The sequence below is a fragment of the Leptosomus discolor genome, chromosome 2 (genome assembly GCF_034619465.1).
Source record: "Leptosomus discolor isolate bLepDis1 chromosome 2, bLepDis1.hap2, whole genome shotgun sequence".
In the NCBI taxonomy this organism is placed as follows: domain Eukaryota; kingdom Metazoa; phylum Chordata; class Aves; order Leptosomiformes; family Leptosomidae; genus Leptosomus; species Leptosomus discolor.
The window spans coordinates 35,614,112-35,684,250 of record NC_141392.1 but is presented as its reverse complement, the minus strand read 5'-3'; the positions used below and the strand labels follow the sequence as shown (position 1 = coordinate 35,684,250).

Sequence of the window (70,139 nt, the reverse complement as noted above, 5' to 3'; positions counted from 1 at the left end):
AGGCATAAAAGAAAGTAAGACTGGTCAAACCAGAAGAGACCAAGAGTCAGTCTAACTTAGATGTCTGGCAATGGCTGGAAATAAAATGAAAAGAACAGCAAGTAGGAGGTGTACCTCTCAAGTGTGCCTTCCTGACTCCTGTTGCTTTGTGGCTTCAGGACCTCTGAGGCAGTGTTTACAACTGGGCTTTTAACAGTGATTATGTATCTTTTATTTCATTAGGTTTTGATAGTCTTCTGGTAATCATTTATACTCCTAGCAAATGAAAGCATCTTGGACAATGAGTTCTGAATCTGGCTTAAATGTAGTCTTACCGGCTTTCTTGTTCATTCTGAACTATTTTCCAGTCTGACTTCCTGATTTAGTATGTCTTGTTAAATTTTATGTAGCTTGTACCTTGATGTACCCGTGGGCTAGTAAACAGTTTGGTAAGCACTACTTTAGAGGAATACTGTTTTCATGTTGCTCCTTGTACTATGCACCTTTCATCCTTTCACTCTGACAGCTGTGGAAGAAAGAGTGATTGATCCATTTTCTCTCTCAGTAAAAACTGGAGATGGATCACAGAATAACCTTTGCTACAATGAAGAGAGGAACACTTACTATTCCTGGTCTTGTGTGTATGGGAAACATCTCAATTTTTGATTTCTTTTCAGTTTCTTTTTCCTTCTTAGGATTAAGTACACTTTCACTTTCTGTTTCCATTCATTTCCTTTTCCAGTTGGAGGAAAAAGAAATAATCAAAATTCATATTCTCTTCTGTCTGCAGAGATCTGAATACCAGCAATGCAGCTGGTTAGTTTTGTCAGCCTCTCTCCCAAGAACAGCCATGTGAGAGGGACAGAAATTAATTGTACACTTTAAAATGCCTATTATGTGATTGAAGAATATAAGAGTGCAGGTATAAAAGCTTGAAATATAATTTTTAAATAACTGACCTTATCATATAGCAATTTATTTTATACTCTTAAACTCACCTTATTAACAGAAAAAAAGAAAGTTTCTCTGTCTGCCTTTGCCAAGCAGAGGGCTCAGATTCTAATTGCTACACAGTCAGGTGTTTCAGGGAGAGTTAAAGGAGGAGCAAAACCTGCTGACTTGTTTAGACGCACTGTGAAATGCTATGCAAAATTCCGAAGTAGCAAATGGAAATTTCATATTCTTAACCAGCTTCTTGTTTGCTGATGAAACCCCGAACCCCTACGAGCTATAGGTGTGCATGTATTAGAAGTAGATTAGTTTTGACTTTTTTGGGGGTGTAGGTAAGATCTGATTTTTAGAGCTTGCACATTCTTCGTCTGAAAGTAGTCTGTATTTTTATGAGATCAGGAACTTGACAGGAAGAGGGCTAAAAATCTGTCTTTTTTTTTTTCTCTTTCCAGATATGAGAAATGAGTGTTGGACGCAGAAGATTAAAGCTGCTGGGAATTCTGATGATGGTAAACATTTTTATTTATGTGATTGTGGAAGTCTCAAAAAGTGGCAGCCAAGAGAAGAATGCAAAAGGCCGTGTTATTATACCGCACAGCAAATTCTGGAGAAAATACACTCCTCACAAAGCTTATTGGAACAAACAGCAACAGAAGCTTGAACTTCTGTACAATCCTATTCTGACCTTGCTTTCCAATATGACTGTGGAAGAGAACTTAGCTTCTAACTCAAGCATTCTCAGTTCCTGTGAACCAGACCCGTGGGTGTCTTCAGAGGTTAGTGACTTTGCAAACTTGCCAGACAGATTCAAAGACTTCCTACTTTATTTGAGATGTAGAAATTACTCGTTATTAATGGATCAGCCAAACAAGTGCAAACACAAACCTTTTCTGCTGCTGGCTATTAAGTCACTTACACCCCATTTTGATAGAAGGCAAGCAATTAGGGAATCCTGGGGCAAGGAAATAAAATCGGGGGATGTGACAGTCAAAAGGGTTTTCTTACTTGGACAGACCCCACCAGAGGATAATTTTCCTGACCTTTCAGACATGATAAAATTTGAGAGTGAAACCCACCAAGACATTCTCCTCTGGAACTACAGAGACACTTTCTTCAATTTAACTCTGAAAGAGGTGCTGTTTCTGAAGTGGGTGAGCAGCAGTTGTGCAGATGTCCAGTTTATTTTTAAGGGTGATGATGATGTTTTTGTGAATACCCATCAGATCCTGGATTACTTGAAGAGCTTATCAAAGGACAAAGCCAAAGACTTATTTATAGGTGATGTGATCAAAGATGCTGGACCTCATAGAGAAAAAAAATTAAAGTACTACATCCCAGAAAGTGTTTATGAAGGTTCATATCCTCCGTATGCAGGAGGCGGTGGGTTTCTGTACTCTGGTGATCTGGCATTAAGACTGAATAATGCGTCTGACCAGGTACTCCTTTACCCTATTGATGATGTTTATACTGGAATGTGCCTTCAGAAGCTTGGGCTTGCTCCGGAAAAACACAAAGGCTTCAAAACGTTTGATATTGAAGAGAAATACAGAAATAACATATGTTCCTACACAAACTTGATGTTAGTACATAGTAGAAAACCTCAAGAAATGATTAAGATTTGGACACGCTTGCAAGATCCACACTTAAATTGTTAAACTAGTGTGCCTAGCCATCTTAAGTCCGAGTAACTTTCCGAGTTTGGCTCTAACTTTCTTGGTGGACCATTGGAGCTCTGTTTAATAGTTTAATTCTCTCTGGAAACTTTTTTCCTGTACTTTTGAAAATGAGAATAATACTAAAATTGGAGGGGATGGCTTGAAGACTTGGTCCTGACTTTTCCACTGTCCTGGTGGTCATTATGTTTCAATATTTGTCTTAAATTAATTTTAAGAAGGACTTTAAGGATGTAAGTAGCTGATAGTGACTGGTTGGCTGTATTGGAAACGGGTTACCTACTACAGTGCATCTTTCATTAATTGTGATGGTGGAAGAACATTTTTCCTTGAGTAGTGTTTGTGTGTGGGTGTGTGGAAACCACTGTAAATTGAAAATTCACAAATTGGAGGAATGTAGTTTTACTTTAAGTGTGAAACACTCTTACGAGACTTTTAACTATTGAATTTTTTAATTTATAGTTTTCAGTCTTTTTGCACCCCAGAACAGTATTTTCTCTTTTACTTACGATCTTTTGTGCCTGTCTCTGAATAATTTACCCTTTTGTTAGATTATGCTTTTTTTTTTTCAAAAAAAAAAAGCATGATACTATTTGAAACACACCATAAAAGAGCTGAATATATAAGGAAAAGGAAGAAGAGATTTTGTTTGGGGCTGGGCTGTAGGTACAGTTAGGTCTGCCCCAAGCTTATGTGAGGTAAAGCTGACTCGTTGCTCATGTTACTTATGTGAAAAGCTACTCTGGTTAGTCCTTGTTTCTGTTCTGGCACTAAATGTGATCAGGTAGCTTGACTTGATGCAAATAACTGAAATTGCACGTTGCTTATGAGAGCATGGTTTGGATCTCTTACAAAGTGGTAGCAAGTCTAGAATTGTGCAGATCCTAAGAGTTTCAGATTTTGAAACAAACTTTGAAGTTGCATGATGTCTCATGTAGAATTAAACGTGTTCTCAAAACTCAGATCTTCTTCTATATTTCCACATCTTGCTTCTAAGAGTTATTCTAAATAGTGGTTGCTTCCTTTGTATATGTAGAAGTGCCTGTCTATTTATTGTTCAGATTGAAGACCAAAACATTTTCTTAAATATATTTTGTGTAACATTTTATTTGTATAGTGTTGTCACTCAGACATTTAAATAGAGCATGATATTTTAAATGTGAGATGTGTAACATGTTAAATAAAGCTAATTGTTATTTTTGAATTTGAAAAATAAAATGTGATTTAAATATTTCTTGTAATACTTCATTTGCGACAAAGTTGACTTGCAGAGCAGTTGCATTCTACTGCATGGCATTCACTAGCAATGCATTTCAGAAGTTCAGAAGCAAAAGGCTTTGTTTGGCTATGTTCTCTAATGCTTATGTGGCCAACTATCAAGAAAATGTTGTTGCAATTGTGCGTGGATTTGTTAGATGCTGTAATAGATGGACAAGTCTGGTAGAAGGAAGGGAACATGAAGTGCCCTAGGAAGACTAGTACGTACAGAAATAATTGCCTGCACAATAACACTGCTTGTGTAGTGGAAAGGAGTCAAGGTATGGATTGAATGACTGACACTTTAGTGTTGTTTGAAATATCTTGGCAGCTACAACTCTTTTGGCTTCTTCACCTGCTTGCTTGTTCCTTCGTTCACCTTGAAGACGAAATGTGGTGGGTTTTTTGTTTGGGGAGAGGTGAGATGGTGTGGTCTTCCACCTTTGCATTCTGTGGATATTCACGTTGACCCCAGAGATAGATGAAGACAGACTGTGCTCTGGTATTGTGCCAGGAGGTTTGGCCCCTGAGCCTTGTCATTCCTCATGAGAGATTACACCTTTCCGAAAGAGCTGCAGGTTTTGCTGTTCATATGTTGCTTCTTACTCTGTTCTTCCTAGCCATGCTAAGCAGCCTGTTTCTTTCTAAATGTTAGTGGGTTTTTTATCTTTAATTTGGACCAAGTGAAATAAAAGAACTTGTTACTGATGATAAGGAATGCCAGTAGAGATGTGATGAGGTGATGATGAGGAATGCAAGTAGAGGTGTGGTGTTAAGGATGTTCATGGACTAAAGAGAGAGGAAAAGGAGGGTACTGTGGGTAAACAAGAGTCTTGTGGGGGACAGAGGCAAGTGAGCACTAAACATGGTGATCAGTACCAGGGAAGGACCAAATAGAAACAAGAACAGGTTGCAGAAACAAAGGGACAGGAAGAGAGCCCAAGAATTAATTCCTATGAGTAAGATAGGGTGGAGTGCACATGTGATATTAACCTGTTAGTGAAATGGGTGCTATTGGTGGAGTGCCAGCTTTAATTATTTGCTTTATACTCGTCCTGTAACCATGAGATTAAAACAGGCCTCTTGTATAGGACACAACTGAGAATAAGGAAAAACAAGCCGAGTGGTACTTGCCAAGGAAAAATGCTGTGAGAAAGCATCTACTCACCTTCTGAAGTGACTAGAGAAGAGAAAGAGGGGAGAGAAAAAGAGTGTGCGGGTGGCCCCAGTGGGCTAAGTAGGCAGCAGGTACTAGAACAGCAATTGGGTGGACTAGTTTTGTTTACTGTGAGTGTGGAGAAGCACTGGTGACTGTACTGTCTGACTGGGTCGGCGGTCCACTCCCATGGAGAAAGAATTGTTTTGACAAAGAACTGGGAGTGTGTGGAGAAATAAGAAAAGGGGTGAGGAAACAGAATGCAACTGAAAGAAACAACACATGGTGGGAACGGGAATTTGGGACAGTTGGGAAAAAGAAGATCAAAAGTCTTTAAAAAGCGCGTACAGTATTATGTTGTAAGTGGGTTGATTTGGTTGTGTTTGGTTTGGGGTTTTTTTGGTGCTGGTTTCTGGTTTTTGGAGCATTGCTTGGGTACTAGGTATTTTAAATAAAAAGTGAAAGTAACATAATTAAATCAGGATTTTTTTTTAATATGAAGTAAATTTAGAGTTGAAGAAACAATGAGCAAAAGCTGGTCACCACTACAAAATAAATACTATATATATGAATGACTTGTTTGGAATTAGTGAAAAGTGATCTGAGAAATGTAGGGAGCTAAAGATGGATTCTTCTTTTTTCTTAAGTTTAAGGGCAAGGAAAGAATCTACTAAAATGAAAGCATGGGAAAACTTGACTACAATGAGAATAATGGGAATAATGGGATTTGAAAGAGGTGGTGTTTAGATGAGACAGTTGCATGTGGATGCAGTCTTTATTTCTTTTCCTTCCCTGAATACAGGAGGGAAAATGAAGTGCTGCTGTGGTTGAATGACATCACATCAGGGTAAGCCATTAGAATCCATTAGCTTCTTTGTATAAAGGCTCAGGCCTTTGCTTCTGAATCCAGTTGGGAGGAGGAAATACAGGGTTTTGGATAAGGAAGGTAAATGAGCTGTAATCAATGCACAAATTACAATGTTTATCTTCTAGAGGATGGAGTCCCTTTTTTTCTAAATAATTTTTTTCTGCCGGTTGGCTCCTTGGACTGAGTGCACTTACAGTTGGATCCCTTCACCCCTGCTCAACATTTTTATTTTGTTATGTAGGCTTGAGTGAAATGTGGCACTTGACAGGACTGGTGGTAAGAGAATCCCTGATAATCCTTTCTGCTTTTTGGTGCTGGAAGAACTGAAAGCCAAACTTCAAAACGAGTTTTGGCTGGAGAATACAAGAGAGGTGCAGACTCGAACTTAGTAAAACTTTTGCATTAGATATGCAATTCAACAGGGATCTGCATGCAAGTAATTCTTACTTTTGGGCTTTGATGTGATGAGCAATCCAGCTCTTACCTGGTGCTGCTGTTGTGCCGGATAGTTTACAGTAAGCAGTTTACTTCCTGAAATCTGCCCTCCTTTTGCTTCTGGCTTATTGCATCTCGTATGCGTAAGATTTCCACTGTAGCTGCGTCTGCCCGAGGGCACCAATCCAAATGAGTTTGTGTCTACACTGCACTATTTCTTTCTCACAGAGTAATCATGAAACCAACTTAGCAAGCAAATAGGGAGGGGAGAGCTGCTTAATGGATCCCTCTAACAGGCAATAATGCACGGAGGTGGTCTGAAAGGAAGAATGTCCCTTGGCGTGAGCACAAAACATCACTCTGAATTCTCTTCAGCCTCTTCCTCTAACTTCTTAAAGCTGTTGCATTCTTTCTTGCTAGATGAAGATGAGAACAGGAGTGGGAGTGAGAACTTAGTCAAGCAAATACAGTTCTGGAAGCCAAGTTCTGGCCAGCAAGACCCATGCTATGCAGAGGCATCTGCTAGAGGTTTTCCTAAGAAGGAAGACTGAATAAAGACAGGGTTGGAAAGAGGCAGTCTCGATTTTAACATCTCAGGAACATTTTGACATCTTGTTTTCCTGTAGCTCCGCATCATCTTGCAAACTGTATGCTGAGAGATGTAAGCAAATTTTCGTAATGTCAGGAGTGATGAAATACTGAGCAGGTCAGTTTTTCTTTTCTTCTGTTGTGCTCAGATCAGGCCTTTGGTTGCTAATCGCAGTTTATAGTATTTGTGTTGGCCCAGCCCGCTCAAAGTAGTGTTTAAACAAGCAGCTCTGGCTAGACTGCTGAGGGGTGGCTGAACTGCGCCTCATGGAGTTTGCATGCCAGCTTTTGCAAAAGATTTACAGTCTGTTTTCATTTGTCAGTGAAAACATTTGTACCCTGTCTGACATCTGACTGAACAAGGTGCGCTGGACATGAGCTCATCTTGGTGTGTCAGGGTCTGTTAACATTTACATAAGTACAGAACAAATGCCTGTCATTTCAATTTTTGCTCTGTTTTCCGTATTTGTGTATTGTTGCAGTTGTTTGTTTAGTTTTTTTTAATTGCCCTCCAGCTGAAGGACTTCAGACCACGAGTTACGTGTTCATAACCCAGCACCCTTCCCTGCTGCTGGGGCTGGAGCACTTGGCAGCATGCAGCATCTTTGCTCTCTGAAGAACTGCGGAAGGAGGCCTCAGAACTTGTCCATGTAACTTGTCCATTATAGCCTCAATTTTCTGTTCAGGTCAGCGGTAGCATGTCTGATACGTGGTATGATCGCAGAAGCCTGGCAAGTGTCGCTTAGTTCTGGCTGCAGTGTCTTGGGATGTCAGTTTTGTGGTGGCTCAAAGGGAATTCAGTCAGCCCTAAAAGACAATGAAGAGATGAGATCTCTGCTTTTGGGGTCTCTCCTGTTGCTGTTGGTTGAGTGCTGTAAAGTTACTAATCTGAGGTCAGGCCCTTCTCTCTCTCTCTTACCCTGCTGTCTTCTGAGAGGGGGGATTCATGAATACCTACTGAATTTCCTGTCAAAGATTTATCAAGATAGAAACGTGCACGATCTCAAACTTTATAGAGGGAAAATTCCAAATCAGTCCTCTAGGCTCATTGACTTCCCTCTGCTTGTCCGACTAGTGGCCTATGTCATTCCCTGTCTTTGCTGCTAAGCTCCCCATCTAAATGCATCCATCTTTCCTGCCTTGTGGTCATCATGTCTTTGTCCCCTCTGTCCTGTGTTGCTTCAGCTGTTGGTGGAGATTAAGTGCTTCCCTCTCCAGTAAACCTCAAGGTTTACTGGGAAACAGAAACATTTCTTTGGATTCACTGGGATGGATGGATTTTCCTTCCTTTAGCAGATGGATTTTCACTCACTCAGCCAGGATAATCTTAAGGTACTTGATGATTTTGTGGCTTCATATTCAGTGACGGACCCTTGGACTATGGAGGAAGGAGACAGTTTAGACAGTGTTCACTGGGAATTCACCTGGGAATTTCGCTTTTAAAAAAAATCACTGACTTCTATCAGAGCCTGATTCAAACTGTTTTGAACAGTGGAGTAAGCGGGGGGAGGAAGTGCTGAGCTGCAAATCACCCTGTAAACTTCCTGATTTTAAAGTTAGCTTTTCTGCTGTCACTGCCATTGTCATTTCTTTAAACAAAACTGCTCTGGGCAGATTTGGAGAGTTTCTACAAAGGTTAGAAGTAATCCCTAAAGATCTCCTCTTAGCTTTTAAAGCCAAGAGCTGTGGCTTAGTATTTGTTGTGGCTGCATTTTTGTGTCCTTTTCCTCTGTTCGTCCATCCCGCTGGCTAAATTTTGACCGAATTCTGCTTTTTGGTGTTTCTGCTGTGCGAGGGGGTTGTACATGATTCATTCATTTGTGTTTCCTCGTGTGGCTGAAATGTATCATCGGTTTTTACCCCACAAGTCCTACCATCATCACTGATACTCCTCCTTCTCTTCCAGAAAACTCAGATATCTCATGGTGGTCTGAACTTTGTCTTTTTTGGGGACACCGCATGTGTGTTATGCCAGCAGACCAGCAAGAATGCATGTGTGATAAGGATGTGAGAGCCCTCCGTAAAACCTGTGACTTCCTTTTAAGAACACAAACCTTTCGTTTGTGCGATAAATTTGAGTTGTAACTTCATAAAACTTCCATCATCCCTCAAGTCACAGAATCGCAGAATGTTAGGGGTTGGAAGGGACCTCGAAAGATCATCTGGTCCAACCCCCCCACTTCTCTCCTATTTTCTTACCCATAGGATCACTCAGTTTCCTAATGTTTTCTGTTACATTTTGTGCTCGTATTTTCCTGGTATCCTGTAACATTAGATTGTTAGCTGTCATGATAGAGCTGGGAACAGTTGTGGGATTATGTTCGGTCTATATAACTACTCAGCCAAGGAGGAAGGCTAGCATCTGTCAACTCTCCAGAAATCAAACCTGAAAGCTTGCTTTGAGAAGCAAGATTAAAAATAGCTAATTTTAAATGAAAATTTTACTGAGATTTGAAATATTCTTCTAGGTACACAGCTGTGTACCTAGAGACCCCTTGTGCTTTTCTTCTTTTCCAAAACCTGCATCACGGTTTGCATTTCTTATTGTCCCGTATTCAAGCATATACAAATGATTTTTTTTTAAAAAAAGGGGGTGTGCATGCCAAAGATCCCCACTACAGACATTGGAAAAGCTTTCGGGTAAGCAGCAGCCAGGGTAGCAAATAACGGGCTAAGCTGAAGGGACAAATGACCCCTTGCTCAGATGGATCCCGTGTTATGCACAGCATGAAGTGAGAGAATTTGTTTGAAGATGTAAAACCAAAGGAATTTGTCTGTTTTCCTTTCCCTTCAGTCTTTCTGGTATGTGAGGAAACAGACTTCTGCTTTAGATGTAGGTTTGGCAGCTGCCCAAAGAGACTCGAGAGAGAAAATTTCATCATCTTGTTCGTTGTTTATCACTCTGCTTATGTGAAAATAAATGCCAGAGAGGCCAGTGAATTGTTCTGTTTTTCTTAAATCTATCCTACATGGTTTTGGTACAATCCTAGGGGCTCAGCAAGAATATTAATGACATTTAGATGAAGATAATGATGAATATCACTGTCAAAAAAGTTGAAACATAAGCCATGCTTTACAATACCTAGAAATGGGATGAGTTTCAAGAGAGGCGAGCTGTGCAGCCTAGTTTTGTTTGTGCCCTTCAGATTTCAGAGATGTTCCTCATTGACCTATTCTGAGAATTTATTCTTGTTATTAGAGCTTTCATCTGTTCTGTGTATAAATATGACCTGGATTGTTCCAATTTATACTTGAGGAAGAGCTGTATTGGGCCAAACCAAGGCTAGATTGGTCCTTCAGGCCCCTCAGAGGAAGCACAAAATGCTTCTGGTAGCTCGGGGGAGCCTTTAATCGTGATTAGAAGTTGCTTCTAGGCCACAGTAGTTAGTGATGAGCAACAAAAATATCTTCCAGGAATTTGTCTGGTTTTTTATTTAACTTCACTGCATGCTCTGGCAAAGAGCTCTGCAACATAATTAAGTGCTGTATTGGTATCTGGCACTCCAAGAATGAGTAAATCATTAGTCAGCTGTCTCCTCCCTCCCACGCAATTAGGAGTGGACACAAGTACTAACCCCCCTTCCTTATCAGAGCTGATAATTGGCACCTAAAAGCTTGAAGAATTGACTTGTGCACTAGCAGCTCACTTTTGAGCGAAACACAGTGTTGTGCTAGACCTGGGGCAACAGTGCAAGAACTAGTACGTATGTCTGGTACACTGTCACTGTTCTCTGGCGTCTTCTATGCCTACTCTGCAAAAGCCTGCAGTGCTACTGAAGCACTCGACATGGAGGAAACCACATATCAAGGGAGGTGTTGCCCCTGAGAATCCATAGGGCACATGGATTTCGCACAAAGGGTATCTTTCTTTTACGATCTGTCTCGTTTCGGAATGGACCATTCCCAGTGGGTGTTGGTGGTACGGCCATCGGTGATATAACTTAAACCTCATGCCCTTGTGATCTTCCAGTAACAAAGTGTAACAGGAAAAATTGGGAGGTTTATAGGTAGTTAGTGGCTACATGATGCAGTGAACGGAGCTCTTTTCCTCCATGGAGTGTCTACCTTTGTGTAGTATATGTCAGCAGTTATTATTTGATGCAGATTATCCATTTATTCTCCTCTAGCTTCCTGATTTTTACTTCCTGTCCTTTTGTCCTCACAAGGAAAGCAAGATAAACCTTTTTAGCTACAAGCAGAAGACTATTAAGTGCAAGAAAATTGGGTTCAGAGCTGCTGCAAAGTGAATGCCACAGTAGGGGTGTTATGGAGGAGTTGTTTTTGGACCTCTAATGGAAGCATCTCAAACTCTTTCAAAATATTCATGTTTGATCTAACTTTGGAACTGATCTCCTGCTATTTGCTACACCAAAGTGGCATGTGCATATGCCAAAATTTGTCGTATTTTCCAGCTCTCTTGGGTTGCCTGAGCCATGCTGTACGATGCCGTTGTAGCTGCCTGCTAGGAAGGTTCCCTGCTTGAGGACAAGTGAACTATGTGCCTGTGTCTTGGGAGGAGGAACAGGCATGGAGCCAGCGTAGTAATTCTCAGATGATGCCGGTTCCTTTATCCTGCTTTCCAGGCAGTTCCAGCACATGTGAGGGTTCTGCCATGTGCACGTGCTTTTCCCCTAGTCTGAGTGTATTTTAGAGCAGGAGAGAATGCGGGCCTCCTGGTTCTGCACTCAGTTGGGTGGTTGAGAGTGTAATACCCTTTCCTCTGGCTTATTTGTTCTCAGGTGATCTGTTTTGGATTTCCCCTGTTTTAGGATGTTTTTTGTACATAGCCAGTGTTTAATGTTAGGGAGGTCTGAATCATTCGCTCAGGGTAATTAATACTGACCTAATTGCACAGAAGAGTTTTGCACTGAAATTTTTAATGATACTTAATAATTAGAAGAGTTCTTCATTCCCCACCTCTGTGATTCAGTCCTTTGCCTTTTGTGCCTCCAAAGAATAAGGGCACTTGATGAAATTAATTCCCTGTTTATTTTGTGTTGGGTAACTCTGAGAGTCCCTGTGCCTCCTGCCTGGAGAAGCAAGGGAAGTTGCTGCAGTTTAACCTCTCCACAGAGAAAGCTGTGGTTGAATTCAGTGACGCTGTATTGTCCCTCGTCTAAACCAGGCGAGGACATCAACGATCTCTGCAGGAGATTTCGGAGGTCAAATGGGGATAGGGAGACTTATGGACTACAGTTTTGTCTGGGGCTGTTGCACACAGCACAGCTTTCTGTTTAGGAAATCCGTAAGCCACATTTGCTAAATGGGAAGTATGCTAGAAAAGGTAGATCTTTATATGCTGTCCTATTACATCTGTCCCCAAAGTGTCTGTTTAGAGAGGAGGCTCCTACGCAAACCGATAGAGTTATTCTTTACCTTCTTAACTGATGAGCGTGCAGGGTTGTGTCCTAAAGCACTGCAGTAAATAGAAGCCCAAATGATAAAGACATTGCCTCTCGCAGTTTCACTAGGTGAGGGGAAAAAAAGCCAAACCAAAACGTTAGGAGGCCCAGCAGGATTCCAGACCTATGTCACACCTGTCATAAAGCAGTTGCACACTGCAGTTCTCAACCAGCAATCCAGCTGGGTGAGAACGGTGTTGCACCCAGTCTCGTGTAGATCAGCCGAACCGATAAATGACAGGCTTCACCCACTGTGCTCCTCTTGCTGGCTGAGGCTTGCTGAAATGACTTCCCGCACTCCTCTGCAAAGGGGAGGGGAAAGGAGGGTGTATAAACAAAGATGAAAAAGCTCGGTGTAGGAGTGTTTTTGTAAATGAGGGCCTGCAGCTTCCTGGGGGCCAGCCAGGGTCAGTGGAGCTGGAAGGATTTCACAGTCAACAGCAAACCAGGAGCTGCAGGCAGGAACCTTGGCCCACGCCTGCATCCCAGGAAAAACCTGGTGGAAAACTGATGCATGATGTCTGTATCTCTTCCATGATTTCAAGTGAAGTACAGTGGTTTCAAAACCACTGTGGATAGCTTATTTCTAGATACAATATATGTTTACACCTTGCATGTCTCCAGGGGCTAAACAATGGCCAGAATACCCATGTGGCTGTCGTTCTGTGAAGGTGAGCAGATAAACATGGTGCTTTGGGGCTGACGTTATGGTTTCTGTCCCCAGAAGGGAGATCTGTGAAACGAAAGGGCCCGAATTGTGCAAAAGAAAAACGCTAAAACTGGCATTTTTCATTTAGTCACTTGGCGTTTGCTTAAATACATGGGTGCTGCTTTAACATTATATTAAACTTCCCTCCTACCTACTTCTCTTTAAATTCCCCCTGTGTTTCTTCCTTTTATTTCTGGTCTGTTCTGAACATCCCAGTGTCTGGAATTCATCTTTTATAATGATACATAGTGTGGCGTGATGCCAGCCTCTACCCTGGGGAATTTTTGTTCATGTTAAGATTTGAAATTCTTTATAAACACACCCTTGGAGGAAAAATAGTCTGGTATTTAAGAAACAGGATGAAGAGTTAGAACAGCTCAGTGCTCTTACCAGCTGTGTCCTATCTTCCTGGGCTGATATTTTGTGGGGGGAAAAAAGGATAACTTCTGAAACGCAGTTCCAGGATGGTTCCGCATTGACTCATGGAGCTACTTCAGAGGAGAAGAGCATCTGAGATGTGCTGTATAAATACAGGTAAAAATTCAGTGAACGGCTTTGTCCCTAACCTCTTGGGCACATGTTGGACCCTACTCTGAGAGTAAAGATTTGAGACACACATTTTTGAGAAAAGCCAAATGGTCTGTAACAGAAATTAGACCTCTTACTTGGATCATCCTTCTCACTTGCCACCTTCAGTCCTAGGCAGGTGAACACAGGACAGTTTGTTACAGGAACCAAGATGGTCTTCAACATATTCATGCTGAACTGGAGGTGAGCAGTTGGATGGGACAGCTTGCTCGTGAGATTAAGTTTCTGAGGGCGGTGGTGGTGGGGACATGGGCAGCCTGGGGGGAGTTCAGAAGTTCTGTAGGAGGTCAGGTAAAATGGGAGGTAGACGTGAAGGAAGATGGGTGGAAGATGACGCAGCGGGGTAGAGAAGGTATTGGAACCTGGTGCTGCTCTGGAGCAGGATCTGGGGTTGCTGTAAGTGGTGAGAAGTGGCCAAAGCCCATTGCACAGTGAACATGGCAAGGGAAGGGATAGAGTATGTCTTTATGTCACTCTGTAAGTCCATGGTCCATCTGTATCTTCAATAATGCACACAGTTGGTTTCCTCATCTAAAAAGGACAGAGACCTGCAAAAGGTGCAGGAGGAGACAACAAGGGTCCACACTGAGCAACTTCAGTCTATGTGAGGTGAGTCTTGGATTTAGAAAGATGTGACTGAGGAGCGGCATGACAGAGGGCTACAAAACCATGGGTGGCCTGGAAAAGTAAGAAGCAGGGGTCTTCAAAGAGCCAGTCACAGCCAGATGCACAACATAAACTGGTGGGTTTTTGTTGGTGTTTTTTTTTTGTTTTTTTTTTTTTTTTTACACACAGGAGGGAGTGGATCCATGGAGCTCCCTGCCTGAGGATTTTTGGATGCTAAACATTTACATAGGCTCAAGGGGAAACTGGGCAAGTACTTGAAAAAGGGAGTCTGCTTCAGGAGTGTGGTATTTGTATGGCAGGTGTCACTAAGCAGAAATCACATCTGGCTCAGAAGACATCTGAGCCGAAGCCAGTTGAAGGCAGGAGAGCACTTTGGGGCAAATACTTTACGTGGACATCTTGTTCTTATTCTTCCCTGGTCATTTGTTTATGAATGCTGTTGGAGGTAAAGACAGGGCTGGCTGGAACATTGGCCTGATCTGGTGCTGATTCCTACATTCACATTCAGTAGTGTTGTCAGGAGCTGGCCCGACAATCTTTGGTTTTTTTAATACATGAAATTCCTAGCAATTACCAGCAGTATAACAAGCAAGAACACCAACTCTGTAATAACTGCACTGAAGATAATTTTCCTCATTTTCACAACAAGCTGTTGCACGTAGGTAGTGCTCATTTACTTGGCTGTCTTCATTTTGATGAAGCTCCCCAGAAGGACAGTCCTAAAGCTCAGACTTTTGAAGCAAGAGTAATTCTGGCTTTGCAGACAAATTGCCAGTTTCTCAAATGAGAAGAAGTGAGCAGAGAAAGGGAGGAAACTGGTGTCACTTGATGGTGGCCATGGTGATTGCTGAGGTCCTAATAGACAGCTAGTAGAGGTGTCTACTATTGACTTAATACTTGAGATTTTCATCAGTAGTGCTTTCATTCTCTGTCCTTTCTTCCACAGGAGACGGTACCTTAGAGAAAGCAGTAAATGCCCAGGAATGCTGTGTAACCACCCAGGAAGGAAAGGCCACTTGGAAATTGGTAGGTGTTTTGCCCCAATGCCTGGAGAGATGGGATGGGATGGGACAGGATGGGCAAGCTGCCCTGCACCACAGCAACGTTCCTCACTTCTCACACAGGCTTCTGCTGCTCTGTCCGTCTGTGTCCACATCCATCAATCACTGGACCACTCGCTATTGTCCTGGATGGAGATGTTTGGGTTTGAGCAGACACCACAGCCCCAGCTCACACTCACTTCGCCTGGGCGCTTACTTCGTCGTGGACAAGTTTTCATTGGGATGGGTGGCTGCTCGGTGAGGAAGGTTAAGCTGGGTTTCTCTGTGGCTGTATGATGCAAACCCAACTGGGGATGAACCACCAGCCAGAGCTCGAGGAGGACAACAAGGAGGGACCTGGCAGAGAAACCAGCCCAAGAGAGCAAGGGAAGGCCAGGAGTGAAGAGGTTTGTGTGATATGAAGTGTATCTCTCTTGCCAGAGGGATTTACAGAGCAGCTGGAGGCAGGGGAAGATACTTAAGGCTGTTTGAGGTAACTTGACAGCTTTGTGCTGAGCTTTTTTGCAGATGCTGGGGCATTCAGATGCAGTTTGTCTTCTGAACCAGTGCTGCCCTGACCGAGCACTTACGTGGGAAGGCCATTGTCCCCAAATGCTGGGGTGATGGCAGCTGGGGGTTTGCCTGGCAGCTGCCAGCCCAGTGGAGCTGGTGGGCTGAAGTGTGCTGGTGGGGCAGGAGCAGGCACCATGTGCTCTGACCCCCGCCAAAGCCAGGGAGGTGTGGGCAGAGCAAAGCCTTGGGTGGGCTTCAAGTCTCAGTGAACGCATTTGAATAAATTATTTCAATAAATTATTGTCCCTAAACCCTCCCCTGACAACCAACAGTGCTGGCATGTCAGTAAAGTTTAGATTTGAGACTGCAAGACTTTTTCTGTGTATATATAAAAAAATTCCTATCTTCTGATTTTACTTTATTAGGGCAAAATGCTGTGCAGAGAATCCTATTTACAGGCACAAGGCAGCTGCTTTTCATTAGGATCATTTGCCATAAGCCTGGCTGTTGAAATACATTTAAAGAATGTGGTCAGCTCAGCCCCTCTGCTCCATGGCAAACGTGCTGCTGGGGTGAGGGTGGTGGCAGGCAAGCCGTTTTCAACCAAACTGGGGCTGGAGACCTCCAAGGCCTTGAAGTTGTACAACCCCCACAACAGCCAGCTGAGCACAAATCAAGGGGATTTTTGATGGTGCTGGTAGCTAATAGGCACCAGCCAGTCTCACGGGGGGATGTAAGGTCTTGTTCTACTGCAGACAGACCTATTTGTTAAAAATACATGTATTTGTTTTACCGGATGAATCGAGTCCTGCGGAGTTAGCTCTTGCACAAGGTCTGCCTCGGCCCAGTGTGGATGGCTCATGGGAGCAGCGTCCCCTGCAGCAGTGCAGGCACTCGCAACGCAACTGCTTTGGACAGAGACATGGTGGTCAAGTTACCGTTTTACAAATACCCTTTCCAAACATACCTCTTACTGACATTTTTAAATTTAGTTTTAATTTTCAAAGCCACGAAGGGCTGCGCATTCTGCTCCAACTATTTTTTTTTTTTTTTTAACCAATCATCATTCTGGTTTGTTCCAGGTGGGATTTTTCTTTTCAGTTTGGGAGTTGCTGTGGCTGCTGGCAGTCGTTCAGCTAGTGCAAGCTGTTGCTCAGCTGGGTCCTGAGCTCCTTCACAGTACAGCCAGCCAGGAGAGTGGAGAAGTGTCACACATCAGACACGGGCCAGCTCTCTGGTGTGGCTGCCATTTTTAACATCTGGATTCCTTCATGTGAAGTCATTAGTAGAAGTAAAAGAGTTCAGGCTGAAGAGGGGAAATTTCTCTTCAATAGCTCTTCCAGTCTGTTGTTTGAGGATGCTCATGGTACTGGCGTGGTCATTTGAACATCACACTGGAGGAATTGGATGCATTGCTGATTTTCTCTCCAAGAGCTGATGTTGAGGGTGTTGGCCATTGCCAGTGCAGACCCAGTCATCACCCCTGTAGGCATACACAAAGCATCTGGGACTTAGACCGTTCAGGCTGAGCTCGTGTCTGCCGCGAAATCAGGCAGGGTTTTGCCACTGGCTTCGTTGAACGCTCTCAGTGCGTGCAATGGGTTGCTTCTGGGCAGCCCATTCCCCAAGGGGTTTCCACCAAAATGTCCTACTTTTGGCTGAAGCTGGAAGCATCATGGCTCGTACCTGGATATCTTTCAAAGAGGTGTTGCCAGACACAATATTTGGGAGCCATTTGCTCCCTGCGCAGAGCAAGAAGATAGATCCATCTCTTTTATTGCCTTTGCTGTTGCAGTCCCTCGGTGGCTCCATCACCTGGGCATGCAGAGCAATGTTTCCTGCAGCCTTTCAGAGCTAGGCTTTGTCCTCATTTCTATGGTTCATTTGTTGGTTTTTCAACATTTCTCTTCACTTCTCTGTGTGAAAGTCTTTAGCAAGAGCAGGAAGCGATACCTCTGCACCAGGAATAACTGTTTCTTAAACCGCTTCCTGACTGCAACATCATCTTCAAAGTACCAGTTATTGCTAGCAAAACAGGGGATTTTCATACTCCAGCAATCCCTGCTGCCTTCCTCCAGTGCCTTCCAGTCGCAGTTTTGCTACGTGCCCAGTGAAGCCAGTGGCAGCGGCAGCACGTTGGAAATGAAACCTTTCCCCATGCAGAGTCACAAGGCGACAGCGCTGCCAGACTCCTGGAGTAGCTGCTGACTGTGGTGGGGCCAAAGGAGACAGGGAGAGGGGGGGTTATGAGCCCAGATAAAGCATGTTTGAATGCATCTGGTGTAGGCAAGCGCCGTGCATCGGCTCACTACCTCTGCCTTCAAAGCCCTTTGGCCGTGCAAGTCTGCATGTGGGGTGATGAGCATCCCCTGCAGAGCCCACCGCCAGCCCTCAGTCACTGCCACCAGTCCTATGTACGCATCTGGTAAATGTTTCAGCAATGGGACCCCATCCCTACCTACACACTGTGGGCATCAGAAGCAAGCATGTACGTAACAGACCTTGCTGAGAAGATGGGGTGAGTATTACCCTGGGAGAGCTTGTTTAACCAAAGCTGTGCAGATCCATCCAGGGCTTCAGGAAAATATCTCCTTTAGGGTCTCATCTTCATGAGGTTTACTACAACAGTAGGCAGGCTCGCCAGCCCTATGTATAGCTGTGATGGGTCAGTCTTTTTGCAGACCAGAGCATCACCCTGACTGTGCTGGCTTGAAAAGGGGGTAACACAGTGCAAAGAGCATCAGTCTGTCTGCACTGAGCCTGTGCCGGGGTCAGGACTGGACCTGTACAACCCCTTGGCACACCATTCCTGAGCAGGCAGGGAGTAAATCACATCAATCTGTCCACAGCCTTAGTGGCACTATTTTTTTCAGCTGTTTCAGCATTTTTTTTTTAATGGTGAGATCAGGATTTTCTTGCCTCCCCCAGCTTTGCAAGAGTGAACCAACACAGAGGAACAGCAAAGAGTCATGGCTGCCTCACACTCATGTGTGGTGCTGCAAGAGAGTGGTGGGGACGGAAACACAGCGGGGGAGAGGGGATCCAGCCACCAAAAGGCATGTTTCTCAGCACGTGGATCTAGGTGCAGTCATCCTGAAAGTTTGCGGTGGGAGCTATCACATTGGTTTGCTCCTCAGTGCTGCACTGGCATCACACCACCTCTTCTGAGCCCAGGACGGGCTGTTTTGGGGTGAAAGGGACCAATATAGCTCTTTTTATTTTTATTTTTTTTTTTTCTGACAGGCTGGGGAACTCCTCAGGGCACTGGGCTTTTCCCAGGTCGGTGACACCAACGCAGAGAGGCAAGGCTGTATCTTCCCTTCCTCAGCCGCAATGGGAGCCAGCACACTGGCAAGCCGGGTGGGAAATGCTAGTTTTCGTTATCAGCTCTTGAAATGCGGTCACAGCAGAGGAAATGGGCTGAGGGTTTGGCTGTTGCCAACGTCTCCTTTGGTGCTGCTGCTGCTTCTCGAGGCAAAATGACTGCACACACCCCTGCGCGAGGGAGGATGGAACCACCCGAGTGGGGTGGCCCCATTGCGATGGGGATTCAGAGAGAAATCTCTGTCAGCACTGTTGCCACCCCAGGAAATCCTGGACAAGTCCCTTCTGCTGCCTATGGCAGCTGAAAACAGCAAATACCAGCAGAATAACAACCACCGCTGCCTCCCCAGGGCTTATTGCTCCCGGGTGGTTCAATCAGCCCTTGCTTGCATAAAGCAGGGGGGATAACGCTGCTCTGAATCCGGCTGCATTGTTTTTATTTTCATTTCTTCCCAACAAAGTATCACCACAGGATCACGGCAAAAGGAGGGAACGTGGGAGCTCATCCAAACAACGGTGGCCCCTCTGTCTGGGTCCCTGGCGATTTGGAGGTGATTTTTCACCACGGCTGCTGGGAAGCACAGCCCTGTGGGGTTTTTTTGTGCCCAGCGAGCGTGCAAGTAAAAATATGACTCATGATCCCACAGCCTGTAAAATTGCTTTGGTCTCCCTGTTTCGGACAGTCGTTATTGATTATTTTTAGCTGTAAAAGGGGGCAGGGAGGAATGAGCTAGGACATGGCTCCCTGCTGCTATTTCAGGGGATTTGTTAGGTTTGCAGCTGACTGTTGAGAGATTAATAGACAAACCCCAACCTCTTCGGTATTGTGTACTCTTTATTTTTAATATAAATCAGTTTTGCAGTGGTTTGCAGGACACAAAGCTGCCTGCAGCCTGCATTTCCTCCCACCAGAATGAACGGCCTGGCCGGGCACGTGGGTCAGCAGCCAGGGTATCATTGCCATGAGGTTTTTGTTCTGCCTTTTCTTCCTCCTGCTGCTCGGGCTGTGCAGAAGGTGAGGACTGCTCCGGAAATGGGATGAGCCTCCCCATACCTGGCTAGATGCAAGCCCTCCCAGGTCCTCCAGAGCTGGCCCTCCCAAGCAAGACCTGGCTTGGGAATATCCTGGAGTCAAAAAGACAGCCACCAGCCCTCTGTCCCCCCTAGTCTGGGGCAGAAGGGCAATGTCTGCACCTAGCATGAGGCACTAGAAGGGCATAAATCCCACCAGGATGGATGCAGGGAAGAGGCTTTGGTCCTGCTAGGTGTTGCTTCTGGCATCTGTCTTGTCCCAGCCCTGAGTCTCCTCTCCACCATTACTGAGCAGAAATAGCTGTTGCTGGGGAGGTGCTGAGATTGACTTTCTCTGATACCCTCCATTGCAGCCACAAGAGAGGAAACCTCCATGGGTGGATCCATCCTGAGCATGGGCTGGGATTTGGGCTTGAACAAGAAGGTTCAAAGGGAGCTGTGCTGTCCTGGATCATGGGTTGATGGGACCCGGTGTCTGAAAACAGTTGTGTGGCTTTCACGGCTAAGAAACAAGATGGGCATGGAGAGAATAACTTCCCTCCCACCTTGCAGGAGCACTTGTTGTATTGCACCCTCTGGACCGTGAGATGCTTGTGTCAAGCATCAGCTGGGCAATGTAGGGGCTGAAGCCCTCTGTGGCCAGGAGCTGCTGCTGGCTATATTGGCTGTTTGCTCTCCCCCAGCCAGACTGTCTCAGGGGTGCTCTCATGACTCCCCCTGAGCAGCACACACGCCTATTCCCTGCCCCAGTGTCCTGGCAATCCTCTCTTCCTGGGAACACTCAGCCAAGCAGTCCAGCTTGGCATCCCACCTGCATCTGGGCATCCATCCCCAGACCCTTCCTGGGAAGTCTTCAGCCCCCCCAGGGAGCCTCATCTTCCTCACCGGCTCAGCCACGTAGTCCTTCCTGCTCACCCTCACCAACCCTCTCTTGCCCAGCCCAGAAGCACTTCCTGTTTCCTTGGCAGTCCTCCCCTGTTTAGGATGGGGTTTTTTTTGTTGGTTTGGTTTCCTCCTGAGGAGGACAAGCCTCTGCAGGTCATCCATGGTCATACCGAGGGGTGCTGTAGCAATTCAGCAATGCGCTTCCTTCCTCCCAGCCCCTTTGTGTTCACCAGCCTCCTTGGCATCTCCCAGCAGGGATGCTGTGATTTTTGCCACCCGCCAGGTCAGCAGCTCCACTGAAAGCCTGGACTAAGGCTTGGGGAGGAACAAAGGGCTTCATGAATTTTAGGTATGAATTTCTTGCAATACCCTTTAAAACAGGTGATGGGGAAACATCAGAGCAAAACGCTGGCTACCAGCGGAGGAAAGGCTCACAGATGGAGTCGTGTGGACTCATAACCAATAAAGAGTTATCAAAGAGGAGGGGAGGTGGCCTCTGTCTGCTGAAGTGGGGTGAGGTCTCCATTTTCTCCATATTTTGGGATTCCCTGTGAAGTCCAGTTCCCTGTGTACCGCTGTGGACACATAGGGTCACTTATAGACCTGCTTTCCTGATGGAAAACTGGCCTTGGGAGCTATTAGCAGGGAAATACTTCCTTTGGTTTTCAAAAATAGTTCATCAGAGCAACGCCAAATTAAATGAGAAAAAATAATCAGGCTGAGTGCAACGAAGCAGCAGCTCACACGTATGTAGGGGATGTATAACCTTCCCAATTTTAAAAATATGTTATTGAAAAACATTTCTGCATTTCTGACATCTCTTTTAAAATATGTTTTACCACGTGACCTGGAGAACAGCTCGTTTGCCATCACGTTCTTTAAGTTGGAAAAAAAAAAAAAGGAAACATCTTTGGGTTTGGGGTTTTTTTTTCTGCCATCAGGGCAGAGCTCAATCTCTGCCACCAGTCCAAGCAAAACCGGCACGTAGCGAACATGCCAGCCAGGGTGATCATCACCTGAACTCAGCCATGGATACAGAAATTGCTGACTGGGGAGCAGCTTCATGAAATCTCACCTCTTCTAAATAGAGTGACAAGGACATTTCCTGAATCTCCAGTGGAGCTGCTCCTCTGGCATGGGTGGGAAATCACCTCCTTCGAGAAGCAAGAAGGGCAAAGGGTGCATGCATCCCGTCAGTAGTGAGGGTGGCAAATTTCCAAGGTTACTCGTTAACTGGATGCTGATACCCTGTGTGGAGAAGGGTATTTGGTAACGATGGCGTGTTTTTTCCCCTCAAGCACTGCCTGGATTGCCAGGGAAGAAAGCGAGGCAGGAGGTGCCACCTCACCCACCCACCCGCCGCCCCGGGGCAAATTTGCAATTAGAAAAACCAGTATGTTCCTACCAGACACAGACTTAGAAGTGTAGTGCTTTTTTCCTTTGCCTTTATCTTTTCCTTTTTATTTCCTCCTTTTGTATTCTTTCCTCCTTTTTCCTGTTCCTCTTTTTTTCATTTTCCCTTTTTTCTTTTTTCCTTTTCCTTTTTTCCTCCCTCTTTTTCTCTTCCTTCTCTCCCTTCTTTCCTTTTCCCCATTTTCTTTTCCCCTCTCCCTTTTACCTTTTTCTTTTCCCCTCTCCCTTTTCCCCTCTCCCTTTTTCCTTTTTCTTTTCCTTTTTCTTCTTTCCTTTTTTCTTTTTTCCTTTTCCTTCTTTCTTTTTTCTTTTTCCTTCTTTCACTTTCTTTTATTTTTTCTTCCTTTCCCTTTTTCTTCTCCTTCTTTGCTTTTTCCTTTTTCCCTTTTCCATTTTTCTCCCTTTCCCCTCCTTTTTTCTCCCTTTCCCCTCCTTTTTTTCTCCCTTTCCCCTCCTTTTTTTCTCCCTTTCCCCTCCTTTTTTTCTCCCTTTCCCCTCCTTTTTTTCTCCCTTTCCCCTCCTTTTTTTCTCCCTTTCCCCTCCTTTTTTTCTCCCTTTCCCCTCCTTTTTTTCTCCCTTTCCCCTCCTTTTTTTCTCCCTTTCCCCTCCTTTTTTTCTCCCTTTCCCCTCCTTTTTTTCTCCCTTTCCCCTCCTTTTTTTCTCCCTTTCCCCTCCTTTTTTTCTCCCTTTCCCCTCCTTTTTTTCTCCCTTTCCCCTCCTTTTTTCTCCCTTTTCCTTCCTTTTTTCTTTTTTTTTTTTTCTTCCAGACCATGGGGGAACAAAGGCACCATTTCACCTCTAGGGAAAGTGGTGGTTTGGGCCAGCCCTCCTCATGTCGATCACATCGGGGCTCTCTAAAATATACGCTTTGATAATCAATCAGGGCTAATTAATCAGCTGAAGAAATAACCCACATTGACACAGGAGACTAATCAATGGTCCTTTAGTTCAGCCTTGTGTCTTCAACACAAATTATTGTAACTGGAAGTGTGCACTATTTTTGTCTGAGGAAAATAACATCTGACCAAGTGTTTGGGAGATGTCTGAGAGGCAGCGGCAGCATCCCCCTGCTTGTGGAACCCCTCAGCTGCCTGCTGATCTTACATCTCCCACAAAGGCTGGAGCAGCTAAAAAAAGAGTTAAAAAATTAGTTTAGTTGGAAAATAGTAAAAAAAAGTTTTAAAAAAATGAATTTTAAAATAACTCCATAGAGCCCTAACTTGATTTCCAGCCGCAGCTTGCGAAAGGCGCCTTGCCTGGGTTTCTTGAGCTGGAAACCATACGGCAGCTGTGGGCTGGCAGGAAGGCTCTGTCCCTCTCATCATCAGGTGAACGATGTCTAAGGCACCACTTAATCCACCTTGGCGTCTTTCATCTTCTTTTTTGGTTGCAAGCAGCTTTTCTATCTGGACACAGACCTACCAGGCAGTGATGGTGGCTGCTGTGAGCCCTTATGTTGAAGTAACAAGAAAAGTCACCTTGGAGGGAAAAAAAGAAAAAGCAGGTTTTTTTTTTCCTGCCTTGCTAATGAGCTGAAGTGGCATAGCAGAGCTTCAGGGAGATGCTCAGTCCGGCAGCAGGATGCACCCAGAGAACCACACTCTGCCCTGTGGGGTAATCACATGGGTAAAAAAATAGTGCCAACGCCTCAGGCTGCCCTATGGTTGGCACCATAACTTGAGTGTTAAACTTGGCCTTCTTGGTGGTTTTTATTTGAGCAATAGTGCTTATCAGCCAGATTTGTCCTTTCCAGCTGTGGAGGGAGCTGAGTGTGGATGTTGGTGCAACCAGTTGTGCTTCTTTGGGGAGCAGGAGCATCCTTCGAGGTGGGGTGGAAGGGCAGAAGTGGGTCAGGACCAGCAGCTCTTGTTCTGTGGATGTGGTAGTGGGTCTAACCAAGCCTTCCACAGCTCAGTTGTGGGAAAGACAGGGGCAATATTTTGGGTTTAGAGAGATAATTGCCTTGTGCACCTGCCCGGGTTTCTGGGATGCTGGAGATGGGCAAAATCTCCCTGGGCGATACCTCCCCATCAGCCTCCTCACACCACGGCTGGGAGAGCCTACATCCTGGTGCTAGTCACTCTCTCCAGCTGCAGTTTTAATCATATCCCACACCAGCCTATTCCATTGGCGTTTGGAAATGACCTGACATCGCATGTTGTTTTCCCTTTGCCACCACATGTTACCCCATGAGGAATTAAGGGTGCTTCATGGGGGGGTACTGTAGAGCTGCAGCAAAGTGTGTTTTGTCCAAACCCTTTTTGACCTGCTTCATGGGGATTCTCCTGGGGGGATGTCATGACTTCAGGTGGTAGGAGCTGAGGCTGCGCTTGGGTCTGAGGTGACAGCAAAATCTGTGCAGGAAAAGCACTTTTTATGCTGTGTGGGGTGCTGCTCCCCAACCTGGGACATTACACCAGTGACAGAAGGAGACCTGGGAAGAGAGTTTGCTGTAGGTACATGCCTTGGGAGCCTGCAACCTGGACCCAGGAGACATCATGGACCTCTGACACAAAGCCCTACATGAGCAGCAGCAGGTGCTTTGTGTGTTGGGGAGGGGGATAAACCGTACCATGAAATGCAGGCAAGGCAGAGATGGGGGCAAAGGCTTTGCTGCCCCCAAACAAGGCAGGACGGGGCTGCAGGAGCCCTCGGCCAGCTTGGTTTTATGTCAAGAGCTCAGCTGGCTGGTGGCATTGGAGGCATGTGTCCCACCACTGGGGCCCATCTACTGGGAAATGCCAGCAAGCAGTTGCTTTCTTAGCATGCAGTGGCATTTGTTTCCATCTCATCTCATAAACAGGTCAAAATTCAGAAGTCTGTGGTCTTTCAAGCCAGGATGGGTTGTAAGTGCCCTTCAGGTACTGCAGGTCAAAGCTGAAACTTGGTTCTGCTGGTGTAGCTCCATCTGCTTAAATGAAGATCCATCTCCATCTCTTAAATGAAGAGACCTAGGCACTTGCTCACTTTATGCAGTTTATTGTCATCTTCAAGACCTTTTATGCGGTTTTACAGAGAAAAGGCCATAGACGCATCTGGACTTAGACACACAAACATCTGGGCTCTAAGGGCTACAGAGATGGGCTCCATGCAAACATGAGATGCTCTGCAATCAATGGCAGGACTTAAAGTCAAGATCTACATTGCATATAGATCCTATAGCTTTCTCCCACCGAGGTTAAATAGTGGTGTCCACGGGCTCCCAGGTCAGGATAAAGAAGGAACAGGTACTTCGAAAGTGTCAGAAAGCCCAGGGAAAAATCACTTTAGCCCTCCCATACCACACATCTTCTTACACAGATGTGCAATTTATGCAAACATTCAAACATTCCCCATGATGAACCAGAGCGTGATGGCATCATCATTTAAAACATCCCTGAGCATATCTAGAGGATTATCAGCCGAATCAATGAAAAGCAGCCAGTGATCAAGGAAAACCAACTCCATATTTAAGGAAAACATCAGCTCCTGAGAAATCCCTTACCTTTAATTGTATCTAAGAGTGTAATTGCATCTTTGGCCCCAACAGACCTAAAATCAATCCAGCTAACGAGTGACACAAAGAAATGGAAATTAAAGTAATGCTTATCTCCCGTAACTAAATACAGGGATCTCATTCTACATAATGTGTATATAAATAATACAGTAGCCCCTGTGAGCACGGCACTGTCAGCTCACTCAGAGGGATCAAGCCATTAAGATGGGCACACAGGACACATTCCCCAGTATATAGCTGGGTGCCTTGCTGAGCTCTAAAGAGTAACGCAGCTTTTGAAATTTGTCAAAAGGAAGAGCTTATCAGTATCGTTACCATTTTTCCTAAAAATATTCCTGACTTTGGCAAAAATGTTGGTTTTGCAGCAGCGTTTAGCTGCCTTCCATGTTACCCTTTGTTTTGGACCTTACTTATTTCTTAGTTAGCAAGGTAATGAGTGAAATCCTGATTTCTAATCCTCCTTTAGCTCTTGCTGTCCGCTTTTGGTGCATAAGAGTGATGAACAAGCAACAGAAAAAAAAAATTAAAGTGTTCAGTTACTTTGATTTTCTAAGAAAGAAAATAAAAATAACTATGGCCCAGCATGATTTTCGCTCTCTCTTTATGCAGCAATGCAATCACTAGAGGGAGGCAGATGGTAAATTTATCTGTCCTAAGCTCTCAGCCTGTTTATGTTGCCTTACAAATGACAGCAGAACAGTTGTAGGTAGGAGCTCCTGGTATGTCACGCTGCCTGGAGGGGTGCATTTGAGTGCTTGATGAAATTAGCTTAATTTTGGTGACCATCCCTTTGATGGACCTGCCTGCACTGGTGGTCCCCAAGGTGGCTGTGTCCCCCCCAATGGCTGCGGCCAGCCCAGGTGCCTCGGCAGCTTCAGAGCTACCCAGCTGCTAAGGGTCATGCTGGGTCCATCGGCTAATGCTGGGACAGATTCAACCCTGTCCATATCCCAGCAGGAGCTGGTAGAGAGGCTGAGACCCGCAATTTGGGTTTTTCGTGCCGTGGTGCAGTTTGTCTGTGCAGCTTGGCACAGGCCAGTGTGAACGTGCCCACTTCTCCTCTGACAGACACTCTTGGACTGGGTGGGCCCAAAATAAGAAAATCAGCAACTGCTGAGCACGAGAATCTAGTCAAAAGGGCCGAACAGCCTAATGGACAATTTATGTTTTTATGAAAATACTCACGACAAAACTCAAAAAAATAGCTACCAAACAAACAAAAAAAAAACCACCTTACATGTTAAAATTCCTCACTCAAATACTTACATATCAGCAAATTAAAAATAAACTTGGCCTTGCAATTTATTTCACCATCTCCACTCTACCATCTGCTAAGCTAAAATGAAGCAAATGTTCCTGTTCTCCTCAGGAACCAGATGATACCTTAGGGCCCTCCCTGCTTCACAGCAGGGAGTCCAGCCAGGATGTTTGTCTTCCAGGGTTTACATCCTGGTAGCACAACCCTGTTTGATGAGGGCAAACTCTGTTCACATGGGGTTTACACAACTTAGACATGCAGAAGTCTATTGGGCTGGATGGGATCCACCCAAGGGTACTGAGGGAGCTGGCAAAAGTGCTCAAAAAGCCACTTTCCATCATTTACCAGCAGTCCTGGCTAACTGGGGAGGTCCCAGTTGACTGGAGGTCAGCAAATGTGATGCCCAGCTACAGGAATGTCCAGAAGGAGGATCCAGAGAACTACAGGCCTGTCAGTCTGACCTTGATGCTGGGGAAGATTATGGAGCAGTTCATCATGAGTGCCATCACACAGTACATACAGGACAACCAGGTGATCAGGCCCAGTCAGCAGGAGTTTGTGAAGGGCACATCCTGTTTGACCAACCTGATCTCCTTCTGTGACAAGGTGACTCACTTAGTGGATGAGGGAAAGGCTGTGGATGTTGTCCATCTGGACTTCAGTAAAGCCTTTGACACTGTTTTGCACTGCATTCTCCTGGAGAAACTGGCTGCTCATGGCTTGGACAGGCATACACTTCGCTGGGTAAAAAACTGGCTGCATGGCTGAGCCCAGGGAGTTGTGGTGAATGGAGTTCAATCCAGCTGGTGACTGGTCACAAGTGGTGTTCCCCAGGGCTTGGTACTGGGGCCAGTTCTGTTTAACACCTTTATCAATGATGTGGATGAGGGGATCAAGTGCTCCCTCAGTAAGTTTGCAGATGACACCAAGTTGGGCGGCAGTGTTGATCTGCTCAAGGGTAGGAAGGCTCTGCAGAAGGATCTGGACAGGCTGGATCAATGGAACAAGGCCACTTGTATGAGGTTCAACAAGGCCAAGTGCCAGGTCCTGCACTTTGGTCAAAACAACCCCATGCAGCACTACAGACTTGGGGATGAGTGGCTGGAAAGCTGCCCGGTGGAAAAGGACCTGGGGGTGCTGGTCAACAGCCGGATGAACATGAGCCAGCAGTGTGCCCAGGTGGCCAAGAAGGCCAACAGCATCCTGGCCTGTATCAGAAATTGTGTGGCCAGCAGGAGTAGGGAAGTGATCATGCCCCTGTACTCGGCACCGGTGAGGCCACACCTCAAATGCTGTGTGTAGTTTCGGGCCCCTCACTGCAAGAAAGACATTGAGGTGCTGGAGCATGTCCAGAGAAGGGCAATGAAGCTGGTGAAGGGTCTGGAGAACAGGTCTTGTGAGGAGCGGCTGGGGGAACTGGGGCTGTTCAGTCTGGAGAAGAGGAGGCTGAGGGGAGCCCTTATGGCTCTCTACAACTACCTGAGAGGAGGTTGTAGTGAGGTGGGGGTCAGTCTCTTCTCCCAAGCAACAAGCAATAGGACAAGAGGAAATGGCCTCAAGTTGCACCAGGGGAGGTTTAGATTGGGTGTTAGGAAAAATTTCTTCACTGAAAGGGTTGTCAAGCACTGGAACAGGCTGCCCAGGGAAGCGGTTGAGTCACGGTCCCTGGAGTCGTGTAGATGTGGCTTTTAGGGACCTGGTTTAGTGGTGGAGTTGGCAGTGTTAGATTTACAGTTGGAGTTAATGATCTTAAAGGTCTTTTCCAACCTAAATGATTCTATGGTAAGCGCGGAGTGGGGTTTGCAGGTCTGTCCGTGCCTACCATAGGGCAGCAAGAGGGAACTGGGGTGACTTTGGACATGTGTAGTTACACACAGGCGGCTGTAAGAGGAGGAGGTTTGTGCTGCTGGAAGAATTACAGCCTCTTGGCCATCAGGACCACATGCAGGATGGGTAGAAAAGTTTAAGAATTGGAACCTGGGGTGCAGCTGCTTGCACCAGCACCACCGCAAACCCCGGGCGGCTGGGAAGGTCTGACGCGCTGCTTGTTTCAACCCATGAAACAAATGGGTGTATTTGTCCCTGAACATACATCAGCCTGTCAAGCTGTGATGACTTAGAAGAAAAAAAAGATTTTTTATTTTATTTTGCTAAGTGATGATTGACGTTTTAAAAGGAATATTGTCAGAGCCACACATCAAACAGCCTAATTGCCTTATCTGCGTGGCCCCTAATGACAAGTTAGACTATTACAGCTGAAAGAATTTTAGGCATCTAATAATTTACACATCATCACCTGGGCTATTTGCTTTCCACACTTTAGTTTAGAGGAGGAGGAGAGAAGCCACTTGTATTTCAAGGCGGTTTCACCCCTTTCAGTCGGTGCTGTGTCAGAACGGCGCAGCCCCTGTGCAAATCACAGCCTTCAGCAGAAGTCGGTTAAAATGTTGTAATGAAAACACTCACTTTCACATTAGGGGTTTTTTTCCCCCCCTCTAGTAATTGAATCCTTTTTTATTTTTTAAGAGGAAAAGCAACTTGTGTTCTGCTTCGGGGCTATCAGCGTCACTTTAATTCCGGTTTATAGCATTATGCATCATAAAAGGATAGTGCCTTCCCACTGAAACACCCAGGAAAGAGGAATACTGGATGGGCAATTGAAAGGGCAGGTCTGTCTCTAATGAGTGATAGCTGGCCTCATTTCCCTGATTAGCTAATTGCTATTACAGGGGTAGCAGGGCAGTATATGAGGGATTGAGCTTCCAGACTAGAGCATTTACTGTAGGGCTGTGTTTTGGAAGGGTGGGGAACCCACATTTCTTCTGCCTGGGGGTTTATTTTAGGGAGGGAGAGGTTTTCCCTTTCTTTTTTGGTCTTGTTTTAATGCTGTGCCTCTGGTAAACCTCTGCCATGAAACCTTCGCCCTCTGTGGTGCTTCTGGCCCTGATGCTGACACCCTGGGTGTGGGGACCAGCCGCTGGCAGGCAGGCTCTTGGGGCTATGCTGAGATCCCATGGCAATGATGCTGGCTACGATGCTGCTGGTGCTGCTCTGGGGGTGAGTGATGGGAAGTGGGGCCTCTGTTCCATGTAGGAAACTCCCTTTGTGGGTGCAGTGTGCTGCCTGCTTATGAATTCTCCTCTCCTCTGCATGGCCCCTATGGCTTAAAGTACAGCTGGGCTTTGCTTGCTCTGTTTTGGGGGTGTTTTTGTACTGGCTGTGATCTAATAGCGTAAAACAGTCAATGCTGTTGGCGGTAGGGAAGGATGAATGTTTATTATCGCATGGAAAACAATGAGGTGGCCTAAGGGCTCAATCCAGGCACAGGTAAAACTCCAGGCTACCAGGAGATGGTGGATTTGGTGCTCCCTTCCTATCAGGCTTGGGCTAGGATCTGTCTGCGCAGCATTACAAGTATGGGCAGTTGTACTTGGGTCTGCAATAAGACTCTCTTTTCTTTGTAGGCATGTGGGTCCTCTCAGGAGTATCAGAAGGTTAAACCAGGTAAGAGTTAATTCTCAGACAAGCTTTTTTTTTTTTTTTAAGCCTGAATAAACCCCCCTCAGAATTAATTGGGTACCTCAAAGCCACCGTATGGAAAGCCAGGAGCAACAACCTGGTCTTGGGGTGGCATGGGGAGGGAAGGGGACAGTGCCGATACCAGGTGCTGGGGAAGGGAAAAATTGATGCTAGTGTGGGAGATAACATGCACTGTTATCTTGTGGCTGCCAAACCCCTATCACAGAGCAGGACCCGTGAGGCAGGAGCAGTGCGCTGTAGCAAGTCACTGTTGTGCAGCAATTAACACAAGTAGCAAAAGTTCAATCCAAACTTTAATTATGCCCCTGTAGGGTAAACCTATTGCTGGCTTGTGGCTCTTCTAGCTTTGCAATAGTGTTTTTGGAAAATACTGTGTTTCTTCCTGCTTGAGAGAAGATGTTTCCCACTTTGGGGGCTAAATTAGCTATGATGAGATGCTAATGTTGCTTATCTTACAGAGGCTGTGAGGGCTTCTTGCTTGGCTGAACCCTTTAAAGTGAAGGGGTTGAAAATGCCTTCAAGGAGAGCACTACTTTCCAGCTCTGTGTGTGTATAAACGACAAACATTGCCCGCATTCCGAAATCAAATGTAATAGTGCCCTTGTTGCTTTTGTAACTCTGCCTGATGTGGCAATTCCCTGAGCCTTTAGCTTTGATCCCTAAATAGTCTGACCCTGCAGCTGGACAAGGACAAGGTATAACGGTTTTAAACTAAAAGAGGGTAGATTCAGGCTAGATATAAGGAAGAAATTTTTGGTAAGGGTAGTAAAACTCTGGAACAGTCTGCCAAGAGAGGTGGTAGAAGCCCCATCCCTGGAAACATTCATGCTCAGGCTGGATGGGGTCTGAGCAACCTGACGTGGTTGACATATGTCCCTGCTCACTGCATGGGGTTGGACTAGATGGCTTTTAAAGGTCTATTCCAACCCAAACTATTCTATGGGAGCCTGCCTCCCTGGGACAAGTGGCACCGACCACATGGCCATGCTGGGACCTTTGTGCTCCTGCATGGCTCTGTTGGGGGGGACTCAAAGCATGAGCATGCCCCATTCTGGGGTGGTAGCAGTGGGGGTAGAGCCCATGGGGCAGCTGGTGTCTAGAGCTTCTCTGGCTGCCCACAGCCCTGTGAGTACTCTGGGGCAGCACATACTGTTGGAGTGAGCAGTGATGGAGAGGAAGTTTGGGGTAGGTTGCTGGCAGGTGTGGATGGAAACAGTCACTTGGGCTGGAAGGGATGGCAGTTTTAGGCATGCCCTGGGCTAGTATGTGGGTGCATGCTCAGATGGCCGCCTCCCCTTGAACTCAGGACCTTACACAGTGTTACTTGCATGTTCTCCTGCTGATGGATTTGCCTGTTGCTTGGCAAATAAGAGTAGGAGGTAGCAAAATGAGAAGATAAGGAAACTGGAGAATAACTTCTGGAAGTAAGGACTAGTAACTCTGAGAACTGGAGATGGAGGAAAACTTGAAGTTCTTGCTGCTTGTCTTCCAGGGCCAGAGTCTCCTTGGACATTGGCATATGTACCTATAAGAAGCTGCCATAGAGTCCTGAAGGACAAGCACGGGGATTTTTCTCCTCCAGCATACCATGGTGATTCCCCCATAAACTTTTGGTGCAACTGGACGATCTGGGCAGATTCCAGAAAACATATAATAATTTATATTCAGGGCTTTATCACTAAGGAGGGTTGCAATAAAAATGAGGACAAAATCTTGTTTGAAGGAGTCTCTTCACTGGTGGAAAACAGTGTGGTTTATGCTTGCTGGGAAAAGGAGACACATGCTTTTGCCACCTTTGCACAGGCTGTCCATGTTGTGTTGCTGAAGAGGTACTGGCCAAACTGCAGAGAGACACAATTTAAAGGGAAGTACTACATCTTTGAAGACCAGGAAGGTGAATCTTCATCCAAAGATGACACAATTTCTGAAACTCCTGCTCCAAAACTACCAAAGCAAGATAGTATTTTTCAGGTGGGATGGGCTGAAGACCTTAGAGATATGCTGGGCTTTGTGACTACACGTAGCACTGTGAGTCTCGGCAAGACCATGGTGCTGAGCAGTGGGTTGATGTGGGGAAGAGAGACCGTGCTGGGTACCATGGCTGTGGGAAGTCCTGTTGAGCTTGTCCCATATGAACATACAAGGACACCACTCCTGGAAACAAAAGTTCCTCATGTGCTGGAGTCTGAGCTGCCAGGAGGTCTGAGATGCTGCAAGGAAGGTCAAGGCAGAGGAACACCTGAAGGCATAATCCCCACTGCAGCACAGGGTACCTGGGGAGAGAGTCTCTCTGTGAGTGGGCACATCACTGTGGCTTTTGGTTATACACACAGGCTTTCAAGTATGCTTTTGGAAACTCCTTTGCTTGGTGCCTTGCATGTAGCAGAGCCTATTTTGCAGCCAGGAGGTGTGGGTCTGGAGAACAGCCAGCCTATCCTGCACCCTACCCTGAGGCCAAAAGGTCTAGGTGACCTACAGTTTACTATTAAACCAACACATACAAGTTGCCTGGACTTGGCTGCCCACTTGCAGTCTTTGTCCCCTGGCAGAAGAGAAAGCAAAGACAGCACAGATACCGCCATGTACCGAGGGCCTGGCACAGTCATCTTCAAGAAGGATGAACGCCATCTCCAGTTGAGCGTCCCAACTGACGGCACAGCAAGCAGTGATGCTGATGGCCATGCAAAGAGCCTGATACCCAGTCTGAGCAGCCCGTACAAAGTGGTAAACAGGGATCACTCACATCTGCTACCTGAGAGAAGCCAAAGATGCCAAAGCAGTTTTAGGGATTTGTCCATGAATCAGCCTGAGTTGGGAACAACTGTTGTCCAGCGTGCGAAGCTCATGGGTATTTCCTCCGTGGAACGTTTTAGGGGAGTTGTCGAGGGGACAACAGTGTTGCATCCCACAGCATCATTGGACATTCTCCAAGAGCATCCTCATTTGTGTGGTCAGAGCAGTTATATCCTGCAGTCAGCCCCTGGAAGCCTTCCCCAAAATGCCCAAACTCATGACTGTTGGGCTGCTGAGAAAGTTTGTGCGTTTTCCTTGGGTGTAAAAAGCTGCAACCACCAAAGTGAGAGTGCTGCACAGCCAGGGCTGGCTGTAGCCCCTTTGCAAACAGGGCTGGACCGTGATCCCACAGCTGTGTCCACCCTAGGGACAGAAACAATCCCTGTGCTGATGGTCTCCTGCACAGAACCTGTCCCTGCAGACTTCGTCTCTACCCATTTCCCCACTGAAGCACCTGTTCCTCCAGAAGTGGAGCCTGTGTCCAGCTTTGTCATCTCCCCACCAGCAGCTTTGGATTTAGAGCCCATCAGCCTTAGGCGAAGGGCTAGCGCAGGAGGACAGGAGATGCTCTCCCCTTCCCCACTTCACCATCCATCAGTAGCCTCTGAACCAGACATGGATGAGTCTTCTGGATGCCTTGGCCCTGGGATGCAAAAGCTGGTGCAGGGAGAGGAAGGTAGCGAGCAAGGAGAAGCCTCAGCCTCCATGGGCTTGCCAGCCAGGGGTCCCTCCCCAGCTTCTGTCACTGGCCCAAAGCCTGGTGTGGGCCTTCCTCAGCCTGAGGACCATGTGAGCAGTGGCTCTGGGGTGGCACCAGCTTCCCTGCCTGGCACCTGGGGGGTGAGGACAAAGGAGAATGTGGTGCTTGTGCAGCATCAGGGCATGGCTGCTAGTGACAAACTGGCTTCTGCTCTCATTCCCGGGGGATTTGAAATGTGGAAAACCACAGAAGCAATTCAAGTGGGTGCAGAGGAGCAGAGAAATGCCTTCTCCAGTGCCCCACCTGCACACCTTGGTCCTCTGGTGGCCCAGCAGGGAGAAACAGTATTGAGATGCCAAAAGCCACAGGAGCCTTCTGATGATCCTGTATCCAGAAGCACCCAGATGCCAGGAGGACAGCAACAGAAACATGCTGGTAGGTCTCCCAAGAGTTCGTATCTTGGTATAAGACACTTTAGAAAGCAGAAGTACTTGGTGGGGACGAGGATGAGGCTGTGTCTGTATCCTGCAGTCCCAGCCTGGAAAGCGTAATCTGGCTGTCTGGGGAGGGGCAGACTTCTAACAAAGTGGTTTTGTTGGCCAAACCTCTGTTGGAATCAAAACCACATAATTCAAGCTGCTGAAGGCTGGATGGGTTGCGAAGGACCAGAGCCCTGCAGAGCAGCTGGGGCCTGGGCTTAGCTCTGCGAGCTGAAAATGTAGAAATCTTGCAGCAAGAGAAGGTTTTAAACAGGGCATTTTCTGTGGCAATTTGCAGCATTCCTGGAAGCACGGTATCTGTGCCCTGGTGCATACAATACCTGTTGACTATGTGTTTCCTTTCTGGTGTGTCAGAGCTGGGACCTCCCTGGACAATGGAGTACTTCCCCCTCAGGAGCTGCCACATTGTCTTTCGGAATGGGTCTGGGATGTTTTACCTGCCGCTGCATGCTGACATTGAAACAAACATCTGGTGCAACTGGACCATATCGGCAGGCTCCCAGAAGCACATTGTCATATATGTCCAGGGGTTCCAGGGGAGTGATGGCTGTGGCAAGAACCAGGACAAGATAATCTTCCAGGGGGTCTCATCAAGTGTGGAAACCAAAGTGGTGCATGCCTGTCACAACCAAGGTACTCTGATCTTTGCTACGCAAGCTACTGCAGTCCATATATTGTTTCTATCAGGGAGTGGTTCCCTAAGTCATGAATATGGACACTTTAAAGGACTGTATTATGTGTTCAGAGACTCTGAAAATGTGGGTTCTTCAAATGATACTATAGCTCCCCAAGAGCCTGTCCAGGAGGTGTCCAAAAAAGAGAGCTGGAGGACAGCAGTAACGAAAGATTTATTGCCTGTGCCAAGAGTCTCTCTGGGCCCATCAGGTGCGCTTGCTGGTGGCAGGTTCCAGCCTGAGCTTGTGAACCCAGATGAAGAGGCTCAACACCCTCCTGATGTGAAAGAAGATGGTCATTCTGGTGCTAACCTGGGCAAACTTGACCTGGACAAGTGTGCTGAGCTGCAGGATGAAACAGAGCTGGAAAGGAGCCCTAAGGATGGTAGCGCTGAGGGCAGAGATACCAAAGATGATGTGTTGGTGGAACCATCTCCAGCTGGGGAAGATGCTGGACGTAAAGCTGAGCTGTCTGCTTTGGAGATTGCAAAGGGGGATGTGGAGCTGGTATCTGCTCTGCTCACTGTAGCCCAGTGTCACTCACGGGGTGTTCCTTCCTCAGAGGTGCCCAGCAGAAGTGTAGGTATCTCTGCCAAATCATCTAGCCTGGATCAGGCCAGCGACAGCCTGTCAAAAGAAGTGGTTGCTGCTGCACATCACACGCAGACACCAGTGCTGGAAGAGCCATGGCTAAACACGAGTACAAAACCTTCTCTCTACCCCTTTCCTGGTGCAACTGCTGGAGATGTGGTGTTTCCAGAAGAAAGGAATGAAGAGCTCTTTGGTAAGGTGGTTTTTTGGGTTATTTGTGATTGAACTGGTGCCTGACCCTGCAACAGCCATTTCCAGTGATGCAGCACTCTCTTAAGAAGACTTATTTGTAGGCATGGCTGTCACCTTCAGTTGGTCCATGTGGTAGCACTCTTGACTCTTTCTGTGTTCAAGGAAGGTGGTAATCAAGAAGACATAGGGTTATCTGTTGTAACATGGACACCTATGGGCTGATGCTCCTCTTAACAGGGAGATGCTGGTTCCTAATCCCAGTGCTCTGAATTATCCACGGAGGAGCCAGCCTCTCAGTTGTGACTTCATGCCCCAAGCAGACTGAACGCCCATCTTGTGTTAAACAGCTGTGGCTGGCATTGATTCCCATGGCTGTAGCCTAGCATGGTTTTCCTAGCCATGATAACTGAGAGATCTAGAAGTTAGAGGGAGGAGGGGGGAAAAAAAGGGTTTTCTCTCCTAAGAAAGTTTAGGAGTTGATGGTAGACTTCTTTCACAGAAATATTTAGCCACTGATATGTTTTAATTTCTGCCTGAATGTAGAAGAGAAGATGTTTTCAATTGGTCTTTCCTCCCCTCCAAACTGTTCTTGCCCCTTCACTGTAGATGTAGGAAAGAGTTTTAGCTCTTTTGCAGTTGCTGGCATCTAATATACAAACTTCTTTGCTCCATCGATGTCCAAGGCAGCTCTGTTGGTCGCTGGAGCTCTGGTGGCTTTACAGGGACAACAATTCATCCACTTCCAGAAACTGAAATGAGGTTTATTGGGGTGATTTATTTCTAAAGAGCACTTCCTGCTTTAGAGAAGAGTAGATTGTATTTAGAGCTTGATATTTAATTTCAGTATAAGGAATATAGGAAGAAGTTGACACATGGCACTCTTCTTGCAAAGTGACACATACCTAACGTACTTCCCCCCCAACCCCCCCATCCCCTTACTGGTACGCCAGGGCTAGCAGCCTGATTCTTTCCCTTGCTCTGACAGATCTAGTTTCTGCCCTGGCACCACTGGAGAATGACACAGCACTGCAGTTCCAGCACCATCCTGGAGGTGAGCGATGCAGAGTTAACATGTCTTAAAACACTGCCCTAAGTTCAGTGTGCTGATTGGTGTTGTGCATGGACATCACCTGCTTGTTAAGTTTAGAAAGCAGTGTAGGCTGCTTCTAAGTAGTAACCATTTTGAAGATTTTAATTTTCAAGAAACTGTTGCAATCCTGCAGTTGTGCTTTGGCTGCTTTATACTTCCCCTGGAGAACCTTGAGTTCACATGTTAAATCTGCCATAAGTTCTGGCTTGTTTGAGTTCAAGCATTACTTGTTGGCTGTTTAAAGAAGATTTTTCTAAGGTGAATGAGGGCAGATGAGCCTCAGTTCCTCCAATATACTCCAATGGGTATCTCATGACCACCTGGATCAGGAGTCCTGCTCCACAGACTGGGGAGAGAAGCAAAACTCTCTTATGGGAGCATTAGCAACTAAGCAGCATGATACTGGGCTTATGTGGCAGAGGCAAGCCACAGAAACAGCTTGCAAAAAAAGAGTCAATACAGAAGGAGCCTGAGCTTTGAACAGGAGAAATATTGCTGAATAAGTAGTCTTTAAACAGCAGACTCTGGTAATTATGTGCCAGCCTGGAATCAGCCAGACCACAGCAGTTTATCTCAGCTGATCCCAGAGACAGGCAAGAGAAATGGGCTTTTAGACTCCACCGCAAATTATGGTGGTACCTTTGGGAGAGGTAACAGCTAAAGAAATGTGAATGTGATCAGATACACATTAATGCTTTGTGTACTTCTTGTTGAAAGATCAATTCTAGTGTTCAACACTGAGCACTAGCTAAGGTTTGTTTTCACCTGTACTAAACAACTTGTTCTACCTGATGCACAACTGCTGGAAATACCCACGTGGCACTGATTTACACAAGTGCGTCCTCATGGAGCTGTTCTGCTAGTGTTAATGTTTAAGGACTAACTCATTTAAGGAGCCTGTTTGTGTTATGTGGACTTAAACATCTTATGTCTTCTGGTAGATGTGCTGTTTGAAGTAACCATTGAAATGAAACCCAAGGACTGGGTTCCTCGTGGTGGAAGTGAGCTCCAAAAGGGTCTTCTGGAATCTATTAAGAACCATGTAAGACTGGGCATGGGGAGGAAAACAATGTGGTGTCCCAAATCTTCAACTAGAAGAGACCGTGCTGTGCCCTTCATTCCAGGGATTTTCTGTTAAAGCCACATGATGAACCAGTATCTGTGTTGCTTGTGCTGGTTGTCATCTGAGGGCAATGCCAATGACCTGGCAGCGTGCCTGGCCATGCTGGCTGGTGTTTAGCTGCCGCAGCCCTTCGTAACACCATGCCATCGCAAGGGAGCAGAAAAGCACTGCAGAGACAGGGATAAAACCAACCGAGGGCTGTAACTCTCCTCTGCAAATGGGACAGCTTGTAGCCAAAGCCTAAAAGAGGGCAAGTGTGTGAGCATCTACTTTCAGGGCTGCACCTAAACTTCCTTTCTGGGATGCAAACTGGAGCAGGTACAGGGTTCAGCTGGCTGCCTAGCCTAGAAAGCTGCTATCCATACACTGCTGCTCTACAATGGTTTAGCACCTGAACACTTACCTGGAGCTGCTATTGCCCTTCCTTTTCCCAAATGACCTTGTATATTTGCAGGGGTTGAGCTAAAGCTAAGCAGATGGGAACAATCAGTATTCTCCTAGAGAAAAGGCTCAGAACAGTGGGTTATGGGACATCTAATGCATCCCAAGTGGTTTGTGAAGGGGAAGAGCAAGGTGGGGAGGTAGACTGAGAAAAGAATCTGTTTTCTGCCATGCTCCTGCTCACCAAACATCAAACCAGCGCTGGTCACTCTGTTCCTTTGCAGATGCAGGAGAATCTGATACTTTCCGCCAACAGAATCAATGAAATAAAGTTAAAGGAAATCAAAAGGTAAGTTACTGCCATGCTGTTGGCTTGGCAGGAGAGACTTCAATAACCTGTAATATTTCTTAGATAGCAATGGCTTGGCTTGGCGTCTCATTCTCCTTCGCCAGGGCAGACACCCAGCCTTGCTCCTCTCCTGTGATCTGTAATGTGTCATGAAAGTGGGAAAGAAAAAAAATAAATCTGTTCTCTAGAGGAAAGATGGTAAAAATTGATGTTTAGTACTGGCTAGAGCCTTTATAGGCCTAAGATGGACTTAAACTCTGGAGAAAACGAGGATCCTCACACTTGCCATGGTGACTGCTGGAGAAAGGTGGGAGCTGTCAGCAAGGTCCCTGCTATGCTGCTTTGAGGCTGACCTGGGGCTGCGGATTGCCACTACAATTTGCTTTATGTGAATATCTGGTCACTTTAGCCTAGCTCCAAGTGAGGAGCTGTTACTGGGCTTTCCTTTTTCCCTTGGTCCAAGTGCAAAGCTGCCTCTTGTCACAAATAATCTTTGCAAGAGCCTGCAGCGCTGCCATCTAATACGAGTGGGTGGAAGGTCTAAATGGCCTGCCAGAGCTGGGTCTGGTGGTGATGCTTTCTTCTCACGTCACCCTGGGCTCTTCCCTACCTGCAGGAAGAGTGATGCCAACCTGCTGCTCACCTTCTGGCTGCACCTGAAGCCAGAAGAGAGAAATATGTCTCTGCTCCTGCGCTCCCAGCTGGAGGAGCTGCTTGGCACCTCAGTAGGAGTGGAGAGGCTTCAGCTTGTTTCATTGTTTGTTGAAGGTGGGTGCTTCACTTTTCTCTGGGGTTAAAAACCCTTTTATACCAAGCCTGAGTTGACTTATGGCACCTATTTCCCCACCCCACCCCCGCCCCCCATTATAGATGTGAACGAGTGCAACGCTGAGGTTGGCTTCTGTGGGGAGGAGGCGGAGTGCTTCAATGGTGTAGGCACATACTTCTGCCGCTGCAAAAAGGGCTACGAAGATCATTCTTCCACAAAGTCTGGCACCCTCTGCATCCGTGCTCCCCGATCAGGTAGAGGACAAAGTAGTGGCTCTGCTTTCTCCTGTAGCTGGGGTGTATTTCTTGTGTGAGGGTAATTTGTGCAGCATCGTTCTTGCAACATGCAGCCTGGTGTGAGTGCTTCAAGGTAAGGGGTTCTCCCCTTGACTGAGGTCCTCCCAGCTGTGCCTCTGCTACCATGCATTGCATGTAATGCTTAAAAATGGCATGGCTTCTGGAGTGGTGGCTTTAGATGTCTGGACCTATTGTGGGAAGAATATGTAATATCTTTCCAAGGCAATTCCCAGCTGGTTGTCCCTGTAGGCTTCCCCCTTTGGCTTTAGGAGCTCTTCTTTGGGAGTTGTTTTCAGATATGAGCAGACTTTGAAGGCAAATGTGATCCTTTCAGAAACTGAAGGGAGGGAGGAAGAGTGAGGTTTAGGTCTTTCCCAGACCCCAAAGGCATCAGCTTTCAGAGATTAGCCTAGACAGACATCCAAAGGGTGACCTGCATCAGTTAACCGTGTCAGGTTAAAGTATTGCTGCTTGTTGGGTGTCATTCAGTGCTCCCAAAGGCTCTCCCGAGTGGTGCCTGAAAGTTTTAGGGAGTGATGCTACCTCTGGGCTCCTCAGAGACATGGACACACTGGAGAGAGCCCAATGAAGGCACTGGAGCATCTCTCCTATGAGGAAAGGCCGAAAGAGCTGGGACTGTTTAGCCTGGAGAAAAGTCTTGGATCTTCCAAAGGGAAGATGAAAAGAAGACATAGCCAGGCTCTTCTCAGTGGTGCCCAATGACAGGACCAGAGGCAGTGGGCACAAAGTGAAAAAGAGGAGGTTCCCTCTGAACATCAGGAAAACACTTTTTTTTTTTTTTTTTTACTGTGTGACAGAGCACTGGCATAGGTTGCCCAGGGAGGATGAGGAGCCTCCATCCTTGGAGATATTAAAAAAAAAACCCCACAACACAAAAAAAAAACCCCACAAAACCAAACAAACAAAAAACAAACAAAAAAAAACCCAAAAAACCCCACAAAAAAAACCCCAACAACCAAACAAAACCCGGTCTAGATGTGGTCCTGAGTAACTGGCTCTAGGTGGCCCTGCTTGAGTGGGTGGGAAGGAACAGGTTACCTCCAGAGGTCCTTTCCCACATCAGCCCCTCTGTGATTCCCCTTACCTGCTTGAGCAGGGGGCCTGTGGATGGAAACTTCTCATAAAGCTCATGCTCACTGGGGGCAGTGAGCTGATGCAACAGCCAGCTCTGTGTCCTGGAGCTTAGCCTGCAGTATTGAACAGGTGGTTAAATACTGGTAACAGACCCTGGTGTTTGATGCTGTGCTCTGCTCACTGGCTTCGTTGGCACTGCCAGGTATAACCTCTCCATGAGGCCTAGCCTCTTTTTCCCCAGTCTGCTACTTTCTCTACATCAGGGTTAATACTTGGCATGTGCAAGCCTTTATTTCCCTTGGACCTTCTGCATCTCTTGGCTATAGCTGATCAGGCTTGTTGCTATAAGCAGTGTGGTCAAGGGTGATTTGAGTTACCTCTGCTGAAATTCATGTGATCTGCAAACTCGGTCACTCCTCGGAGTGCCCTGTGGTCTCCTGTCACACTGTGTAGATCTTGGTAAGAAAGACGTTGATGTTCCTGGTGTTAACTCCAGTGTATTTGACACAAGGTGAAGCAGATGGCCTGTGGTGCTTGACTATAATCAGAGCTGGCTAATCCAGTCTGGCAGAGTAAAGGGGCCTCACAGCCTGAAAAACACCAATATGCTGCAATATGTATTCCAAACACTGCTGCTGCTTTACCAAAACTACTACTTATCCCTGCAGCATTGGAAGTGGCTTTACCCTGAGTGTGAGTTTGCAGCCCAATTGCATTTCTTATCCAGCTCCAAATTTGTTAACCAGTTATGCAGTCTAAGCCTATCCAGACTGCCTGGATATGGTGTTATATTAATATATGAATAATTTTCAAAATGTGAGAGGGTTTCTTCCAGTCTGGATGGGAATGGTGGTAGGTCTTCTAGCCTTCGTGTAGCTGCACATGGGTTTGGCAATGGCTTTGCTCTATCGGGGCTCTCCTGATGTAGCACCAGCCCTGTGCTGTTCCTACAGGCTGGCTCTTGGTCTAAATATTTCAATGGGATGGAGGTTTGGGAGAGATGCTCTGCTGTGGAGGCAGCCATGATGGCTTCTGGAGGGCAGCAGGGGAGGTGGTGAACCTCCTAGAGGAGCACCCACAGCTCCAAGTCTCACCCTGAGCACTGTGGTTGTGATGTAGGGGACTTTGTAAGCACAGTGGAGGCCACTGAGGCAAGCAGGATGAGGCCATGGCCCTTCTTTTGCAGGGATCAGCTTCTTCCTCCGCCATGCTGATATCCTGGTGGGGGCAGCCATCATGGCCGCCCTGTCCATGCTGGTGGCTGCAGGCGCCCTGTGTAGGGCGGCCAGGCAACGGCAGCGTGCCAGGAGGAACCAGAGCCCCGAAGAGCCACCTGTGAGGGCCATGGAGGAGCCTGCAATTGAGCTGCATGACCTGGGGGAGTGCCTGCGCCTTGACCCCTTCCAGCTGAAGCTGCGGGCCAGGCCTCCCGAGTGGCTGTGGGGTGCCCGGGCTCACCCTGGGCAGGTGTACCAGGTCTTCCTGGAGCAGTCCCCTGCACTCTGAGGGGGGCCTGGGGCTCCCCCAAAACCCCTGTGGCCCTAGTCACCTGTGCAGTCACTCCTGCCTTCCCTGGCCAACATAAGCCATAGGCTGTGCAAACCCTTGTGCTGTGTTTTATGGACCACAAGTATCCCACCACAGAATTCTTCGTCTTGTAATTTAATTTTCTTCCCTAGCTTGGGAAACAAAGCTCTTGCTCCACACTGCTGTAATGTCTTCTCCTGATTTACCCTGCTTGAGGGCTGTGCAGAACTGTCAGCACATGGAAAATAAAAAAAAAAATTTTAAGGAAAAAGGGAAATAAGATGTTTTGGTGCTTCATTTAAGAAATTAAAAATTATTCTGCATCTGTCCTCAGTGCTGCCTGCTTTCCCCTGCCCTTAAGGCAGAGCTCTGTGGGAAGCCTGGACAGGACACAAGGGGCTTCTTCCAGCTTGGCTGAGAAACACCCCCAGAACTTGACTTAAAGTTTTGGGGAGACTCCTGGCTGGGTTATGGCACATGAATCCTCTGTCACTGAACAATGGGGATGGCATTTTTGGTGCTTGCATGAATGCTGGTTGCTGAGATGCTGGCTGCAAAAAGCACCACCACCAAACAAATCCTCCTTGCTGGCAGTAAAGCTGTTGTCTTCTCCAGCTTGTGCTTCTGCTGAAGGCTTGTAACTTCTCTATTTGTCTAGTTTAGGGCTTTTAAAGTTTGAATTAGGGTGGTTTTTTTTTCCCTCTGGGAAGATGTGTGAACGGTGTGGTGGCAAATGTCCCACTGGAGGGCACTGTCTGCCACCAAAAACCCATCAAGGGCTGCTGCTGTAGAGCTGGGCCCTTGCACTGGCCTGGCTAGGAGCTACCAGATGTGGGGCACAGCTGGAGCTGGGGGTCCCTGAGGGAACCGGAACCAGTTAGTGCAGCACATGAATGGTCTCTGCACTTATTGACCAGCTTTTGCCAAGATGTTCTGTGGAGGTGTGGGCTGAACAAAGCAGTTTGCACATACGTGTGCCCAGCTTGGCGTTTGCTCTCCAGGGTGAGCTTAAAAGGGGCTGGAAAAGGCCCTGCTGCATTTCTCTGTAGGGAGGTAGTGACGATGGTGAAGGAGGAAAAAGGGACCTTGGAGATTTCCCTAGAGTAACTCTTTTACATCTTTCCCCTCCACCAAAAAAAAGCAGTTCCTATCCCAGGTGTTGAATCATGGGAGAAGCAACATTTGCAGCATGGAGGGGCCTATGCCCAGGGAGGGGGCTGCAGTACAAATCAGGACATTATAAATGCCAACGTTGTGCAAACCAGGTGAGAGCATGTTACTTGCACTGGGATGATAAAGAAATGAGCACCCGTGACGCTTGGCTGGCACCTGCGGTGTCCCTCTGGTGAGGGGTGACTGTGTTGCTCTCCAATAACAGGCTCATCCAAATTGATGCTGATGGGGCCCTCCCTGTACATGCTTCCCCTACAGCAACTTACTTCAGTGCTGTTTAGCGCCATCCAGGTTTGAGTACTGATAAGGTCAGACAAAAATAGGTCTCCCAAAGACATCCTGATTGTTGCTTCCTTTGACATACACGGAGCAATCAGCTCTTACCCAGCATTTTCTATGCATGGTTTTCAAAGTATTTGCAAATAGCAGAGAGTTAAATGCAAACATCTCCCTAGGAGGCAGATAATTGTGTGTAATTTTCCATCATAAAGAGAAGGAAACCATTAATGGATTTGTGCAGAGTGTGCTTGTTTCCCCAAGGAAGTCAAAGAGAAGCAGCAGGGGCTAAAATAATACTGTCCTTGTCTTGGCCTTGGATTTGGCCAGCCGCCTTCTCCTCTTTTCTCTCCTTGACTCCACGAAGGTGTCCTGGGGGCTCTTCAGGCTGCAAACACTCAGCTTGGTGTTGTCAGCAAACTTGCTGGGGGTGCACTTAATCCCACTGTCCATGTCACTGACAAAGATGTTAAACAGCACCGGTCCCCATACTGACCCTTGAGGAATGTCCCTCGTCACTGGTCTCCACTTGGACAGCAAGCTGTTGACCATGACTCCTTGTGTGCGATCATCCAGCTAATTCCTGATCCACCGAGCAGTCCATCCATCAAATCCATGTCCTTCCAGTTTAGAGACAAGGATGTCAAGTGGGACAGTGTCAAATGCTTTGCACAAGTCCAGGTAGATGATGTTAGTTGCTCATCTATATAAAACATATTTCTACATCTGTGCCACAGCCACATGCTATGAACGCCACCCACAGCACAAGTGAAAGAATTCCTCTCCGGGTCATTCCCAGCAGCTTGATCTTAAAATTGCTCTCAGGCTGACGCAGAGCTACCATAGCACAAGGGGTCTAGCGGATGATCCTGCCTGTTTTGGCACATTGGCAATGACGTGCCATTCCCTCGCTTGGCTTGTTTCAAATACGGAGATGATTTAGGGCCAAGCTAGGCCAGTCCACCCCATTACCCACCAAGGAGCTACACCAGTGCTTGCAGCGGATGGGCTGCCCCAGCAAATGGTGGGCAGGGAGAGGTACTGGTCTTCAAGCCTGCAAAGGTGATTTGCTATCTTTAGGGCTTTTTCTTTTTCTTTTTGAATGTGTGGCTCTGGAGGGAGGCAGCAAGGTGACCTGAGGTGGAAAGGGGCTGCTGCAAGCCCCAGACTCTTGGGGCTTCCAGTTTCAGTTTGCACCATGGTTTCCTCTGTGATTTTGGAGAAGGCAATGTGGAGGTCAGGGACAGGCACTGCAAGAAAATGCAGACTCAGAGATGAGCTTTGTGCTTGGCCTCGAGGGAGCAAGGTTAGTCCTGCTCTGTGGGCCAGACCTAGGCAAGGGGTCTTTTCCCAGCCCTGTGACTTCTCTGGGCTGAGCAATCCCTGCGATCCTCAAAGCAGAGGTGCCCTATGGAGGTGGGTGGAGACCCATGTTCGGAGGTGTGCTCCAGCTGCAAAGCAGGGAGGCATCCCGCAGCATCCCCTGCTGTGCAAGGGCAGATGGGGTGACTGCTTGGCAGCTTTTGGTCAAGGCATCAAAACTTTGAGATAGATCTATATACTGTCTTGTACATACATAGTCACGTACACAAGAAGGTGATGGGCTGGAGGTCTCCTGCTCTTCATGGAGTGATTGTCTTTATTTTTTTTTTAACCAATGCCTCAGAGAAAAGACTGAGTGAAAGATCCCTCCCTTGTTTGGTTTTTCTTTTTTAGTCATAAAGGACATGAGGTGTTTTAAGTGCTTAAATAATTTGATCCATGCCATACTGGTTCCCAGCCCTGCCTGTTGTAGCTGTGTCATTAATAAGCAGATCACTTCCACACACAGTGTTATGCTACTGCAGAGCACAGCTGGGACTCCTGGCAGTGCCATGGAATTATCTCCCCCTTAATGGCTCATCCTCGCTCTGGCGTTATGGCTGGGAGGTATATCCTCAGTGATGTTACAGCATACCACAGAGATAATAAGCCCAAGGACGGAGCTGGTGCTTCCCGTCCTGGAGCCCACATCACCTGCACCCAGACCAATGCATAGTTTAGCACAATCCCACCAGCGTTTGGTGAGAAAAGGAGGACATGCAAGGATGGAAATGGCTTGCTTGGTCTGCATGCTACGCGAGGGAAAGAGAGGATGTCATTCTTGAAAAAGACCACCAGCTGAGCTGTCATTTATCAAGGACAGGCTTCAGGATGGGTATGTGCAGCACAGGCAGGGAGGAGGGAGAGACTGGAAGGGTTTCTGTTCCTGGGTAGGACGCCAGCCACCTGCAGCTTTGCTGGCTTTCCCCCATTTGTAGAAATGCGATGTAATCCTTGCCTAATGCAAAGGGGTACCCTAATCCTAGGTGCATTCCCATGCTTACGTGCAAGGGGCTGCAGAACTGCAAACTGTTTACCCCCTCCTGCATGAGAAAGTAAGTCAGACAACACCTTTCCTGATGTAAAACAAGCAGTCCATTTTACAGCTCACTCTTTGAGAGAGGCCCATGGGTTTCTCTGGGATTTTGGGTGCTTGGGGTTGTTTCTGGGACTGACAGAGCCAGAAGAGGACAGCCAGGTGATCTTGTGTCTGGGTCCTGAAGTAGGTGTCTTGGAAATGCTTGTTGAGCTAGGCTCAGGCTGGATCCCCAGTGGGAGATCACCCCAAGCAAACATTTGCTCCAGGTTTGGAGACCGTGGTTTCTTGGGCAATGAGGACAACGGGCAAAACTCTACCTGCGTCTGCTTTGCCCACCACACAGCTTGCTCTTAAACCCGGGAGGGGGGAACAAATGCTGTGGGGAGGGTCCCCAGCATTTAATTTGCCTGTTCCCATGCACTAAGGTTGCTCAGAGAAGCTGTGGCTGCCCCCTCCCTGGCAGTGTTCAAGGCCAGGTTGGATGGGGCTTGGAGCAACCTGGTCTAGTGGAAGGTGTCCCTGCCCATGGCAGGGGATTGGAACTAGATGGTCTTTGAAGTCCTTTCCAGCCCAAACCATTCTGTGATTCTATAACCTCTTAAATTCATCCTGTAAACCACTGAGGGAAATCCTGTGACTTCCACTGCAGCACAGCCAGCTGCTGGGGGAGGACCTGGCTGCGTGGACCTGGTGATCTAAGGCAAGTATGGGAGCTGGTTTCAGTTCCTCGTTTTTCATTTCTATTGCTTGCAGTCTCCACTGTAGCCCAGGCACGAGGCTCCCACTGGAGCATCTTTCCCTGCAGCCCTTCATCCAGACAAAACAGCCCACTGATACTCACATGCTGGCCCAGAAGGAAGGGAGGAAAGCCCAGCACAGCGATGTGCCCAGGCAGGGCTTGCTGCAGTCAAACCAGCAACAATAGTGGGTCCCTCCGTGCTTAGTGTGAAAGCAGGAGGTGGAGCTGGCATACTGCCTCTCTCCTTATCGGGTGTGAAGTGACAGCACCTGCCCCTCATGGTTGCACTTTGGAGAAATGTCAGGCTTTTATTGGCAGCATCTAAGGAACGTGTGTGATCTGTGTGCGAAACACAGCAGGACTTAGATCTGGACGTCAAGCCCATCATAAGCAATAGGTGTTACAGTTTTCCTATTACAATTATCTGCCATTTCCATCCTGAATAATGTTGCTTTTTATTTTCCACTAAGGCCAAAGGAGATGCATGCAGCCCTGCTTTGCCTCATGAACACCAGGCTGGCTTTAGGAACAGCCCATCCCTCCTTTCCTGCTCTCCTGAATCAAATCAAGAGGGGCTGACTTTCTTCCCTGTGCTGCAGGTCAGGGTATTGAAATCTGCTCTTCTCTCTCATCTGTGGTGGAATGAATTAATAGACAATAAAATGAGAAATCTGCTGGATCTGTAAAGCTGAATTCAGGTACTGCAGTCCAAGATTGACTCAAAGGTCTGCCGCTTCTGACATCCAAAATGAATTTGTCACCTCGCTGTGCAGTACTCTGCTCACTCACAGCCCTGGGCCATAGGAAATGACACACTCTGTTGATTTATTTGCCACCAGGTACTATTTTCTTTGCAGTAGGAACTGTTCTCTCATGCATTATCACTGAGAAACTGCGGTGTGCAGAGGTTTGAAAGGATCTGTGATTTACCTGGAGACTGGGGGATGTCCTAGGCACTGCAGGGGAGGAACAATATTTGAGTGTCAATTTTTTTTTTAAAGACATTTACTGAGCTCTAGTTGAACTCATTCTTCCCAAATGCTTCAAGTCTGATTGTTTTTTCCCTGGGTTTTGAAGCAGGCAGGGCAAGCCTCACCTAGCCACAGAGCACTGTCCTTGGACACGAATCATCAGGCTAGGGGAGAAGACGTGGAGGCCATTCCTTGTGGGAGACCCCTCACCCTATCCGTTTGCATTTGTCTCTTTCGTAAAGCCGGGAAGAACGGAAGACACCTCATTCAACATGTGGTGGCCATGGCTGGTGCCTCAGCCTGGGTAGCGAAAGCAAAAAATGGTGTGTGGGAAGAATCGCTGCAAAGAGAGATGCTGGAAAGGAGTTTGGTTTCCTTTCCCACACCCAGGAGAGAGCTGGGAAAGGGATGTGGGTGCTTGCAGCCTGCTGGGGACACCACTCATTTGTCTTCTGCTGCGGTGAACATCTGCCCATGGATAGAGACCGGGGTGTTGCTGAGGTTATTGTCATGTTGAGGGAGATGTCCAGAGGCTCAGGTGTCCTCGTGTGCCCTGGCAGATTTAGCAGGACGTCCCTCCTCTTGTTCCCTGACGACCTCCTCCTCTCACCCTCCTTCTCCATTGCATCTCCATGCTGGGGAGGAACCTCAGGTTCATGTAAGGCCTCATTTAAGGTACCAGATGATAGAGCAGTAAATGGGCCGTATGTGAGCAAAGAGGGGATTTTCACAGACAGATGAAGAGATGTTTATAGGAGCGAGGATGAGATCTGAGACCAGAAGGACGCTTCAGCCTTTGCTGCGATTGCTCTGGGTTGCAGCAGCAGTGGAAAGTGTGGGTAGCACCCAGACACTCAGGGTGCCCATGGGCTTCCTTCTCCGCTGGGACAAACCCCACGCCCCAAGGGGACCCAGGCTGTGCGGCTGTGTGGCAGCAGGGCTGGGGCATGCTCTGCTGCTTCTCCCCTGCTGAAACAAGGATCCTTGCAGAGGACCAAGCAAGGAGGTAACAAACCTTGAGACAAGTATCTAAGGACAAATGTCTAGGGAAATATTTGTCATTGGAGATGTTGGCTTGCTTCTCCTTGTAGTTACTAATACAGGCAGCAAATTTCCAATGGCACATGGATGATCGTGCAGCCTGTGCTCCACATGGCAGGGGCTACCAAGGCATCTCCAGGGAGACTTTTGTCAGGAAAAGAGTTTTGGAAAAATACCTGAGAGTGTAATCGTACACAGCACATCTAAAAAGGAATGGTGAGGGGAAAAAAAAATTCTTCCTATAGATGCTTTTGAGTGCCATTGATACGCTGACTTTGGCAGGATGAAATTAGCCATAGCCAGAGATGGGTAAACTCTGCTCAACTCTCTTTTCTCCATCTCCTCAGAGCAATCTGAATGCATCACTGGGCTTGTTCTAACTGGACAGCAGATAAAAAGTACTACTGGCCTTGCATTAAGTTTTGTTCTTTACTGAATTGGCCAGCCATGTGGCTCTGTATTGTAGCACTGCCGCTGTATAAGGCACTCTCCACTAAATCAAACCTTTCCTGGCCATGACCTTTACACGCAAGGTACATATGGGATGCCCCGAGCAATCCTTTGCTGTAAAGGAGGGTGTGGATGCTCCCATGAGCCTGACAACCCCAAGGGAGAGCAAGAATAAGCTGTCCTGCAGACAGGCAAAGCTCATAGCAAGTTGCCTCTGCTTGCATTGCAGAAGACTGGAATGAAACCAAAGGCTGAAGCCCAAGAGAAACAGCAAAATGGCTTCAGTTTACTACTGCTGCTGTTCAAAAATGCAGGCAGTCGTGGGACTGGGTGGGTGGTGAAAATGATTAGAGTTTGGAGGGGCCCCTGGATGAAAAACTTAGGGATTGGTGCATCTTAGTTTAAAGGGGAAAGAACTAAAAGGCTGTGGTAGTGATACATATCCTAACTGGCTTGTCTCATGGTACAGGAATGAGGGGACGCTCCCTGAAAGCAATCTGCAAAGGCAAACTTTAAACTCGTAAAGGAAATACTATTTTTTAATTGTGTGAAATGGGGCAGTGGAGTTCACTGACAGCAGATATGGCTGAGAGCAAGTTCTACAGTGCCCAAACGGGAGTTAGGTACAGGGGTAAGAACTGAGGACAACCAACAGTTAAGTGAAAATACATGATAAAGGGTTGAAAGTCTCCTGCTTTAGGCCATAACCAGTGGGAGCAGGGAAGGAAGGGGTTTCTTTGCACAGCAGACTAAACCGCATGGGACTGACGTCCTGGCACCTACAGCTGGGACTGAGCTGCACAGGTTCATGCCAGCTGAGGATGAGGGCCTTCCTCTGGTCAGTGCCATGGCCAAAACATGCCTCTTTGCAAGGGCTGGCGTGATGCTCTGTGGTGGAAACAGCTCCTCATTCCCCAGCGAGCACTGTCATGCACTTCTGGGGCTTTGCTCCACACAGGAAAAAGTGGAACTGCGGCTTTAATGCTGTGTTTTGAATGGCACTAGGCTGGTGAGGCTGTAATATAACTGCAAACAGAGGACAATCCCTCCCGGAGAAAGTCTTTTTTTTACCACATCAGCTCAAGTGCAGAAACTTGTAGCAGTATTTTGTTGACTGATTGGGTGATATCCACTCAAGTGAGGGATTGCAATTGGAAAAATGCAGTAAATATGGCTAAGAAACTACTTGGGGATGCTGGGGAAAGCCCCATCTCCTGAAAAGCTCGGGCTGCTTCTGAGCAATGATTTGCCACTGAACTCCACCAGGAAGCCCTTTGAGAGCCAGCGACAGTGGTTTGAAAGTCCAAACATTGCCCCTTAGACTGTGGGCTGGCCATCCCCAGATGGATGGAGGCTTTGAGTAACCCCCAAATTCCTCATTTTCAGTCAGAGCTGGGCCGCTGGAGAAGGTGCAGGTGGGGCCGCACAAGCTGGTGTGTAGCAAGACAGCGAATAGGCATTGCAAGGTAGGGGGGAGCACAAGGAGGGCAGCCTTGGAAAGCCTGGCGCTTTGCATCTGAGCATCTTTTGGGCTGAAAGCTTTAAATTAAGCCGTCCTGTGATGCAAGTTTGAGGACAGAGTGACAATGTGGGGAGTCTGCAGCAGTTTCCAGTTAGGCACTACTATGCCAGGATAGGTGTGGTGGATGTATTTAGTGTAGATGTATCCGTGTCAGCTTCAAATTAACCAGGCAGAACACAGAAATGAAGCCTGCTCTGTTGTAAAAAGATGGTGTTTTTCTGATCCTAAAAGCCTGTTCTCCTATTTCCTATGTCTCCAGAGGCAGCAGCTGAGGCTCTTGGCCCACCCTGTGGATATCTCATGAGGGTTTGATTTCTTCATTTGAGCTGCTGCCATGTACACAGTTATTACCTGCAGATGTGTGTGTGTGCAAGCACAGCTTCTGCGGGGATGGAGCGGGGAAGCTGGCTTTGTAGGGGTGAGGAGTGCTGTCTAAATAGTGAGATTTCCTGGAAGGAGGCAGCACATACTGCAAATTGGGTCTGTTCCCAGAGCATCTTAGCTTGCAAGTGATTAGCTGTTAATTATTATGCTATAAATTACTTAATAAATGATTGTTCTTCACAGCACCTATTGTACCACATGACATCTGCTAAGCTGTGTGAAATACACATAATTACGGTCACAGAAATGTAATTATAGATATTTCACCACACACACACACACACACAATTATTGTGCTGGTGCCAGCCCTGGTGTGGGCACTTGCTTGGTCCAGGGCGATGGGCAGGCAGTGCCACCAGGCACCACCAGCCACCTTGTCCCCACCTCCACACTTGCTTTTGGCTTTCCAGAAAACAGTGGGACTCAGCTTACAGAAGGCAAAAAAGCTGTGCCCAGCTGCGCATCGCCTGTGTTTCAGCCTTGGTGTCAGGTTTAAAAGCACCCTGAGGATAACATTAAGCTCCCTGTATTTAGCTTAAAAAAAAAAAATACAAAAAAAACCCTACTAGACATACTGATTTTATCATAGTTTTGTTTATAAATGTTTTTGCTTTACAAGGCTTTAATAGTTAAAAACTCCAAGGGTGAGTGCATTCTCCTGCTGGGGTACTTCAGTACAAAATGTTTTTCAAGTGACCTAACTTTGTTTATGGCCCTGAAGAGGGAGAGGTGGAGTCTTTTAACTGAGCTCACCAAAATATTTGTGCTGGTATGTGTGTTGTAGACCTGCCCTTGAAATTATTCAGCTCAGCTGTGGCTTGACTGGTTTTTGGTATTTGAGTTTTAATTTCCCCCCCCCTCGTTCTTGTTAGTCTGACTTGTGGTAACTGGCTGTGGGACTGTAATTGGGTGTTTTCAGCAGGTTTTTGGGGATATGCAGTGGTCCGGACTTGCTCAGAGGGGGAAGGGGAAATAGAGGTGGAGGGTGCAGCAGAAAAACATCTGCACATGGCTGAGTAAGTGCAACAGCTTAAATTTATTTAACAAGTTTTCTGACATACTGTGCCAGAGTGCCTCTCTTAAGGGCAGGCTGCACGTGTGAAAGATATACTGCAGTAAACATGAGTTTCATAATGCTAACTGTAGCAGGATTTTGCTCTTTGCTTCCACAATTAAGCTATGTGGTCACAGTGATGATGGGCAATTTTACTACAGGATTTCCATTTCCTCTGTGTGTCCCTCAGATCTTGCCATGCTCTCCTCCTTTCCACTCTGGAGAGAGATCACAGAAAAGAACTGACAAGGTTTCAAAGGTACAACCTGAGCATTTAAAGTGATCAGATTTTTTTTTTTTTTTTTTGAAGAGGATGATGGGCATCTTCTAGAAATTAAATCTCCTAAAGTGGGTGGCTGAGGTCAGTATATCCTGGAGAAGGAGCAACGTGCTACGTCTCAGCTGACAGGCTGTCCTCCCACTGCACACTAGAAATTTTGCAAAGCGCTTTTTGTTGCTAGTTCAATTTGCTGCACGATGCACTGCTTTAAAATCTGGGTCTGTTTGCTCTTTATTTCTCCCAAACATAGAGGAGGAGGAAAATAGTCCCCTTTCTATCATAACTGGCGGGCAGAAAGCTATGCTACACCTGCCCACACTGCCTCTCTCTGTGCCCATGCCAGTTACACAGCATCTACTGCATCTCCCCATTGACAGGTTCTGGTGCAGGCTGCCTATATGGGCTTTTTTCAGTTTTAAGGAGAATGAAGCACCTAAGTTAGAGGGTTTAGATGATTTGGGAAGGTTTCAGCAGTGAATAAAACCCAGTCCACTGCAACTCTGTGCTTGCTGTCCTGCCACAGCTCCTTCACATGTTGCAAGGCAGCGGGAAGCCATCAACGAGGATAATAAGCACTAGATATTTCAATGGGGATTTCTTATGTTGCTAGCAAGGGAAAAAGCTGACCTGCTGGCTGAAAACAGCATGGAAGGTATTTCCAATAATTTTTTTTCCCCTAAAAGCTTCCAAGCAACAGCATCCATGTAAGTGCATGTTGCTGACAGTGAAGACAATGCCTCCATTTTTATTAGCTTCCAAATCACTCTGATGCAGCAGCAGAGCAAAAAAGACCGTAAGCACTGCTCTGAACAAAGCCCTGAAAAGCACCGCTTACATGTCTAACGCTTCAAATCCATACAGAAGTGAGAGCAGGAACAAGCTACGCATTAGAAAGCCTACAGGTTATTAATGATGTATACTAAATGGGTGCTAAATAACAGGGCTGCCAGTGCAAGGCTGCTGAAGCACTGAACCAGCTCTATTTGCCCGTTCTGCATACAAACAGCAGCGGCATTTCTCCAGGGCTGTGCCTAGAAAAGTGCCTAATTCCCATAAAAGTATGGGAAGAGCTGTGTTCTGAATATCCTTCATATGGGATGGGGATCTGATGGTATAGAATGGGCAATACTGTATTATGTATGTGGCAAGCAGGACTGGCTAAAGTCTTCCAGCCTCGGGGGAGAAGGGTCCACCAGCCATCAGACCCAGAATATCACTTGTTCACTGGTCCGCTTTCAGAAGTACTAACAATGAAGCAGTAAAATGGCTCAAAGCACTGCGTGATTTCTCTAAACATTCTGATCCTCCAAGCATGAAAAAGAGTAAGAAATTATTTATTTATTTTTACAAGTTCAAACCATTTGTTCTGTGGGGTCATGGGCAGAGCTCTTACCTGAAGAGATGTTGTTCCCCCTCAAGGGTTTAGCTTTAATTCTTTAGGTTTTTTATGCTTGAAATAGGGCAATATCAATTTTGAGTGGCGGTCCTCTGAAAAAGACCAAGACATTGCAGACACCTTTTGAGGATGAAAAGGTACCAGGTGACATTGTTGGGAGACACTGGTTTTCTGCAGACTTCATGAGGAATGAGTTGTATTTACCCAGGGTGCTGGGGTGGGGGGAATACAACTGATTTCTCACTCAAGTGGGGTGATGTACGTCCTCAGCAGCACTTTTACAGCCCATGTGCTTGCTCTGGTTTTGCATTCAGGTGGATGCAGTGGTAGCATGAAGGTAGGCTGGTCACAGAGGTCCTGCTCAAGCTCCTCTTACAGCTGTGACCACACTGGGCTGGAATATCAGCAACTGGCTGCCAGCCAGCACTAAACATTCAAGCTGCTGGCTGTCTGATTAACTACCAGGCAACTACTACTAACCAATACAGGCTGAAACAATGGCAGCTGGCCATACGGTGAAATTAAAAACACAAACAATCTCTTCCTTGGATCCCCGCTGAGGGTTCATTTTTTTCTCAGACTTAAAATCCCCATTGGCTGGGGCCAGATTTCAGAGCAGCAGTGTCGCTGTTTGCATTTGTGTAGTGCTTGGCACACCTCCCCCCCGCAACCCCAGGAGGGTCCCAAAGCTGCCCTGCACCCAGGGACTGGCTTTGCTGAAGGAGGAAGGACCCCTTGGCACACCGGGTGGGAATGTGCTGGCCAGGGACCATGGGGAGATGTACTGCTGTTCCCTTGCCTTCCCGGACCAGCACCGGTCCTTTAGCAACATACAATTGAAAGTTGCACTGAGAAATGCGAACATGGGCAACCATGTCCCACCCTACTCATAGCTGTTGGGTTGCTTTGTTGCAGGTGATGTATAGGACTGAACTAAATTACTCTTTCAGTGCATCCTAAATAAAACCTTAAAGGATTTTCTTTGGTTGTTTTTTTTTTCTTCTTTTCCAATCTCTGTTATCACTGTAATATTTCATCCTCCATGCTTCTGGAAAAAAATCCAATATTCAAGAACAAAGCAATCCACAGTTTTCCTTCATTTCAGTCTTTTGTATCCTAGGGCTGTCCTAACTCAATAACAGAGTTTTTATTGTGTCACATTTCACTGTTGCTGACTGCAACCAGCCTGGCTAATCCTTTTGCTGTTGCCTTATCAGTATTTTTTTCTAATTCATTGTTTGTCCATTCTACTTTCGCAGCTTTTAGGGTTTTTTCTTGTTTCCCTCACCCTCTAATTCTAGGACAATTGTGGCTGCCCTCTGATTGCTCAGTCTGGTAAGTGCTCACATACAAAGACAAGCAGGTAGTTAATATCAGGAGCCTGATTTTGGCAGCTGCCATCACATTTTCTCCAGTTGGGTAAGAGGAAAAATTCAATATTCTCCAAAGTCGACAACATGGAAAGATTTCCGTTACTGATGGGAGTGGTGAAAGAGAACCACCATGTGATCCAATCTCCCTGTGCACGGGGTACAGATCAGCACATACATTTGCACATATGGAGAATGCAAACCTCCACGATTTAAGTAGTGTTTACCTGCCAATGCCTGCCCAACAAGGCACTCAAGCCCCAGTGACAAGATCCTACCTTTCTGAGGGAACAGGCTGCAGCTCCTTCTTTTTCCTAAGTAAAACTGTGTAAAAGAATAGTTTTAAATTCTCAAGCCCTGCCACGCACTCAGGAGTGGGGATCAAGGCAATCATAAAAGGACATTGTCTCTTTGTTTAGAGAAATACCGACTGCACCACACTGATGCTCTGCTGCTGGGGTGCTATCACACAGGAGCAAGCGCCGTCATGGCAGAAGTATGTTGTTTCTGCTATCCATCAATCAAAGCAGCTCTATCGAGTTAACTGGACAAGCTGTGATTTGGTGGGGGGAGGCAGATGAGAACACTTTCAATTTTGGACAAATGAATACTTAATAATTCCTCGCACTAGCTAAAAGTCCATGTGTGTATGTAGCAGGCAGTGCTCATTTGCTTACTTGTTACTCTTAGCACAGGACTGTAGATACTGCACAGAGGTGGAGGGGACTGGTTTTCTGTTTGGAGATTATACACATACATGTTTGCAGGCACAGGGCACTACTATTTTAGTGCACTAACCCTTATTTCTTTCAGGGTGATTTGTTTAAAAAAGAAAAAAAGGAAAGAAAATAATGTCAAAAACTGGGTGATGTTTCTTTTTGGTGGGACATATCAGCTGAGCATACTTGTTCTCATCACATGCTCTTCAATGTGACACATCTGAGCCATTCACCACGATAGTCCTGCATCACCTGCTGTTGCTGTTCCTCACCAGGTGCCCCTTGTATCTCTGGGGCATGAGGCGGTATCTCCTAATTGGCCAAAGTTACACCCAGGGCATTCCAAACAGCTGTCTCCATTAATTCCCATTTTTGAGTTCTTTCAGTCACAGCTGTGAGATTCTCCTGAAGTTGTTCCCAGCCGGGGTGCAGGCTCCGCAGTGAGGTATGCTCTTCTGGAGGTAACTTTATGTGACCATTGGAAGATCCTTGGCAAAACTCCCCCCCTGCCCCCCCATTTCATGTTTTTATACATAGTCTGCTAAATCATTTGTAGGGGTAGTGGGGAAGGAGTGAGCTTTAGGTTTCGCTAGGATTTTCAAAGTAAAGGCGCTGTTCAAAGATTTGTTCAACTACTCCCAACTGCTTTACAACAGAAGGATTTGCAGCATTTCTGGTTGCAGCAAGATTTTGCTTCAAACTGTGGTGTTTTAAAAACAAACAAACAAAAATCCAATACAGGATCCTTTAGCTCTGTGTTTTAATTGTTGTTCATTTTACATGAATACCCTGCAGTCATAAGAATACTCAGGTATCTTCTGATGTGCTCTTGCAAGTTTTAATCCTGTGAGAAATTCTCTATTTCTTGTGCAAAAGGCCATGGGGTCAAGGGCAAAACAAAGAAAGGAGATATCCATGCTAAAGTCCTTTCTGGAATTCAAACAGGATTATCAAACACATTGACTGACAGGAATCACTCCGGAGTGCCACAAGCAGTATGTTCCTCTTTAAGCTGCATGGGATGAGAAGTTCTGTTCAAAGCTCCAGCCTGCCATAAGCTTTCTCAGTGTGAAGTAGTAAGAGATCAATCTCCCCTGGCATTAGCAGTACAAGTGATTAGGAACAGGCATATCTGATATTCCTCTCACCTTAATGAATTCAGCTTATGGCACAGTTTCAATAAATTGAGAACATGGTAACGGAAGAGTGTTCAAGCACTTTTGCTTGATTTTTGGGTCTACAGGTGTGAATAAAGAAGGGTCTTTTCTACCCCTTAAAGAACAACAGTAGCATCTTTCATAGACTGCAGGAGCTCCTTCCCTAACACTGGATGTTCAAGGCAGCTCTCAAGGAAAGTCACTAACCCTTCCTAAACTCACTGTGGAAGCCATAGGTCTCAGCATGGCTGCGCTTGCAGCTCTCTGACAGATTTGTTTGTCTCTGTCATGCTCATCTCTTGGCTAGTACGTGCTAACCAGGGACTACATTTTGATTACTTTCAAACCTCGATGGTCTGAAGAAGAAAGCGTTTTTTTCATACCAAGCTGCAAAAGTTGCATGTATGTAATGAATGTGGAACTGTCTCCTGCAGGCTGCTGCTTAGCTGGGGAAATAGTGTTTCCTCTGAATCCCTGTGAGATTTCAAGCTAGTAACTTTGCACATTTATTCCTTTTTAATAAATCCTCTGCTTCATGTACCCAGGGGCTCCTTCAGTGTCATCAACTTACTTATTTTCCCTCAGCGTTACACTTCTCGAACCTATTTATTCTGTTATGGTTTAAATTCTTCTTGGTCTTATCAGCTGACTCTTATACACTGCTTTGCCTGCCTCCTATAGAAGATCTCTTTATTATCTTTGCTTTATTTGAAGCACTGAACAAAGTCCTTTTTAATTGCTGCCATCTGATCTTTGTCCTGGAGAAACAAAACTTGGTTTTCAAAATAAATGATCTCTGCAGCCTTACCCAGCTATCAAATACTACTATTGACTACCTTATCAGACCGTGTAATGATGCCAGTTCTACCAGCTTCATTAACCATTTAAAGATTAGCGCTTAGTCTAGTTTGTAAGAGACAAAGACAAGAGTGAAATGTATGATCTCATTCCTCTGGGTGCAATTCTTTCAGCAATCTGGAAGAGTGAATTGTTGATATAGAAAGGTTAATGCTGTACCCCCTTTTTTATCAATTGTCTTTTTTTTTTTAAATCAAATCTGTGCCTTATCTTGTGTCTGCTTTATCAGATCTGCTTGAGTAAGGTACATAATTGAAGCCTCTTCCAAATTTAATTTCCCCTTCTTCGAAGTCCTGCAACTATTTAAAAAAAAAAAAAAAAAATCCTTTTACAAAGTCTATTTTAGACAAGGTCTACTTTATGCCAAGTTCAGGTATTAACAACTCGGCAACTATGCCCTTGAACACAAAATACTCATCTTCAAATTGATCAGTAAGCTAAAAAAGAGCATTTTAAGATAATATGCCCATTCCTGATTCTTTTTTTCTTCAGTTAAAGGAAGTATGTTGGTACAAATTTCCTTCAAAATTGGCTGTTCACCTTTCCTAACAGTAAGCTTGGTGAAATAAAATCACTGAGTTCTGTACATCGACTTTTGCCATTCAAAGATCTTGCTCATGAAGGGAGAGCTATTGGTAGCTATTTAGACCATTGAAAATTATGGTTTTGTGGTTCTCTCAAACCCTAGTGTGGCAAAAAGCTGCCGTCGTACAGCTTGTGCTCAAAGCTGTCTAGGTGCTGCTCAAAGAACTTCTGCTAGTTTCCAATGTTCTCGAGTTCCATCTATTTTGTAGGGCAGGGAAACACCACACCTGCTCGCTCCCCAGACACCTGCTTTGCTGAATCTTAAATTCCCGTGTCCTACTCATGAGTACTTTGCACTGCAAGATGAGTATATTCTTCCTGTTATGGGACAACATATGCGCTCATAGATATCTGAGTAATGGGAGGCAGAGGATTTATGAAGGACTGCTAGCTTTCCTGCTGTGCCCCTTTAAAGTTCTCACATACCTTTCACTGTTTCCAGTCTGTTCTGGCAATTATTCCTGAAGCTCTTCATTAAAAACAAAGCAAGCTTTCCTATGTTTTTCTTTAAAACATTAATGACATTATTGCTGCTTTGATCTTGATGCTAAAAAGTTCCTCCATTTATTTTCTGACTTATTCTGACTATGCAAGTACCTTCTGTAGTGTTTTTCCTCCTTTTCTTCTCCTCAGGTATTTCACTTGATTATCTCCCCCCCGTCCCCCCTCCTCCGCCAGCATGCTTATCAAAAGTTTCTGTTCTGAAGTTTGCTTTTATGTGTCTGAAATCTGTTACAAGTGACTAGTGTATTTTCTGCTTGTTTGATGTGTCACCGGTTCTTGTGGAATTTGGAAACTGAAGGTAAGTTTCAGTGCGGTTCTCTATTTGTCGTTTCGTTTTCCTGAGCGCTACTGCAACTTTCTTCTCTTGTCTCTGGGTACATGAGGAGTAGGAAATTCACGGAAAAACTGCAGCTGTAGGCACTGAATGTGAGTTCTAGGTGCTTGCAGGCTTTCTTTATAATTGAATGTTTAAGATGGTAATGATGAAATTAGACTAGCAGGTCTGTTAGGAAGCCTGAGCAGATAGAATGCAAAGATCTTGTGTTTATCAAATATGTTGCTGAAGCTGTAAATCACAGGCTAGTTTCTACCTAAGCATTATCAGGCAACTCTATTTATAGGAGAGTTTCTCTGAATTCTATTTCCTGCATTGCCTCACCGATGCTCCCCCCCTGCAAATCGCTGTGGGCCCTGTACCTTCGGCTCCTGATAATTGTCTTGCACAGCAGCTTGTTCTTCCAACTGCATGATTTCCTTATCACTCAAAGCAAGGATTTAGAATCATGTCTCATGGCCTTAGCCTGGAGGACAGTTCCTTGTTGCCAGCATTAGTGTATGGTTGACTCTCTTTCAGCTTTATGTTGTATTTGGTGTACTTGGCATTAAACACCTTCCCACCCATCACACCCTTAATCTCACAAAAGAGTTTAAGTTTTAAACTTTTTAAGGCGATACAGAAAAGAAAACTAAAGGATATGCCATTTTCTAGCTAAGGCAAGAGATTGGATTACTCTAGGTAATCACTCTGTGTCCTCAGATCTCCGCTTATAGTACCATCTCAGTGTACTTCCCTGCAATCTCCCACAGTCGGCTTTTAATACGGGGAACAGGCAGGCTACATGCAGAGCAGAAGGGATGGCAACTGCCCTAGTGTCTCTTATAAGCTGTCCCAGTGCCTGTCCTGTCACTGGTATCCAGGACAGACTCAGAGAACCAGTGTACCTATGGGAAAGGTACTGCTTTCCCTTAGCTTGTACGTTCTCTGAGACAAACTATTGGAAGGTATTGAAAACTGGCAGCGCTCAGCTTCCATGCTGCATCGTTAGCCTGTGTTTCTCCAACACCCAGGTTTTCTTAGCGGTGGATGTAAGCTCCACCCTACAGCCATGACCAGGAAGGGCAGCCTCGGGTGCTAGTTCCATTGGTTTTGGGCAGGAAGAAGCAGCTCTTTGCCACACTAAGGCATCTGAGTTACAGTTCACAGTCACTGGAGAAAATAGGCTCCAAGGTATTTGATATTTCTGTTTGATCTGTCAGGACCTATTATGCCATTATCTGTTGTTGTAATGGATCCTACTAAGCTTGTCCTGTAGCTCATCAGCCCTGACCTTGGCACTCTCCAGTAGCGTAACTGTCGTTGACACCATAAAAATATGTGCAAGGTTCCCACTGCATCAATTAAGAATGTTTTTACAAGGAGTTTCTAATGCTGTAAAAGTGTTTTTGAAATGATGTAACTTCTGCTTAAGCCTGGCTGTCTCTCTTGCAGGCTCTGAATACAGGGCTCCAAATGTTTTACATTAACAGTTAAAGACACTCTTAGAGACTCTCTTATAGAAATCCTTTCTACACAACAGTCAATTCAAGCCACTAGTTTCTTTAAAAACACAGGGGTATGTGTTCTGACAATATGTGCTTTATAATAACAAAATGAAGAAGGAAATTTAGTAGAATTCATTGTTCCCTTTGCTCATGGATTAAAAGGAAAATGAACCGTTTTGGTACAAAACAAAGCTAATGCCACCTTCTCGCTGGAGGTTCTACAAGCTTTAAATATGCAGCAGCTTTAAGTGTACTGTGCCTTTCTCATGTTAGACCCATCCTCTTTATGTTCCTTTTGAGCAGTTTGGCTGTTTGTGCCAGTTCTCAAAACTGATGACTCTTGCCCTGCTGAAGACTCCAAGGATTGAGGTGAAAAAGTTATTTTAACTTTTGATCCCCATCCCTCTTTGACAGAAAAAGTGAACTTTTAGCCATTACTGAAACTGGAGAAGATAGCCTAGACATTAATACAAAGAACAGGAATGAGAAAACCTTGGTGTATGCCCTGGCTTGTGAGAAATAGGCTCTGCCTTTCAGTGGCATAAACTGATGTTTCTAATGGCTATCATTTTGTTACTGCTGACTTATTGAATCCTCTGATTGAGAAAATTGCCCCACTCTGTTTGAATGGCTTGACAGTCAAAACTCTAGCTAACCCAAAGAAGATGAGTGTAGGAGGTTTGAGGAAGGAATACTTTTAAAATTCCATCCCTAGTTTATTAGTAAGGAATTCCTAGTGCTGGATTTATCTGGAAGACCATCTCTGAAACTGTAGTCTTTGTTCACTGTCTTATTGTTCTTTCTGGGCCTCAAGATTTCTTGGGCTTCTTTGTTGTTTTGGGTTTGGGTTGGGTTTTTTTTTTTGGCTTAACTGAGGTACCAGACATTAAATATGTGCAGCACATCTGGAAGAACAGAGAGAAAACTGGTATTGACACAAATAAAAAAGTGTATAAAAGATTTATTGTAGACAAAACAATTCTGTGTAAACAGTGAGGAAAAAAGGCTTGTTTTTTTAAAAACACCACATGACTTTGTAAAATGTAAACCCCACCAAATCTCCTCTGTCGGTGCTCTCTGCGCAGTAACAGTCTGCAAATAGCACACTCAGCCAGTTATGTAATTGGCTTTGATTTTTCCTGCAGAGTGGAGCTCCAATCTCTGAGGTTTAATGTGGGCTCTTAAACAAGATCTGGTTTTTAGTATCTCTGATGAAGGAAGGTAAAGAATGACCCAACAAAATGGCAACAGAGCTGTAGCAACGTGAGGCACGCCTCTGTTAGCTTCTCAGGCCCTCAGTGTGTGATCCCCAGCCAGCACTGGGGCCTCTTCCAGCCATGGAAACTGCTCTCTCTTCTTTAGCCAGGCTGTAAAAATCAGGCACAGGATGTTCCTCCAGCTGGTCAAATTCATTAAGGCGGAAGTGAGTGGCCAGTTTGTTCACCATTCTTTTCAGGGTGACAAAGGCTGCAATGACTTGGAAGGTGAGGAAAAGGGTAAAGACAATATGGACTGCTCGCTCCAGTGGCTGGATTTTCAGACCTTCATTAAATAGCAAGAAGAGAATCATAGGCAACTGCAGGAGGAGACTCAGGAGCCAAAACCCAGCCAGCTCAGGGACCTATAATAGGGAGAGTTCACCCATCAAAGACTGGCAGTTGGAGATGAAAAAATCCAAAGGCTTGTGAAGAAAAACCTATTTTTTTTAATGTTCCAAAAGCCAGCACATAATGTGAAAAGGCAAAGTGAGGTGGCCTAGTATTTCCATATGGTGTGTTTTTAACCATACTTATTTTTTCTGACAAAACAGTTTTAGGGAGTGAGAGGGATTCTTCTGAGAGAAAAATGTCTTGGAATGCACAAAATTAAGTGGAAGCTGATGCCAAGGGAATAGAAGATGCAGACTGTAACTTAAGAGAAATAACCGTCTCCTCAACTCAAATCTCTTAGATGAACTGGTGGACCATTTTATTTACGTTAAACTCCAAAAAGCTCACCCGCACCAATGAATATGTACCTGCGGTAACATACCTTCTCCTGCAGATTGCCCAGGTACCCCAAGGAGAGTCGAATGACCTCTATCAGAGAGACTAGGATCATGATCGTGACCAGGATGAACTTGTAGTAATCTGACAAGAGTGAATACTAGAGGGAAGAGGAGAGTAAAAGTTCCTGCTGTGCTGTTCCACAGCGTGCTGCTTCTGATTAAATGAAGACATTGTATGCTACTGTAACTCAAATACTCTTGAACCTCCAGTTTCAAGGAATTCCCAAATAAACCTAATAAACTCTAACTCCAGTGAGCTCTGTCTCGGTACTAGGAGGTGTCTGATCAGAAACATATTACATTTGCAAACCATCACGTTCCTTCAGAACTCACCTTCAGATGGAGCATGACAACTGTGCTGAGCCACCAAAACGGGAAAAAATAAACATTGAAATAGAGGGACATCTGCAGCAGTAAACTGGAAATGATTTCATTATCTGTAGATAGAGAGAAGTCTTTATCAATCCTAGTCTGTTCCACACTTCCCTTCCATAAACATGACAGAAAGATACTGCTCCATCTTAGCTTCATGCAGGGCATTAACACTCTTCCCAGTCAAATTAAATGTTAAGAAAATTATATATCCAGAAGAAAACTTCCTACCCTATCTTGAATTACACCATTTCCTGGAAGCTAATGCAACCTTCAAGTCACAGGATAAAGAATTTTTATCACTTAGTCATATATTCAAGTTGAGTGTCTGACTGTTGATTACCTGGTGGCTTATAGCTTACTCCACAATCTCTGACTGATAGGCTTAGCGAGGTAGTGCTGTATACTGACACTGCAGAAAGAGTTAGCGGTTATTTCACTGCTGTTCCTAAGAGAATGGCCAAAGTTTAAATGAGTACATACTAGATTATTGTTATTTTATAGATGATCCTTCTGAGCAAGGACATACTGCTAGAGAGCAGGTTTGCATCGCCCACTCTTCATTTTCAGTCTTTATTTAAACACACATTTGGATGGAAGTGATGTTGCAAGAGGCAAGTAATTCTTCAAGTTCTTAAGAGCTAACAATTTCAAATCTGTGTCAAACTAAAACTCATCCTTTAAAATCTGGAGAGAACAAAATGCATTCATACAAGGTAGAGAAAAGCAAATATTGAACTCTAACATGCAGGCAGCAAATTCTATATTTAGAGTTTAATAACAGACCTACAAGATTAGACTTAAAACAAGGAAAAAAATTTTAAAAGGCATTCTAAGGGAATCATTTGTTTTTAACGGGTGAAGTTTTATGCCATATTCTAGTTAACTGATACTGCATCCACTTTTCTTCAGTCACCAACAGTCTCCTTTCTCATGTTTTCTTAAATGAAGTCTCTAGGCACAACTTCACGTCGTACCACTAGAGCAAGTTTAGAAAGTATTCATTGTGACCTGCTTATTTGTATTCAAGTCTGTCACAACGGTGATATCAGACTGAAAATGATTCTGAACAGTCACATTGGCTCACTTCCAGCCTCAGAACCACCTCTCTTCTGACACTGCCTTCTCTTTCCACACCTTCCAGCCGCTCTCCTATCTGCCTTTGCTCCATCTCAGTCTGGCATCTGTTTCCAGTCCAGCCACATGTAGCCTGCTAGTCTGTTCCAGAAGTCTTTCTGCCAGTTGCAGAAGTATTTGTGGTAGCTACTAGACTAGGTGGGAAGGGAGGAGGGTTTGGGAACAGAATTGGGACAGACCTTCAGGGTAGGGTGTGAGGGGCAGGGATTTGTTATACTGAAATAGAAAGTGCAAGACAACCAATATATGTATTTTTTTTTAATAATCCCATTTTTAGGCATCAACACATTCTTACACCTACAAAGGAATGAAAATCTGTAGGTACCTCAAAACCAGTTTCACCATCTATCTAAAACTGTCCCAGCTGTCCTAATGAATGAATCTCTCAAACACCAGGAGGACTTTGGAAGGCACCTAGATACCATTCTAGAATAGTGTTCACCTTTCAAAAAAACCATGACCATCCAATAACTGCCTTATGTGTATTGGATGACAATTTAGCGGTTCATGGCCATATTACTTAGAGAAGGCAAGAGCTCTGATTTCAACTGTGAGGAGCTGATATGTTTTAGGTACACTAAAGGTTTCATTGACATAGCATTGGTATCCAACTTCTGCTGAAGTTTCAGAACTGTATTTTGCATGAATGCTTAGCAATATAAGCCAATTCTAATCAATCTTCCTATCCCTAAAGTGAACTAATGCTTATTTTCTGGGATTGCTAAAATTCATGGGAAAGCCAGACAGTATGGCAATGGCCAACACCAACTCACTAAGGTATATATGTGTAAACTTTTCGAAATCCTGATCTCCAAGATGTTAATAGTACATTTGCAATTGGTTTCAGTGGGTTGCATATTCACGTAGGAGTTTGCATAATGGGAAAGGGAAAATGAATGACTAAAAATAGAAGCTATTCCTGGAGTTAAGAATAATATTTGTGTTGTTTGATAAATGAAATGAAGAATTAGTAACTAGTGTCAGCAGTATAGCTACTCAAAGAAAATGAGTACTCCTGTCTTGAAATGGCTTTTTGACTAATTTTATCAGCTTGGAATGGATTTCTTGGTTGAAATGAATACAGCCTTTCTATGTAGACAGACTGTGTTTATTTTTGTGGCTATTCACTCTCTAAAGGTATAAAAAGGGAGCATGTTGGCCTGCAAGTTTCACTGGCAATATAAAGGAGTATTTATCATTATGATAGATGGGAAAACAAAGAGAAAGCTGGCGTATTGCAAGCTTGAGATTTTGCTACCTAACTCTAGCTTAGTAAACCTCTTCATGCTTTAAGCATCTGGTGTCCTAACTGTGCAGGACTACTGAACTTAAAACAATAGCGTGGCTCTTTTATTTGTTCTGTGTTCTCCATAAATAATTGTTGCTTTTTATGTATCAGTGTGAGTGCCCGGTGTGTGAGAACCAATGGGTTTTATCAGCAATATTTTACACACATGCGTTCACGAAGCTGTACAGGTGGGTGTAGAGTGCTGTCCACAACTGCTTTTAAATCAAGACTGTCCCCTGTTAAGTATTTTCCAGAAGCCTGCAACACCACAGCATGTGAAGTGCTGGTGTGGAAGAGCAGCCGCCACGGTTTTACCCCAGACAACATCCACGAAGCCACACTACGTGACTGACAGTGACGCCAGACCTCATCTGAAAGGCTGGGCCAGCACTTGTGTCGCCGGGCTTACTCTCAGGCTCCAGTCCCGGACCCCACGATCTGGAGGACAACGCTGGGACTCTGGCACCTCAGCCTCCCTGCCCGACGACGACGGGGAGGCGAGGTGGCTACCCCTGCAGACGGCACGGCCCTGCCTGAGAGGACAGCCGAGGACACCCCTCTGGTGGGAGAACACGGCCCGCAGCGCCAGGCCCCGCCCCAGCGACCACCGGGTGCCATCTCCACTCCCGGGAAGCTCCCCCCTGCCCCAGCCGCCCCCGCCGCCATTTTTGTTGCTGGCCCGCCGACCGGCGAGCCGCCGCGCTTTACCTGCGCGGTCGCCTGGGTAGCGCGGGCCGGTGCGGTGGCTGTCGGTGAAGACGGTGCGGCGGCTGTCGGTGAAGACGGTGCGGCTGAAGGAGCCCAGCCGCCTCCTCAGGGGCTCCGGCAGCGACATGCCGCGGTGGCGGGCCCCGCCGTTGCTGTGGCGACGGGGCGGGGGCGCGCAGGCGCGGTGGGGAGGCGGGGGCGCCGGCGGGGCCGAGCAGGCGGCACCGTTGGGGCGGGTGCTGGCCGGGGCGCGGTGCTTTCTTGCGGCTGGGGACTGTCCCTCACTCCTGGAATATGGACAAGCAGCGTCCAGCAGCTCACCCCGAGCCGTTCGTGGCACGGTCGGCAGCGAGCCCGTCGTGTGAGAGTTGCCCAAAACTGTCCTTTTGCCTCAGAGGTGCTGGTGCGTGTCAGCCCTGAGCGTCTTCCCTCAGCTCCTGCAGGTTCCTTTCTAGTCGGTCAGAGTGGATTTTCTTTCTAGCCTGTTAGGGCAGGGTTTGGCTTTTTCTGTAAAGGTAACTATGAGATGCTGGTCCAAGGGAAGCAGTCACAGGGTGGCTCTGCTTCTCTCGGGATAAAACGAGGGGGAAGAGTGGTGCTTGATGATGGCTGGAGAGAGAGGGGAGTAAAATAGGGATGTACTTTGACAGAGCTGTTTTATTACTTAAGGTGCATATGAATAATCCTTGTTTTAGGATAGATTCAGAAACAGCTAAACTAGAAAGTACCTTTTTCCTCAAGGAAACCTGTCTGTGTCACTGTTGAGTTAAAAGCAGCAGTGAGATCAACACAGGCTTTTTATTCTAGTCAGCTTTTGTCCCTTAGAGGAGACCCTCATGGCATTATGCAAAGTTAATAATGTAAATACAAGTTCTGCTTGTTCTTCTTTTATTTGGAAGATGAGTCCCCCTAAAAATGAGGCAAGCTGTTCACCAGATTTTTTCAGCCCCCTTAGGGCCTGATTCCTTCTGAGGAGAAAGGCTGGCGTTCTGAAGTGTGCAGGAAATTATTTTCTGCGTGATCAGAATGAAAGAGCAGCTTGTGCCTTTTACTATGAGAACTGATAACACTCGTGATTTTACTGTACCTAATATGGCGTGTCGACTCCCTTCTCCTGCGCAACCCCCCTGAAATCATATTTAGCTACTTCCCTGGGTGATCATTCTTTAGTATGACTTTCCAAACTAAATTATGTCTGACTAAATAATTTAAAGCCTAGTTTAAATTTAATTTCGTTCTGTCCCACTGGGAGAACTACAGAGAAAGATTGCTAAACAAGCAGGACTTCTGAGAAATCCATTTGGCTTTTGAGCTGATGACTGATGTAGTATTGACAACAGATACTTTTCAAAAAACTTCTCCAAACATGGGTATGCCAGCAGGAATCTGCATTAAAAAAATCCTGAAGGCCTTCAGAAGAAATTAAGAGAAAATTATTTTTAAATAATGGCAGCAGATTGGAAGGGAGAAGGAATTGAAGATATCCCAGAATTTCAAGGGATGCTATGCATGTCCCCTTAGAGGCAGGGAGGGCTTTGCTGTCTAGGCGCTTCTAGAAAATAAAGTTTTAAACACTCTTAGGGAGAGTTATCCCTATTTTGTAGATAAGATAGAACAAGAAAAGTTGAGTCCTGTGAAATGCTGTTTGCAGTTTGTGTTGAAACCTACAGAAAAAAAAAGACATAATTCAGCACATCCTGGACATAAGCAGATGGATACATCATCCAGTGAAAAATACTCCTTACAAAGTATCAAAACATAAGGTAAAAGAAAAGAGGTGATGTAGCTTTTGTCATACAAGATGTGTCTGTGCAGCGGTGACCACAGCTCAGCAATGCTACTTGGTTTACCGTTGAACTAAGTAGCTTGAGCTTGCTGGCAAGACAGCTCTACAAGCAAATAATTTAGTAAAGGTAAAAAGTCAGAGTATTTTTCAGCTTTTTTGACTTGTTTATCTTAAACTATGAGGCTTCCCCCATAATCAGCATAGTGATTGTGATGCCTGCGCTAGCCAGCCAGTTTGAGAGGGGAGTGTATGGGGTGGTAAAGGAACACAAGCTGCATGCTGTTTTCTGTCCTAACCAGATGTGGACCTCTAAGCTCCAAGCTGTGAAGGCACTAGAGGTATACTGCAGTTTCAATGATAAAAATCTGTGAATGGATGCCTGATAGTTAGCTAACAACTTAACGTGTCATAGAAGAGTTTAAAGATCACTTTTACATTTGAGGAAAAATTACGAAAACCAGCATTGCTGTTAGGCATGTTTCTGAACTTTTAAAAGTGCAGTCTGTATTTGTTATCTTGCCAACTGCCAGTAGGTGCTGACAGGCTCAACAACGGTAATGGTGACTTTTGCACTGTCTAGCAGATCTCAGTATGAAGTTCTCCACTATAGAAAGTGGCAAGATGATGAATCTGTGCATGATTTCCAATAAGATTGCCTGAAACATTGTTTTACTGTTGTTGCCTTGGTTCTGATCTGGTTAACCACCCTTTAAGCTACGGAAATGCTAGGCCCATACTCTCAGCTAATTAGACACAAGGAACAGGGTTGTATGAATTAAAAATATGGCAGGGTTTTGATTAAGCCAGATATTCATGGGAGTCTCAGGGGGTTTTTTCACAGTATAAGCTGGTGGCCTGTAAAATTTCAGCCTTTAAGGATTTTTCTTTTGATTACTTTTTCAGAATGAAAGAGTGGAAGAATTTTCCCTGAACTGCACAATGTTAAGCCTTTTCCTGATGCCAGTGGCTTTGACTGGGGACCCTGATCTCCCAAATACTTTGATTTTCTTATGTTCCCCAATTCTGAAAACCTGTCAAGCGTACAGTCAGGTGTCCTGCCAGCAGCTCTGTGGCAGTCAGTGGGACTTTGCAAAATTGGGCTCTACTCACTCAAAAACTGTGAAGCAATCCAGCTTAGCAGTCAGTGAAGTGTAAAACTGAGTCGTAGGTAAACGAAAGGCTGGTGGAATGCAGACACCACAAGAAGTGCATGTATTTGCCATGTGAACTCAATTTCCAGGCGCAAACTGTGAATCTATGATATTTGGCAGCCTTCTGTTTTCAGC

At 45.9% G+C, this 70,139-nt stretch overlaps 3 protein-coding genes across 4 annotated transcripts; 2 read left to right on the top strand and 1 right to left on the bottom strand.

The window, feature by feature from the left end:
• Positions 1-1,391: 1,391 nt before the first annotated feature.
• On the top strand, positions 1,392-3,072 carry B3GNT2 (UDP-GlcNAc:betaGal beta-1,3-N-acetylglucosaminyltransferase 2). Its single transcript, XM_009954016.2, has one exon. It carries the CDS (start codon positions 1,392-1,394, stop codon positions 2,583-2,585), a length of 1,194 nt encoding a protein of 397 aa, XP_009952318.1. The 3' UTR covers positions 2,586-3,072.
• Positions 3,073-30,104: 27,032 nt separating this feature from the next.
• On the top strand, positions 30,105-42,793 carry LOC147415954 (uncharacterized). Of its 2 annotated transcripts, XM_086461262.1 has the most exons (11): positions 30,105-30,251; positions 30,659-30,698; positions 32,227-32,844; positions 32,935-34,662; positions 35,082-36,185; positions 37,170-37,235; positions 38,216-38,316; positions 39,063-39,127; positions 39,744-39,895; positions 39,998-40,150; positions 42,474-42,793. In XM_086461262.1, exons 1-11 carry the CDS (start codon positions 30,105-30,107, stop codon positions 42,791-42,793), a joined length of 4,494 nt encoding a protein of 1,497 aa, XP_086317388.1. The 2 variants fall into 2 exon arrangements, with proteins under 2 accessions (XP_086317388.1, XP_086317387.1); XM_086461261.1 differs by having other exon boundaries at positions 30,105-30,242; positions 30,659-30,704; positions 32,233-34,662.
• A 20,001-nt stretch (positions 42,794-62,794) lies between these two features.
• Positions 62,795-64,102, bottom strand: TMEM17 (transmembrane protein 17). The gene is made up of 3 exons (XM_009956945.2): positions 63,896-64,102; positions 63,547-63,660; positions 62,795-63,136 (listed from the first exon to the last, which is right to left on the bottom strand). The coding sequence occupies exons 1-3, from the start codon at positions 64,100-64,102 to the stop codon at positions 62,795-62,797; spliced, it is 663 nt and encodes a 220-aa protein (XP_009955247.2).
• Between the last annotated feature and the right edge of the window lie 6,037 nt (positions 64,103-70,139).

Excerpts from the sequence above, each read along its gene's own strand:
- B3GNT2 (XM_009954016.2), top strand. The coding sequence starts at position 1,392 with ATGAGTGTTGGACGCAGAAGATTAAAGCTGCTGGGAATTCTGATGATG.
- LOC147415954 (XM_086461261.1), top strand. The coding sequence starts at position 30,105 with ATGAAACCTTCGCCCTCTGTGGTGCTTCTGGCCCTGATGCTGACACCC. Across the intron at positions 36,186-37,169 it reads AAGGAATGAAGAGCTCTTTG|ATCTAGTTTCTGCCCTGGCA; the intron begins GTAAGGTGGTTT and ends TTGCTCTGACAG. Across the intron at positions 39,128-39,743 it reads AAGTTAAAGGAAATCAAAAG|GAAGAGTGATGCCAACCTGC; the intron begins GTAAGTTACTGC and ends CCCTACCTGCAG.
- TMEM17 (XM_009956945.2), bottom strand. The coding sequence starts at position 64,102 with ATGCCCTGCATGAAGCTAAGATGGAGCAGTATCTTTCTGTCATGTTTA. Across the intron at positions 63,661-63,895 it reads TTGTCATGCTCCATCTGAAG|TATTCACTCTTGTCAGATTA; the intron begins GTGAGTTCTGAA and ends TCTTCCCTCTAG. Across the intron at positions 63,137-63,546 it reads TGGGCAATCTGCAGGAGAAG|GTCCCTGAGCTGGCTGGGTT; the intron begins GTATGTTACCGC and ends TCCCTATTATAG.